A 60,948-nucleotide genomic window follows, 5' to 3' on the forward strand; every position below is an offset into this window, starting at 1 on the left:
ACAGGACCTGCCCTTCCTAAACCCGTGCTGGCTGGGTCTGATCCCTTGCCCATCCTGCAGGTGCTGTGTGATAGCCTGACCTCAGTGCCTGGCAGGGTTATGGAACAGATCATCCTCAGTGCAGACGGGCCTGTAGTTTCCTGGGTCCTCTTCCCAGCCCTTTATGTGGACTGGATGATCACCAATGCTCTTTAATGCACCTTTCTTGTCCAGACTGGAGTTAAAATTAATCTGAGAAAGAAATATCAGCTGTTAATTGTTTTTTGGAAGCAACCCATCCGACTCATTTTCTAGGACTGGCCTTGCTGAGCTGACTTGAAATAAATAAATGATAAAATGGAGAGGGTACAATCAATGGAGCAGGCCTGGAGGCAAAAGTAAAGATTTGAAACTTTCCTCCCCACAGAAGATATGCAGAGCAGAATCAGAAACTGCATATTTCTTCTGTGACTGCAAGGGATGTAAAAAAGCTTTAAAAAAAAGGGTGTAAATAATCTGCCCCCAGATTGTCTCTGGGGTCACTGTTTCCTTGAGAGTTGTCTCTCAACTCCTACTGCACAGGGGTCAATTAATCAGCAAATGGAAAGAACTCTCAGATATCTTGCCTGTAATTTTTTTTTTTACTTCATGTTAAATTCCCTGACTCAGTTTTGAAGAACAGGGAGATGGTGGAGTAGAAGGAAAGTGTCCTGGAATATGAACTATGTCTCTTCCACTCTTTAGTAAAGGAGCTTTCCTGCAAGCATGGAAGCAAAAAAATCCCTTTAACATCAAAGCCACTCTCATAAAGGTGCTTGGCCAAATCTTGAGTGCATGAAAGAACTAAGGGGTTTATTGACTTTTTTTTTTTTTTCTTTCATGAGATGGGGCATGGTGAGGGTGCCTCACTTTGAACTGGAAGATAAAAGGTATCAAAGGTCAAGAAAAAACAAGGAAAAAGTTAAAATATTATTAAGCACGACAGTAGATTACTTAAAAGCTGTCCCTAGAGATTTTATCCTCATGAAAAAAAAGTGTTAGACTCCGAAAGAATCCCCCAAAATCACAAATGTCATCTGCTATGGAGATTTCAGTGCCAGGACCCTTGATCAGTTTAAAGAATATTTGGTTATTATTATGTTTAGACAGTCAAATCTCTTTTAGAGAGAAGAAAATCTTTACTGCAAAGGGACGTAGCGGGAGGAGCCCTTCTTGCTCCTAGGGCTGATCCTGAGGCCTCAGGGTTTAGCCCATTCCTGGACAATGTCCTAGGGCTGTTCCTGGGGCTCCGGGATCTGCCCCTTCTTGCCTGCTCCTGGGGCTCCTCGAGCTGTGGGCTTCTCCATCCTCACTGAAGAGTGAGAGCTCTCTCTGTGGGTGTCAGCTGCTCTCTTATTGGCCCCCTGCTCCTGCACATGCCCAGGAGGGAGGCCAGACACAGGTGAACCCACACCCACTCATCAATAACTCAGGGCACCTGGTCCTGTCTCACTACATTTCCCCCCCCCCCTTTTTTTTTTTTTACACAGACATTTACATATTTACATCTTTTTACATATACATCTTTAAGGGGAATTAAACACCACACAATTTACATATATTTTTAGGGAGAATTCTCAACCCTTACACATATTTTGGGGAGAATTCTCAACCTTCTTTCTTTCAACCTTCTTTCTTTAAGGGGAATTAAGCATACCCATATATTCACTCAATGTCAGCCCCTTTCTGGCAAAGTCTCTGCAAGTTGTCTGAGCACTCTTCACAAAGTCTCTGCAAATTGTCCCAGGCACTTGCCCTCTGTTCAGGGGTTTCTTTCCTCATGGGCCTCGGGATTTAACCCTTCCTCATGGGATTTCCCTCTGCTCAAGGGCTTAGCCTAGGCATACTTCACAAAGTCTCTGCAAGTTGCACCAGGCACTTTTCACAGAGTCTCTGCAAGTTGTTCTTCTAGTTATTATTCTCCCTCCTGTATCTGCTCTTCTGGCTTGGTTTCCCTCTGTTCCGGGGTTTCTTTCCTCATGGGCCTCAGGATTTAACCCTTCCTCATGGGATTTTCCCCTCTGCTCTGGGGTTTCCTGTCCAGAGAGCTTGTTGATTATACTTTACAGGGAGAATGTTCTTGCAGTTTCTGTGCCAGCTAGGTTTTCTGCAGGCTGCCCGCATTCTCCACCAGATGTAGCGGGAGGAGCCCTTCTTGCTCCTAGGGCTGATCCTGAGGCCTCAGGGTTTAGCCCATTCCTGGACAATGTCCTAGGGCTGTTCCTGGGGCTCCGGGATCTACCCCTTCTTGCCTGCTCCTGGGGCTCCTCGAGCTGTGGGCTTCTCCATCCTCACTGAAGAGTGAGAGCCCTCTCCGTGGGTGTCAGCTGCTCTCTTATTGGCCCCCTGCTCCTGCACATGCTCAGGAGGGAGGCCAGACACAGGTGAACCCACACCCACTCATCAATAACTCAGGGCACCTGGTCCTGTCTCACTACATTTCCCCCCCCCCTTTTTTTTTTTTTTTTACACAGACATTTACATATTTACATCTTTTTACATATACATCTTGAAGGGGAATTAAACACCACACAATTTACATATATTTTTAGGGAGAATTCTCAACCCTTACACATATTTTGGGGAGAATTCTCAACCTTCTTTCTTTCAACCTTCTTTCTTTAAGGGGAATTAAGCATACCCAGCCCCTTTCTGGCAAAGTCTCTGCAAGTTGTCTGAGCACTCTTCACAAAGTCTCTGCAAATTGTCCCAGGCACTTGCCCTCTGTTCCGGGGTTTCTTTCCTCATGGGCCTCAGGATTTAACCCTTCCTCATGGGATTTCCCTCTGCTCAAGGGCTTAGCCTAGGCATATTTCACAAAGTCTCTGCAAGTTGCACCAGGCACTTTTCACAGAGTCTCTGCAAGTTGTTCTTCTAGTTATTATTCTCCCTCCTGTATCTGCTCCTCTGGCTTGGTTTCCCTCTGTTCCGGGGTTTCTTTCCTCATGGGCCTCGGGATTTAACCCTTCCTCATGGGATTTTCCCCTCTGCTCTGGGGTTTCCTGTCCAGAGAGCTTGTTGATCATACCTTACAGGGAGAACGTTCTTGCAGTTTCTGTGCCAGCTAGGTTTTCTGCAGGCTGCCCACATTCTCCACCAGATGTAGCGGGAGGAGCCCTTCTTGCTCCTAGGGCTGCTCCTGAGGCCTCGGGGTTTAGCCCATTCCTGGACAATGTCCTAGGGCTGTTCCTGGGGCTCCGGGATCTACCCCTCCTTGCCTGCTCCTGGGGCTCCTCGAGCTGTGGGCTTCTCCATCCTCACTGAAGAGTGAGAGCTCTCTCCGTGGGTGTCAGCTGCTTTCTTATTGGCCCCCTGCTCCTGCACATGCTCAGGAGGGAGGCCAGACACAGGTGAACCCACACCCACTCATCAATAACTCAGGGCACCTGGTCCTGTCTCACTACAAAGGGAGAAGGAAAAGATTGGTTTGGCTAAGAGGTTGCTGTAAAGCCTTTTTTTTTTTTAACCTTATATTCAGTTTGTTCCATTTCAGAACACTTGTTCTCTTTTCTCTTGAATTTAAGAAAACCATGAGGACATTTTTCCTCTGGGACATCATTCTTCTGACCTAGCTCCTCAAAGGAGCAATTTTCCCTTCTGCCTTCCACATCTTGTGACTGAGGTCATCTTCAGCACCAAAAAAAAGATGATAATGAATCAATGCTGATTTTGGGTTTACTGTTATGGGGTTTTTTTATTTTATACAGGACAGTCAAACCATGATGCCCCTCTCCCATCATGCTAAGAAATGTAATTATTCCTTTTGACCTCATCCTGCTTGACATAAACACAAGGAAGTTTTGTCCAACAGGCTCTCTGTCCACTTGAATCACCTGGGTTTTGATAAAAAACAACAATGGGGAAGAATTTTAAACCTCAGAGGAAGATCTAGAAGCAGCTGTGCTTATCCTGTTGTTTAGGGGACTGCTGGAAAATTCTCAGTCTCTGCTCAGAGTTCTGACAAATGGTGGGGAAAATGGTATTTTAGGACTATGTCAGCTCTCAGCAAGTGTTGGTGTATTTGGATGATGGGGAGAAATAGACTGGGTGACCTCTGAGGTCCCTTTTAGACCTCTTCTTCCAGCCCTTGCTGTGTGAACAGATCACAGAATCACAGAATCCTCAGGGCTGGGAAGGATTTTCAAGACCATTAAATCCAACTCTCAGTTCTACATCACCTTCACCACTAAATCACCTCCTGAACCACCACATCCACCCAGTTTTTAAATACCTCCAGGGATGGAGACTCCACCACCTCCTGAGCAACCTGTTCTAATGCTTCCCCACTCTTTCAATGAAGAATTTTTTCCTAATATCCAATCTGAACCTCCCCAGGTGCAACTTGAATGCATCACCTCTTGCCCTATCACTAATCACAGATGATGTATCCAACCCTGGAAGTGTCCACTGGGAATTCTACTGGATGTGTATGGTCAGGACCAACCATGAGCAAAGCTTGTTCAACTTTCTTTCTTTACAGAGACTTTGAATTCAATTTTTACATTTTTCCAATTTGGCTGAACAAAATCATAGAATCATAGAATCATAGAATTGGCTGGGTTGGAAGGGACCTCAGAGATCATCAAGTCCAACCCATGAACCACCGTTGAGGTTCATAGACCATGGCACTGAGTGCCACATCCAGTCTCTTTTGAAATATCTCCAGACACGGAGAATCCACTACTTCCCTGGGCAGCCCATTCCAATGCCTGATCACCCTCTCCAGAAAGAAATTCTTTCTAATCTCCAACCTAAACCTCCCCTGGCACAACTCGAGACCCTGCCCTCTTGTCTTGCTGAGAGTTGCCTGGGAAAAGAGCCCAACCCCCCCTGGCTCCAACCTCCTTTCAGGGAGTTGGAGAGAGCGATGAGGTCTCCCCTGAGCCTCCTCTTCTCCAGCCTCAACACCCCCAGCTCCCTCAGCCCTTCCTCACAGGAATTCTGCTGGATCCCTTCACAGCCTCCTTGCTCTTCTCTGGACCTGCTCCAGCACCTCAATCTCCTTCCTGAGCTGAGGGGCCCAGAACTGGACACAGGACTCAAGCTGTGGGCCTCCCCAGAGCTGAGCACAGGGGCAGAATCCCTTCCCTGGACCTGCTGGCCACGCTGTTCCTGAGCCAGCCCAGGATGCCATTGGCCTTCTTGGCCACCTGGGCACACTGCTGGCTCCTGTTCAGCTTCCTGGCAATCCAGACTCCCAGGTCCCTTTCTGCCACTCTGTGCCCAGCCTGGAGCTCCCCATGGGGTTGTTGTGGCCAAAGTGCAGGACCCGGCACTTGGGATGTTGAACCTCATCCCATTGGAATCAGCCCAAAGTTCTGTGCCTGACTCAGATTCCATGAAAGTCAGGGGAAAATTCCATGAAAGTCAGGGGGAAATTTTCCTCTCGATTTCAGTGAGCTTCCAAAAGGCCTTTTTGTGTTTTCTTGTGATAAATACACCAACAGCATTGCAATTTTGCTATGCTCCAGTCCCTTGGTGGAGAAACTACAAATGTTTCCTCTGTAATTATAGAGCAGAATCAGCTTTGCTCTCATTGCAGTGCTAATGATCTGTGTGTGGCTGTCACCTCTCTGTTCTGTTTTCTTGCCTCCAGAATTCACTTAGCAAGGTTTTCATCATTCTGAATGGAGATTTAACCTAACCACCTCCCGGCCATAAAAAGAAACAAATCATCCAAACGTTTGGTGTGAGCATAACAGGAAGCCAGCTCTGAAATTTTCTGCCTTTTCCAAATGCCATGCCTGAGAGATGATGGTTTAAAGCAGGTACATCTCTGCTGACAACAAGAACAGCAAAAAAAAAAAAAAATGCTGATAGGATTCAGAGCCAAGCCATCAATTCCAAACCTCCTGGTACATCAGAGGGGGGGTTTGTTCAGAAGGAAAAATGCAAAAAAATGATGGAAATAGAGGAGAGGCAATTTTTGAGTACCAGACTGAGGTTTCAAGTCAGCTGCAAACCCAGGTCTGGTTCTATTTCCCAGTTAAGGTAACACTGATGGGAATGAGTCAACACCAGCACCAGCCCCAGCCTTCTGCCCTTCCTCTGATTCACTCCCCCGGAGGAGAATTTCTATCGTTATATAAAAGGGGTTGGAACTGGATGATTTTTAAGGTCCTTTCCAACCTTTCTTTAATTCTATAGAAGTATGCTCATAGGAAATGAGGCTGCAACCTGATTTTGCCTTTGCTGTTTCAGCTTTCTGTTCCATCTGAGATGAGGTGCTCAGCCATGCTGTCCTGGTTTGGGCCAGGATAAAGGGGATTTTCTGTCTGGTACTTTTGCTTTCATCTCAGTCTCTTGTAAGGAGCTGCATTTGCTGAAATGAACAGCAAGGTTCTCAGTCAGTGGCTGCTCTGGGACTGATCACACTCCAGGGTTAGAGTTCCAGCCAGAGCCTGGTGTGCAGAACCAGGGACACTGCTCAGCTCTGAGGAACATTTTACCCTCCAGAAGGAATAAAGAGGTCCCACCTGCAGCCTCCTTTAGGGAGGAACAGACAAGATAGATGCCAGAATTGACCAGAGTATTCCATCCCATCCACCTCATACTCAGGATAAATTTGAGGGATCCCCAGGCTCAAACCCCTTCCTGCTTCCCCTTCTTCCCCTGTCCCTGTTTGCTTCAGCATCCTGGGAGGATTCCATCCCTTCCTCTGCCTGTGCTCCTGATCCATCCCAGCCTGAATCTGTGTGTTCCTGCCTCCAGCTCCCACCTGCTGCTGACCCCAGGATTCCAGCCTGGACTTTCCCAGGGCTGCCCTGCAGCCTCGGGGGTGACGTGAGAGTTATTGGGGGAAAGGGGGGAGGAACCTGGGATCAATTTTCCTGTATATGTGTACAGATTTAGTAATATTTCCTATTTCTCATTCCTGTTTCATTAAAGCTGTGTAGTTTAGTTTCCAACCCCTCAGTCTCTCTCCCTTATTCTCTCTCCTTTCTTTATCAGGGAGGAAAGAGAGATCAACAGAGAGAATCTGTTATTGGGTTTAATTGCCAGGCCAGTGTTAAACCCTGACACATGCTTTGTTTAAGAACCATAAAACCAGCTTTACTCTCTTTTGGAGTGGGATACTTGTTGCAGGAGTCCATGAACAAGTGATCCAGTCAGTTGTTTGGTTTTCCAGGCCCACCACATGGAGCTGGAAACTGCCAGTTGCCCAAACAAGAGGAGGATAAACTTTTTTACCTCTTCTCACTTCTGGAGATAGATAAATCCTCAGCTGGTGCCAAGCATCGCAGCTTCCTGAATTGTAATGAAAGAAGATGTAAAGCTCTTGCCATCACTTTTGCCTCCTGAGAATCAGCCTTTTGGAGGGATATTTGCTTTGAAAGGAAGACTGTAAAGCTGTTTGCTCTGGCTTTTAGTAGACCAGAAGCAGAGTAACAATATCTATGTGTTCTCTTTAAGGGAGTTATCCCCACCACTCCATGGCACTGGAGGAAATCCTTGTCCAGGATAAAAATAAAAAAGCAAAAAGCTCTCCAAGGGCATCTTGGAGTCCCTCTGATGGTCATCCTGCTTCACCTTGCTCTGTGGCACTCATGCATAAAAGAGTTTTAATGTTTTAAGCAGTAACACTGAAAGGGATTAGAAATCTTAGTCTGCTGCAATGATTTCTTCTTTTTTTTTTTTAATATGAAATATTCTGTAAGGCATGCAGTTAACTGGCCATTAAGAGAATTTAGAAAAACAGATCAATCATACAGAAAAAGCCAAAACAACCCCAAAATAGAAACAGTCCCATTTCCCCTCTCAAATCTTGGCAGTCTTCAAATCTGCAGCAGGGTTCTGAACTCTTGCAAATAACAGAGAGATTGGGGGAACTCAAAATAACTAAAATGAATCTTGATTTAATAAACCCTATAGCACATAAATTTATTTAAAAATAAAGTGATGAATTCATGCCTAATTTGTGGAAAGAAAGTGGAGCTCCAGAAGACGAGGAGGGTCAAGCATTTTTAAAATTCTTATCCTTATTTTTTTTTTCAGCCAGGAAAGCAACAGTATTCTTCATCTTAGCACGATGTTCTCCTACTCTTTCAAAACCAGCCCATCAGCAAATTCTTCTTTCCTTGCATCATTTTGAGTTAGGGAGAACCAGTCCTAGCAAGTGACTCCATCCATCTATCCACGTTGCATCCCTGGGATGGAATTACTGGCTGAGACACAATCCCTGGAGCTGAGACAATTCTTATCCCACTGTAGCTCATCTTGATAGCCACGAGTTCTCAGAGAAACTCTGAAATAAGAAAGAAATCATCGAATAGCTTGGCCTGGAAGGGATATTTAAAGGTCATCCAGTCCAACCCCCCTGCACTGAGCAGGAATATCTTCAACTGGACCAGGTTACTCAGAGCCCCATCATGCCTGACTTGGGATGTTCCCAGGGATGAGGCATCTGCCACCTCCCTAAGGAACCTGCACCAGTCTTGCACCACTCTCACTGTAAAAAAACAAAACCAAAAACCAAAAAAACAAAACAAAAAAACCCACCCCACCTCTGGTTGTTTTTTTATAGATGTATAATTAATTTGTGCATCAGAATATCTTCAGAACTGGAAGAGGGAAGATTTAGTTTGGACATTAGGATATAATTCACTCCTGTGAGGGTGGTGAGACTCTGGAACAGGTTTCCCATGGAATCTATGGCTATCCCATCCCTGGCAGTGTCCAAGATCAGGTTGGATGGGGCTTGGAGCACCCTGGGTTGGGGGAGAGGTCCCTGACCATGCAGGGGGTTGGAACTGGGTGAGCTTTAAGGTCCCTTCCAACCCAAACCATTCTATGATTCTATGAAGAGATTTAATAACATCTGAATTACCCTAGAGATCCCTCCTGATCATTGGGGTTTTGCCCAATTGGGTTTTGCCCTCTGATGTTCAGGTAACTTATATAAAAGAGGGTTGGAACTAGATGATTTTTAAGGTCCTAAATTTTTTAAGACTTTTAAATCTTAAAAAAATCTTAATTTTTAAGATTTTTAAGCCACCCATCTGTGGCTAGAGGTAAATGCAGCTCTCCTCAGAGGTTAATGCTGCTTGTGATCACCTTGCCATGCCAAAGTTCCACCTGATCTCCTCCCTGGATAACCTGGTCCTGTCAAACCTGAGCAATTTTCTATTGCTGACTTCCAGACACAAAAAGCTGCTCCTGCATCACCTTCCTGTGCTTTGGATTTACAAACTTTATTCATTTTTCCACCTTTTTTTTTTTTTTTTTTTTTTTTCTTTTCATGATTCATTGCACAAACTGCAATGCAGATGTACTCATTTCCCTTTGAGCTGCCCACCCTGGGTAGCTTTTGCCTCTTCCAGACACAAAAAGCTGCTCCTGCATCACCTTCCTTTGCTTTAGTTTTATAAACTTTATTCATTTTTCTATCTCCTCTGTTTTTTTATTACAATTCATTGCACAAACTACAATGCAGATGTACTCATTTCCCTTTGAGTTGCCCATCCTGAGTAGCTCTTGCTTTTTATTATTATTATTATTATTTAATTGCTTTTTAAAATTAACCCACTTTGCTTCAGAGCTGAAAGGCAATGGAAATCCAAGAGGCAGAATGCAAGGGGATGTGATGAGGTTATGAGACTCATTTGGAGCATCTCGTGTGCTCTGCATGAACTGAAATGTCTCCAATGAATTAAAAGAAATCAAGGCTGACCCTGGAAGTGACATCTCAGCAATCTGCATGGCATTTTGCTGTAGAGAAACAAGATAAACCAGGTGCCTCGAGTTGCCAAAGAGTGGGTGTGAGTCCACCTGTGCCTGGTTAGGGCAGGCCCCCTATTATCAGGGGGCCAATAAAGGTGGGACACACACCCACAGAGAGAGCTCACTCTTGTGCAAGGCAATGGAGAGGCCAGCAGCTCGTCGAGCCTCAGGAGCAAGAAAGGCTCCTCCTGCTACATTTGGTGGAGAATGCAGGCAACATACAGACATCTAAAGAAGCAGCAGTGTGAGAAGCTGGCAAGAGGAACATTCTCCCTGGTTTGAAAAAGTGCCTGGGCTAACACTCTCCCTGAAAGGTATGACCAGCAAGCTCTTTGGATTGGAAACCCCTGAGCAGAGGGAAGCCAAGATAAGGATTCTCTCTTTGGAAACCCCTGAGCAGAGGGAAGCCAGGAGGATGGAGTCCCATGAGGAAGGGTTAAAACCCCTGTATGGAATCCCATAAGGAAGGGTTAAATCCCATAATCTCATGAGGAACCAGAAACCCATGAGGAACCAGCAAGCTCTTTGGAAACCCCTGAGCAGAGGGAAGCCAAGATAAGGATTCTCTCTTTGGAAACCCCTGAGCAGAGGGAAGCCAAGAGAAGAGCAGATACAGGAGGGAGAAGAACTCAAGTTGGAAAGGCAGAGACTTTGTGAAAAGTGCCTGGGCTGAGATTGAATGGTTTGCCTAGGCTGTAGCAGTGTATGTTTGTGTCAGTCGAAGCTAGGGTTAAATCCCGTAAGCTGTAAGTGTTTGTTTGTGTCAGTCGAAAAAGTGTTGTAAAAATCCTGTAGTGTTTGTGTTAAAATGTTTGTAAGCTAGGGGCAAACTGGGAAAGCTTTGCTGTTTAAAAAAAAAAAAAAGGGGGGGGGGGAAATGTAGAGAAACAAGATAAACCAGGTGCCTCGAGTTGCCAGTGAGTGGGTGTGAGTCCACCTGTGCCTGGTTAGGACAGGCCCCCTATTACCAGGGGGACAATAAAGGTGGGACACACACCAACAGAGAGAGCTCACTCTGGTGTGAGGCAATGGAGAGGCCAGCAGCTCATTGAGCCTCAGGAGCAAGAAAGGCTCTTCCCACTACATTTTGCATATTAAACTCTAATCCTGATTTGATTTGCATGGCTGAAGCTGACACTGACCATGATGCTGCCTGGGTGATGGAGTAGGTTTTCTGGTGGACATTCAGCCCAAAATGATCTTCAACCATGCCTGGGTTTTGCTTTGGACAACTGGTAGGCTCCAAATCTCTAAAAATACTCCCAAATCTATGAAAAATATCCCCATCAACCTTTGCTTGAGCTACAAATACCTTTTAATTTCTCTCTCAGCTCTTGCTATTTGTAACAGAAGATCCCAAGGGAAGGTCAAAGAGTCCCTTTGATCAGGACATTTTCTCTCCTGTTAGATCAGTAGAGGGTTTGGCAAAGCTCTGATTTGAAGATAAGGATTTGAAGATAATCCACACTGGGAAGTGTTTTCACCTGGTGGCTGTTGAAGAGGAGAGTCCCTGCTCTTCACCCTGTGGTTTGGTCTGACCTCCATGTGTCTGGGTTTTCCCAGGGTCTTGGAGATGAAACTGAGTGCATTGAAAAAGTTCTTTTCTTTTAGATAGTTCATATTTAACAAAAAGAAATATTTCATATCTAACAAAAACAGCCATTTCATCACCTGTTAGGTATTTCATTACAACACAGTTCCTTAGGCCCCAAGTGGAAAAAGAACTGAAACAGTTCTGTGGAAAAAATTCCTTCTCCTAATAATGGCAGCTGGAGGAGGAATAGGAAGCATTAAATAGGAAGATGTGAACATCAGAGAATAAGACCCAAATTATTTGGTCTGTCATCTTTTGGCTGGCAGAGAAACAGCTCTGTTATTGCTGCTGCCCTGGAGAGAGCAGAAGGAGGAAGCTGATGCAGCCATTTGGGTACCACTCTTCTTGAACCTTTGTCCTTTCCTGGGTGGAGAGAAGGAAAACCAAAACTTCCAGAAGCATTCACAGGTTCGGACCCAAGTGATTTGGTCTGTCATGCTTTGCCTGGCAGAGAAGCAGCAATTTTATTGCTGATGCCCTGGAGACAGGAAAAGTAGAACTCTTGGTGAGGAGAACAAAGTTTGTTTCCCCAGTTCCTGTCGTGGTTACACTCAGCCAAGCTAAAAACCTCTAAAAACCTCTTCCCTCTCCTAAAGGGAAATGCATGGGGAAAGAGTGGAAGAACTATGGAATGTAGGAAATGATTCTATGTCTGGAATAACCTCCCACCATTTGACTCTCTTCAGCTCAGAAGGTTCCTCAGCTGGAAGTTCATCCCAGACTCCTGAATATAATAATCTCATGAGATGGATCTTCCATGGTTTTGTCTTTATTTTATGACCTTATCTATATATTTGGACTCCACAACTTCCTGTGACAATCAGCTCCAGGACATGAACTTGGCAGGAAAAGGTTTTCTCTCATTTAGTTTTGAAGTGCTCTGCTCCACAAATGTACTGAGTGCTCTGTTTAATGTTTGGGTTCATTTACTCTCATCTCATCACTCCCCATGCATTTCCCTATTTAACAAGCTGAAGAGCAGGGAGCATCTCTTCTGATATGGCCATGGGAATATGGCAGGGTTTAACACTGGCCTGGCAATTAAACTGAGTAACAGATGCTCTCTATTAATCTCTCTCTCCTCCTTGATAAAGAAAGAAGAGAGAATAAGGGAGAGAGACTGAGGGGTTGGAAACTAAACTACACAGCTTTAATGAAACAGGAATGATAAATAGGAAAAATTACTAAATCTATACAAATATACAGGAAAATGGAAACTACATTCATCCCTCTTTTTCCCCCAATAACTCTCATGTCACCCCCGAGGCTGCAGGGCAGCCCTGGGAAAGTCCAGGCTGGAATCCTGGGGTCAGCAGCAGTTGGGAGCTGGAGGCAGGAACACACAGATTCAGGCTGGGATGGATCAGGAGCACAGGCAGAGGAAGGGATGGAATCCTCCCAGGATGCTGGGTGAAGGAAGGGAAGCAGGAAAGGCAGGAAGGGCAGGAAGCCAGAAGCTGGAAGCATGGCTTGGCCCTCGTAATGCCTCCAATTTATCCTGATGATGAGGTGTATGGGATGGAATCCTCTGTTTGGTCAATTCTGGCATCTATCTTGTCTGTTCCTCCCCAAAGGAGGCTGCAGGTGGGACCTCTTTATTCCTCCTGGAGGGTAAAATGTTCCTCAGAGCTGAGCAGTGTCCTTGGCTCTGCACACCAGGCTCTAGCAGTAACTATAAACATCAAGTGTTATCAGTCCTAGAAACAGCGTCTGAGAATCTTGCTATGAATTTCAGCAAGTGCAACTACCTACAAGAGACTGAGCTGAAAGCAAAAGTCCAAGACAGAAAATCACCTTTATCCTGGCCCAAACCAGGACAGAATGTCACTCTTCTTTGCACCTTTCCTGGTGGAGAGGAGGAGAACCAAAGAAGCATTCAAGATGTGGGTGCACTATTTATTTATGTGATGTTTATGTCTACTAACACACTTATTTCTGTTATCTTCTCTTTGGCTCCATCTTTTTTCTTATAGTCATTGCTAATATTTATGATCTCCTTGAGCAGTGAGCTGATTAACAGAGAACCCAACACAAACTCTAAGATCACTTAACCTCTGTGCCAGTCTATTTAAAAATAAAGGAAAAAAAAAAAGTAGATTAAGAAGATTCCACTGCAGTGCAAATTGTTCTGAGTTAATAAGAGAAAAAAAACAACCCCTCAAGAGCAATTTGACCCAACTAAGTGGTATTACAGACACCATAATTCAGCTCAAAATCTTGTATTACCAGTGCTGTCAGAGTTCATAACTCCAAAAAAATGTAATAATTCAGAAAAAGAGTTATTAAGCAAGTAAAGTGGCTTCCTACTACGTTACTCTGAAGCTGCTGGGGTGTAAGTGGCCATGGGGTCAGCTGGCATGAAAGCAAAAGCATTAAAGACTAGAGAATTTGTTAATTAAAATGCACTACATGAATAAAGCTGAGGTCTGGAGGCATTGATGATGTAGACAGGGTTGCAAGCCTGAACAAAAAGATGCCTGTAACAGCTTTCCAGTTCAACTGTGGCTCTGAAAAGACACTCAAAGCCCAAGAGAGATTCTGCCATCATCTTTTCTTCCTTGGAAGTCACCTGGAAAGGTTGTTCCTACCCTGGAAGTGTTGAAGATGAGGCTGGATGCAGCCTTGTGGAACCTGGTTTAGTGGGAGGAGTCCTTGTCCAGGTGGAAGGTTGGATCTCAGTGATCTTTAAGGTCCATCCCAAATTATTCTGTGATTCTATGAAGTCTCCATGTCTTGGGAACATGAATACTCCTTAGTATGTAACTTCATGAAGTACCTTAATCATACTTTTAATTCCTTTTAAATCCAGTCAGCAGGTCCAGGGAAGGGATTCTGCCCCTGTGCTCAGCTCTGGTGAGGCCACAGCTTGAGTCCTGTGTCCAGTTCTGGGCCCCTCAGGAAGGAGATTGAGGTGCTGGAGCAGGTCCAGAGAAGAGCAAGGAGGCTGTGAAGGGATCCAGCAGAATTGCTGTGAGGAAGGGCTGAAGGAGCTGGGGGTGTTGAGGCTGGAGAAGAGGAGGCTCAGGGGAGACCTCATCACTCTCTCCAACTCCCTGAAAGGAGGTTGGAGCCAGGGGGGGGTTGGGCTCTTTTCCCAGGCAACTCTCAGCAAGACAAGAGGGCAGGGTCTCAAGTTGTGCCAGGGGAGGTTTAGGTTGGAGATGAGAAAGAATTTCTTTCTGGAGAGGGTGATCAGCCATTGGAATGGGCTGCCCAGGGAAGTAGTGGATTCTCCGTGTCTGGAGATATTTCAAAAGAGACTGGATGTGGCACTCAGTGCCATGAGCTGGGAACTGCAGCAGTAGTGGATCAAGGGTTGGACTTGATGATCTCTGAGGTCCCTTCCAACCCAGCCCATTCTATGATTCTATGATCACAGAGAGAGAGAAACCTCAGATGCCTTTTGATGGCTTCAGTGCAGCAATACACCTCTGGTTTTGGGTTCCTTTTGTACTCTGTAGAAAGGACCAGAGCCTTTTAGGGAGCAATTTAGCCTATTGACTACCTTAGAATGAGAGGAGCAGTGTCTGAGGAGCATTTACTTCTCCTAGCAAGCTATAAAAGGATCCTTCCCCAGCTGTAGACATGGAGAGCTCAGCTGCCTGCACTTTATCATGGAATTCCTGTTCTTCTGTCTCAATTTCCTCAGCATCAGGAATCCAGAGACCTTCAAAGATACTGGAGACTCAGCCAGTGGTTTTCTTTCTCTCTCAAAACTGAATTTATTACAAGAGACAGCTTCACCCAGAGCAAAGCATTTGTAGTGCTGGTACTCCTGGTGTAAAGAGGTAACTAAGCAGGGTAAGAGTAGCACCAGGACAAGAGTCTCATGCTGACTGATTTGTTGGAAATCCTGGGATACTTCCCTGTAGAGAGACATTGTCAACCAGGTGCCTCGAATTGCCAGTGAGTGGGTGTGAGTCCACCTGTGCCTGATTAAGACAGGCTCCTATTGGGCATGAGCAAGGCCAAGGGGCCAATAAAGGTGGGACACACACCCACAGAGGAAGGCTCAGCTCACTCTGGTGTGAGGCATGGAGAGGCCAGCAGCTCGTCGAGCCTCTGGAGCAAGAAAGGCTCTTCCTGCTACACTTCTACCCTGGAAGCGCTGTGTGGTGGCTGGAGTCCTGGAAGAGACCAGCAGCTCGTCGAGCTTCAGGAGCAAGAATGGCTCCTCCTGCTACACTTCCCCATTGGTTTGAATAGTCTCATCCTTACCAACAAATTTTCCAAGATGTCGATCACATTGATTTAAATCCAGTAAGATTATTTAAAAAATAAAAAAGTTAAAATTCTCCTTTTAATGCATGATTCACTTCTGACAGAGGCCTTACCTCATGCTCTACAGAATGCTTTTCTCCTTATCTAGTTCAAATATTTACTGACCCATTTGCTTCTCTCTTGCTCCCACCCTGTTATCAAGTTGTCATCTTGTTCCATTAGTGAAATTAATTTTTACCCATACCAGTGCAGTTCCTTCATTGTACTGGATGGGCAGCCCAGCCCTCAAACCTTTCTTTCCATCAAATATTTACTGACTCACATCCAAGACTATTGCAGGGAGCCAATTCTTGTAGGAGAGAGTTCCCTCAACAGAGATTTTATTTGCCTTGGTGAGTGTTAAAAAGAATAAGAAAATGTCTTATGGGTTGGAAACTAAAACATTTTTAATGAAACAATAATGATGAAAAAGAAGAGATGAAATAAGTACAAATATATAGAATTATCTGCAAAACCCACCAGTAATATGTCACCATCAAGGCTTTAGGGCAGGCCCTGGGAATGTCTTGGACTGGATTCCTGGAGTTAGATGCATATGGGAGCTGGATACAGGACTGCATGGATGTGGGAACACACAGAATGGGATTAAAGGCAGAAAAATGGATGGAGTCCTCCCAGGACACCAGCCATGGATGAAGAGCTTGACCCTTGTGATCCCTCAGATTTATCCCAAGTATGGCAAGTCCAGGATGGAATATTAAGTTTGGTCAATTTGAGTTTTCTGTCAGGCCCTCTCCATAGGAGGTCACAGTTGTGACCCCTTTTCCTCCCTTTTTTTTTTTTGGGGGGGGGACCATAAATTCAGTAGAACCAAGAAGTGACCTTGGTTCTACATCCCATTATCCAGCAGTGACTAAAAACTTCATCACTCTCAGTCCTACAAGCAAACACTAATTGAAAACCATGTTGTTCCTCTCAGCAATGCATTTACTTAGAAGAGATTTAACTGAAAAATAAAGCTACTAAAAAGAAAATTGGTTCTGTTCTGGCTCAGACCAGAGCTTGTAAGTGCTCATCCTTGCACCCACTGGATATAATGATGACCTTCTCAGTCTGACAGAAGAGTATAATTGCTTCCCAATCTGCCTGGGCCAAAAAAAGCCCCAAATTTGCAGTCATTCAAACCATACCTGTGTGCTTTTGGGTCACTCAGAAGTTTCCTTTTGCTCTAGATAATCCCCAGACTCACAGGGACTCTGGAATCAGCCAGAGGTGCAATGTGTAAGAGGGGTAGGAAGGCTCTGAAAAAAAACCTGGTTAAGCTGGATCAGGGGGCCAAAGCCAATAATTTGAGGTTTAACAGGGCCAAGTGTCAGGTCCTGCCCTTTGCTCCCATGCAATGTTTGGGGTGGAATTGCTGGAAGGCTCCCAGGAAGAAAAGGACCTGGGGAAGTAGTTGGTACCCAGCTGAGTATGAGCCAGCAGTGTGCCCAGGTGGGCAAGAAGGTGTCAGGGTTTAACACTGGCCCAGCAATTAAATCAAATAAAAGATTGTCTCTATTAATTCCCCTCCCTGATAAAAAAAAAAAAAGGAGAGAGAATAAGGAAGAGAGACTGATGGGTTGGAAACTAAACTACACAGCTTTAATGAAACAGGAATGATAAATAGGAAAAATTACTAAATCTATATAAATATACAGGAAAATGGATCCCAGGTTCCTCCTCTCTTTCCTCCAATAACTCTCATGTCACCCCCGAGGCTGCAGGGCAGCCCTGGGAAAGTCCAGGCTAGAATCCTGTACAAAACAGAAAATCCTCTTTATCCTGGCCCAAACCAGGACAAGAAGGCCACCAGCATCCTGGCTTGGATCAGGAATGGTGTGGCCAGCAGGAGAAGGGCAGGGATGGTGCCCCTGGGCTGTGTTCAGTTCTGGGCCCCTCACTCCAAGAAGGACATTGAGGGGCTGGAGGGAGTTCAGAGAAGGGCAAGCAAGTGGGGAAGGATCTGGAGAACAAATCTGAGGGGCTTGGGAATGTTGAGTTTGGAGAAGAGGAGGCTGAGAGGAGACCTTCTTGCTGTCTGCAGCTCCCTGAGAGGAGGTTGTAGGGAGGTGGGTGCTGGGCTCTTCTCCCCAGGGAACAATGAGAGGAGCCCAGGGAATGGGCTGAAGTTGCACCAGGGGAGGTTTAGACCAAATCTGAGGAAGGATTTCTTTCCTGAGAGAGCAGTCAGGGATTGGAATGGGCTGCCCAGGGAGGTGCTGGAGTCCCCATCCCTGGAGGTGTTTAAAACCCATGGAGATGAGGAACTTCAGGAGATGCTCTGGTGGGCACAGTGATACAGATTTTGAAATATAATTTTATTTATTTTATTTGGGGACATAGGGGGAATGCTGACAGCTGGATGCAGTGATCTGAGCAATCTTTTCTAACTGTGACAATTCTGTGATTTTGTGAAGGTGTCTTCCAGCTGTGTCGATGCTTTATACCAGGGTGGGAGGGGAGCTGCCACCCTGTCCATCCTGAAGCGTTCAGATATAAACTCATTCTGCCCAAATGGTCAGTCTAACAAGTAAAGAACTCAGACAAGTCTTTAGAACTCTAAGCAGCTTGAAAAAGTATTTCTTTTCACTGTCTTCTCTACTACAAGAAGTAAGGAAAGAAAGCCCATAGGAATCAGTTTTGAAATGAAAACAAGACAGCAGTTCTTGAGATAATGAGTAGTAAACCTGTGTAATAACTTTCTACCCAAGGCTGTTGTGGATGTGGAAAGCTCACAGGAGTGCCAGGCAAGACTGAGGGGAAAAAAAACCCCAAAAACCAATGATAAAGGATTCATTCAAATATCTGAAAACAGTGGGACATGAAGGAGGTGTTGCATAGATGAGATCTACTCTTGTTCTTCTCTTGAACAGGCAAAGATGGAAATTTTCCATCTTCCTGTTCAATCCCTACATACTTTTCCACATTTATGATCTTACTTGGCTGTTCTGCATGTAAGACTGAATTAGCTTCATTTTTTTTTGGGTTGCTGGGAAGGTGACTTGGACAGGGACTCGCTCATGGATGCTCAGAAAAAGGTTTCCAGTTCTTGGAGCAGTGATGGTGTCTTTGTGCTGGTGAGTAGGGTCACAAAACCCATTAGATAACACACCCTTCAGTACTTTAGAACCCAGAAACTCTATACCCAGAATCAGAAATAATCTTGGAAATATTTGTTAGGTGCTTCAGGATGGGCAGTGGTGAGAACAAGAATCATCCCCAAGGACTCTTTTCCTTTCACTTCCCTTGGAACATTTGACAGGTTCTGGGGTGGTCAAGGCAGACCCAAAGGTACCTTAAGACACAGTTGCTCTTTCCTGGTCTTCTCTCATCTCTTCTACTTATCCTTTTTTTCCCCTACATCTGAGAAACCTCTGTATGCCTCCCCAGACAAAAGGTGTCACGTGGCTTTTACAAAATACATCTGAAAAAGGAAAAAAACCCTAAAAACAATGTCAACAACCAAACCCCCTTCACCTGTGTAAATTCAGGAGCTTCAGAAGAGTGAAAAGCAGACAGGGGAGGCAGAGACATCCCTTGCAGATGCTCTGGAATTGGTAGCAGCTTTAAATCACTTTGGTGTCAATCTCCACTTGAGGGTGAACTCTAACAAGTGCCAACGTATTTCATTATTTGTATTTTGTCAGTATTTTCTCCTCAAGTCAGACAGCTTCTCAGAGCAGGCACTCAAAGGGGATCTTCTAAGGTTTCCTGACTCAGTTGGCAACTTTCTTTAGTGCTGCTTTGACAACCAATGCCTCCCTCAAAAGTGCTAGGAGAATTATTCTGTTCCTATTCAACTCTGTTGAAGTATTGCTGCTTTACATTTGCTTTTCAATTTCAAGGTTAAGCCAAAAACTTCTCTTTCTTTCTGACTTTACTGTGCAACAGACTTCAGAATATCTGTTTCCAAGATAATGAATTTAGTGTCTGACATTCACAGTGTCTCTGCTGTTTGTAAAGCATTTCTCATCGTGTTGTGTGTGGGTCTAATATCAATAATTAATTTGAAAGAGCAGAAGTCTGACAGCAATAAGATAAAACCTTCTACATATATTAAAAGAATGAGAACCACTAAATCATGCTGGGCCTATAAATACTGGATCTGGTTTCTCCTTTAGAAGGGCTCCAGTGCTTTCATGTGTCATATCTACACTTGTAAAACCAAAAGAAATTTGGAGAGTAAGCCAAGAGAGATTTCCATGCTCTCCATTCACATTCTTTGGTATGAGCCTGGCTCTGGATATAGATTTATATAAATAAAATGGGTCAGGGTCTTTCTGGTGGTCCTGAGGCTGTTTGGCACAAAGCTCAACCCTGCAGCTGAATTCCTCAGCTCCTATTTTTAGGTTGTGACAATCTGGAACAGGATATCTTCACACACTGCATTGTAGGAACAAACCTTGGCCTGTGTAAAACTCAAAACTGGCTCAGGGATTAGCTGGAAGGATGCTAAATGGCATTGGCCAGGGCCAAAAAACCCCTCATAGAATCATAGAATGCTTTGGGTTGGAAGGGACCTTCAAGATCATCTTGTCCCAAACCCTCTGAATGGGCAGGGAAAACCTCCCACCAGCCCAGGTTGCTCCAGACCCTTGAATGCTTCCAGGGAGGGGAATCCACAACTTCTTTGGGTAACCTGGGGCCAGTGTCTCCCCATCTTCATGGAGAAGATTTTCTTCCTAATATCTCATCTCAATCTCACCTCTTTCAGTTTGAAAACCGTCCCCCTCATGCCCTGGTAAAAAGTCCCTCTCCAACTTTCCTGAACCCCTTCAGGTGTTCTAGAAGTTGATCAAAAGTCTCCAGGGAGCCCTTGTCTTCTCTTCTCTTCTCTTCTCTTCTCTTCTCTTCTCTTCTCTTCTCTTTCTCTTCTCTTCTTCTCTTCTTTCTCTTCTCTTCTCTTCTCTTCTCTTCTCTTCTCTTCTCTTCTCTTCTTCTCTTCTCTTCTCTTCTCTTCTTTCTTCTCTTCTCTTCTCTTCTCTTCTCTTCTCTTCTTCTCTTCTCTTCTCTTCTCTCTCTTCTCTTTCTCTTCCTTCTCTTCTCTTCTCTTCTCTCTTCTCTTCTCTTCTCTTCTCTTCTTCTTTCTCTCTTCTCTCTCTTCTCTTCTCTCCCTCTCTCCTCTCCTTCCTCTCCTCTCCTCTCCTCTCCTCTCCTCTCCTCTCCTCTCCTCTCCTCTCCTCTCTCTCCTCTCCTCTCCTCTCCTCCCTCTCCTCTCTCCTCTCCTCTCCTCTCTCCTCTCCTCTCCTCTCCTCTCCTCTCTTCTCTTCACTTCACTTCACTTCACTTCACTTCACTTCACTTCACTTCACTTCACTTCTCTTCTTTTTCTCCTAGCTAAATTAACTATATAGATGACAGAGTTCATGTAATGAGGGAATTTCCTTAATAATCTTTCGTTTACAACTATAGACATAATCAAAACCTTGTTATTAACAGTCTGGAAGGAGGCAGAAACTCTTGGTTTGTTCTTTTAGAAGTTCCAAGTGTTTCTGCACAGTAAGAGTGATTTTCTTGGCCAGATGATTGGGTTTATTTTTCTTACTTAACAAAGTATGACACTCAAAACAAATACAGCTCCGCAGGACTCTACAGGAACAACTCCTGGAGCTCAGTTGCTGCCAATCCAACCGTGTCAAGATCTTGCTTCAAAGCATCTTATGTCCTCAGATATTCTTCACTTCAAGGATGCTCGAGCAGTGCCCATAGTTGAAGGGGCAGAGGGATGAGACAGCTGGGATAGGTGAAGGATCAGCATGGAGAGATCAGTGATTCTGAAGAAGGGTGTTCTGGGAGGTTTCAAAGGATGGATTTTCATCCTTCAGTATCCCTAGGGGACATTGTGGAAAAGCTGGACCAGGAGGGAGGGTTCTGACCTTTGTCAGGGGGAGCCCAAAATAAAGATGTTAAAAAAAAAAGTGGATGTGCAGGAGATATTTGCCTAAGTGCATTTACACTGAGGTTTTGGAAGATACCTCTTGGTTATAGGCCAGGTTGGTGGGGTGTTGAATTCTGATTTTTTTATTTTTTTATTTTTTTTTTTTAGCTATTTGATCCTTTAGGAAGTACTCAAATTTTGAATGGACAGATCACCTGCATGAAGAAGGTGTTTTTCTTCTCCAAGTCCAAGTCTTCTTCAAGTCAACTTTGAAACCATATTTTTTTTTTTTCATTTTCTTTTGATTTGAAGAACAAATAGAGTCAGAAACTGTGAAAGCAGAGAGGAAAAAAAAGGGCATCCTCAAACATATATTCTTAAAATGATGCAAGTCTCATGACTCTTAGTTTGAAATGAACTGGAGATCTGGTACATCAGAGCCACCACCTTCCCACATTTATCTACATCCTTGTCATAGCCCCATATTTGAATCTGCTGCACCTCAACCATTCATGATTTGCATCTTGAACCTGTTCTTAAAATCTTAAAATGATGTTCTAGGACTTCATTACTCTCCTCAGTTGGAGTCTCTTCTACTGCCTGCCTTAAATCCCTGTTTTTATAATTGTTCCTTTTCATTTCTTCTGCTCACAGTGGAGCATGAAAATAAAATCTCTCTCAGCAATCTCTGAGGTTTTTGCAGGCTATTTCCAGGCTTTTCCTTGGCATTCTCTGCAGTAAAACTTTCTTTCATTTTTCTTTGCTTTTTTTTTTTTTTTGCTTCTCTGGTGATTCTCCTCCTCTCTTTCTGGACCATTTTGACCTTCCCATTGATCCCAGATGGGGTGTAGGATATTAAAACCTTCTCAGATATTCCCAGTATTTTTTTGCTGTGTTTCAGCATTCATTAAAACCTTGCCCATCATATTCCATCTTTCCCACTCCTTTATAGAAAAGCAATTGCATTCAGCCACTCCTTTCATATACAGAAATGTGTGAAAATTGAAACAGTGCTTGGAAAAATGTGTTTACTTTGAACCTAAGGAAAAGAACCAAATAAAATAGAAGTTCAGTTTTCTCCAACATCTTCTTTAGCCATTAGCTTCCTGCCCCACTCAAAGTCTTCTCTGAAAGGCCTTAGACTGAACTGTTGCTCAGTAAGTAGAATAAAATGGACTCTTCTTTCTGTTTATCTCTTTCCAGTACATAACAGGGTAAAATATTCAGTTTGGGGAATTTGTCTGAAAAGGTTTGGCAGCCTTCTGAGATTTTTTTTGGCCAGTGGGACAATCTGATTCGACGAAGTAGCCAAGAAGTTGTTGAAAGAATTAATCTGTGTTATTGGATCAATGTGATCTGGCTTGTTTGCCAGAACTCTGTTTTGGAGGTCTCATTGCCACTGCTTCAAATTCAAATGATACAGACCAGGTGGTTTTATTACCCATGTGAGGACCCAAAGGTCCTCAGGTTCCTCACACAATGCACACCTCACTCTGAAACCACAGCAGAATCATTTTCATACATTTTTTTTTTTCCCCTTGAGAACTTCCCATTCATTGTCTAAGCCATGAGATAACAAAGTTATTAAGCCAAAAATCCTCCTGTAAATTTACCATTTATTTTATGGGCAAAAGCCCAGCAAACAGCAGGGCAGTGCTTACAGAAGTTCCATGTCTTTTATTCTTGCCAGTTCTTGAACTCAGCTGAGTTTTTCAAGTCAGCAGAGGAGAATAATTGTTGTCTGCAAGGCTCACATCAGTTACTTTGATTTACCTCCTTCCTCTGCACAGGAAACTGCTTCCTCATGGTTTTTCCATGAGGAATGTGCCCTCCAAACCACTTTCAGGCTTGCAAAAAAGAATAAAGACAAAAAAATTGTCTTTGGTGAATACAAGAGTTCTCCTGCATCAGCTCAAATGTTCAGGTCAGTTGTCACACACATCATTGCTCTTCTTTTAAGTTGTCTCAACCTCTCAAGGAGAGAAAGGGCATTGCTTTATTCCAACATGGTTCCACCAGGATCAACCTTGGCTTTTATTCAAAGCTAATGCTTCATTTTTAATTAACATCGAGGTTCCATGTGGGCCAGGATGATGTCAGAACATATATCCATGGAAAAACTGGTATTATTATCTACCTCCTTGTGGGTCTTTTTAATCTGTACTTTTTGGTTTTGGTTTGCTAGGCAGTTTAACACAATTAACCTGAAAATGTAGACAAAACCCACTTGGGATTGGTGGGTATTAACTCAGATGTGCCACCAGTCTGAAGTCTTCCAGTAACTACTCCCCTGGTTGTGATTTCTGCCCAGTTTACCTTTAGCTTTGAATTATAAAGCCCATATTTAGGTTCCTTGGAAACAGATTATTATAACCTGCCCTCCTATTTCATATCTCTAGAAATAACAGGAGTGAAAGGGATGTTAGGAAAAAGTTCTTTCCCATGAGGATGGTGGAAAAATGGAAGAGGTTGCCCAGGGAGGGGGTTGAGGCCTCATCCCTGGAGATGTTCAAGGTGAGGCTTGAGGAGGCTCTGAGCACCCTAAGCTGGGTGAGGGTGTCCCTGATACTGCAGGGCTTGGACTGGAGGGCCTTGGGAGGTCCCTTCCAACCCAAATCATTCTATAATTCTATGATTGATTCCATGATTCTGTAATTCTATGAGATGTGGTCCTCCTTCTGCATCATTCTTATGATCTCCCAGATGTTAGGTGTAAAACTAACCTTAGAAATCCAAAGTTTTTGCAACACCAGGGTGGGGGAGGACCTGGTTCATCTCAGTGGCATGGTAGATATCTCAGCAGAGCAGTTTATTCAGGCTTTGCTGTCTCCACCATCTCTTGCACATCAAAGGAAGACGAGTTCAAGCAGTTTTTTAATATTTTTCCCCTCTCTAACAAACCTAAAAATGCCCTGAAAGTGCAAAACATCTCCAGAAATCCCTTAGATGGGGAAATTTTCTAATATCCAAAGCTGGTACATGACAATTCTGTGGCAGTCAAAGAAATGAATGAGACATTATTTCCAAGAACTGAAGGACATGAAGTCTCCTAATAGGTTTCTTTCCAACCAGGCACAGACAAATCATTCCATTGAAATAGCTTCAGATTTGCTCTCAAAAAACCCAAAATATATTTCTGTTGAGGAGATTTATTTTTTTTTTCCCTGACTGTGTAGTAAAACACCAGGATGGATATTTAAAATTCAAATTAATCCTCTTTTTTATCCCAATCTGATTTCATGACACTGTGACACAGTTGCTTATCTCAGGTCTGACCTGTGAGAATCATCTGAACATCAGAAATCATCCTTTGTGTTGGTCTCACAGGGGCTGGGACACAGAGCAGCTCTCAGAATCACAACTGAGTGAAAATTAATTAAAAAATTAATTAAGCCCAGGTATTTCTCTGAAAGAAAGATTAGGGGGAGAAGAAATCAGGGCAGATTTTGTAGCATGGATTTATCTCTGATAGGTGATGGAGAACCTGAACAAACCTCAGGCAGGGCTGATGTTTCATTGCTCTGGGGGATTTGCAAAGCACTGCCCAAAAGGGGAAAAACTGTCCCAGATTACCAGAAAACAAGAGTCCTAATCAACCAATAAAAGAAAAGACAACCCCACGTCTTGCATCTTGCTGGGACTGTTACCATTACCACTGGGCCGATTCCAATGGAATGAGGTTCAACAAGGCCAAGTGCCGGGTCCTGCACTTTGGCCACAACAACCCCATGGGGAGCTCCAGGCTGGGCACAGAGTGGCTGGAGAGCAGCCAGGCAGAAAGGGACCTGGGAGTCTGGATTGCCAGGAAGCTGAACAGGAGCCAGCAGTGTGCCCAGGTGGCCAAGAAGGCCAATGGCATCCTGGCCTGTATCAAAAACAGCGTCACCAGCAGGTCCAGGGAGGTGATTCTGCCCCTGTGCTCAGCGCTGGTGAGGCCACACCTCGAGTACTGTGTCCAGTTCTGGGCCCCTCAGTTTAAGAAGGATGTACAGGTCCTGGAACAGGTCCAAAGGAGGGCAACCAGGATGGTGAAGGGACTCGAGCACAGGCCCTATGAGGAGAGGCTGAGGGAGCTGGGGCTGTTCAGCCTGAAGAAGAGGAGGCTCAGGGGAGACCTCATTGCTGTCTACAACTACCTGAAAGGAGGCTGTAGCGAGGTGGGAACTGGACTCTTTTCACAGACGACCTTCAACAAGACAAGAGGACACAGTCTTAAGTTGTGCCAGGGGAGGTTTAGGTTAGATATTAGAAAGAATTTCTTCACGGAGAGCGTGATTAGGCTATGGAATGGACTGCCCGGTGAGGTGGTAGATTCTCCGTCCCTGGAGACATTTAAAAAAAGACTGGATGTGGCACTCAGTGCCATGGTCTAGCAACTGCTCCGGTGGGTCAAGGGTTGGACTAGATGATCTCTGAGGTCCCTTCCAACCTGGCTAATTCTATGATTCTATGATTCATTTGCTGCCTTTCTAGCAGCAACTCAACAAGAGTCTGAGATGGGCCAAACGTTGTTCTACCACCACCTAAGCTCTTTTTTTTTTTTTTCATTTATTTTTTGTTTAGCTGAGTCTCTAGCAAGCTTTTAGCCCAGGTTAACTAATATTTTCCAAAATAATTCCTGGGTATCATTCAGGCATTATCACAAGCCAGGAACTCTTCCAACTGAGCAGTTTGGATGCCACCAGACTCCATCAGATTTCAGCTCTGTGGATGCACTCCCTGGTGAGACTGAGGATTTTTGGGCCAGGGGAAGTCCCTGGAGGGACTGACAATTTTTGGGCCAAAGGATGGGTGCTGGATCCCTTTTTTTTTACCAGCATAGGTGCATCTTTTGATTGCAACAAGAATGGGATTTCTGGCCAGAGCTGACAAGGGTCAATCCTTAATTTCACTGCATTTTGTTGTGTTTTGGCCAAAACAGTTGAGCTGGGAGAGTCAAGCTGTTGGATGTGGACATTCATGCTTCAACTATTATCATATATCTGGGGCTTTTAGATGTATATATATATATATATTCATTTTTTTTTCCTGGAAATTTTCTCTGCCCATGTGCCATAATGGTTTTTATCTCCTTCTTTGGATCAGTTGACTTCTTTGCCCTTTCCCAGATGTCTGGCCTGGTGCACACTGTTGCTTTTTGAAGACAAAGTTGCAGCTCTGCCCTTTCCAGCTCTGAATTTTGAGGATTTTTCCATATTTCTCTCCAGCTCTCTAAGAGGTTCTGTTCACCCTGTTCCGACACAACTTTCTCCACTTTGGTGGAGACCAAAGCGGAAAACTCTGGTGTCTTTTCTCTACACATAGAATCATAGAATCATAGAATTGGCTGGGTTGGAAGGGACCTCAGAGATCATCAAGTCCAACCCTTGATCCACTCCCCCCGTGGTTCCCAGCCCATGGCACTGAGTGCCACATCCAGGCTCTTTGGAAATAGCTCCAGACACGGAGAATCCACTACTTCCCTGGGCAGCCCATTCCAATGCCTGATCACCCTCTCCAGAAAGAAATTCTTTCTCATCTCCAACCTAAACCTCCCCTGGCACAACTTGAGACCCTGCCCTCTTGTCTTGCTGAGAGTTGCCTGGGAAAAGAGCCCAACCCCCCCCTGGCTCCAACCTCCTTTCAGGGAGTTGGAGAGAGTGATGAGGTCTCCCCTGATTCGCCTCTTCTTTAGGCTGAACACCCCCATCTCCCTCAGCCCTTCCTCATAGGATCTGTGCTCAAGTCCCTTCACCAGCCTGGTTGCCCTCCTCTGGACCTGCTCCAGGACCTCAATCTCCTTCCTGAGCTGAGGGGCCCAGAACTGGACACAGGACTCAAGCTGTGGCCTCACCAGGGCTGAGCACAGGGGCAGAATCCCTTCCCTGGACCTGCTGGCCACGCTGTTCCTGAGCCAGGCCAGGATGCTAATGGCCTTCTTGGCCACCTGGGCACATCTCAGAAAAGAGCCAGTTTGCATCCCAAGGAATACTCTCAGCTTGGTGGATACTCTCAACTGTGCCAATTTTTGGGCTGCTCACTCCAAGGACATTGAGAGATTGGAGCAAATCCAAGGAAAAATAACAAAGTTCATGGAATATCTGAGACACAAACCTAACCAGGAGCAGCTGCTGGATCTGGAGGTTCTCAGCCTGGCAGAAGAAGCTGAGGGGTGGGAATGACCCCAAGTTGTGCCAAGGGAGGTTGAGGTTGGACCTTGAGAACAATTCCTTCATGGAAAGGGTTGTCAGCCCCAAGCTTCCCATGGCAGGGGTGGAGTCCCCATCCCTGGAGGGATTTCAAAGCCTGACATTCTGTGTTTCCCAGGAGGGAAATTCCCCAGGAGAGAGGTTTCCAAATAGCATTGCTAGGGACAGCATCTCCCTGGCATCTCTCCTCCTCAGCCACCCACCAGCACCCAGTGGGGCAGCTCAGCCCAGTTTTCCACCTCTCTGACTACCAGAAAAAGAATGAAAGGGGGACATCTGTGTTCATCCCTCTCATTAATAACCAGAAACACACAACACAAATCAACCTCAGTGTCCCCCTCCCCACTAATGCATCTGCTGTCCCCAGGAGCCTGTCCCTGACTGCCACATTCCAGTCCCAGGATGGGACTCCTGCCTTACACAGAGGTTCTGTCCCTCTCCCAGCTCAATGACTGATCAGACAGAAAGCCACAGAAATTAAACATTTAGGCTTTATTTCTCTACACATGGGGCATTGATCCCTGTGTCTGTTTTATGAGCTGGGGAGGAGGGAACTGGGATGGGGTCAGGGTGGAGGAGAACGTGAATGCGTTTCATTTATAAAGCCAAGCCCTGTTCTAGAGAAAATTGAGGTTCCTGTTTCTTTCCCTCTGTATCAGACTCCCTGTCCTCTCACAGGAACTCTTAATAAAGTCTCCTGGGATGTTTAAAAATGAATTCTACAAAATCATAATCCCCAGATGGAAGCACTGGCATCAGTAAGGCACACCACTGTGTGATAACACGGAGCCAGGGAATATTTGAAGGCCTATAAAATAAACTCATTAAATTGGGATTTCTGAATTCATTGCCTCTGGAAAAAAGTCCCCCCCATAGGCTACTTTCTAGTTCCTGAGCAAAGAAAAAAGATGCAACTGAGTTTTGGAGCTGAGCAGTTTTGAGTCTGTGATGGAGGAAGATGATGGAGGAGGGACAGACAGCAAGGGACAAACCCTTTGGGCAAAGAAGAGCAAATTTTAAGCTTTTGGGAGTTTGGTTTCAAAGCCATCCCTCCTCATAGCAAAAAATAAAGAGTTCAGAGCTCATCTGATCAGCCACAGACAGATTTTTTCATGTGCAAAGGGTGGCAAAAGGGTGATGAATGCTAGAAATAGGATCAAGTAGAGACCACTAAAATGCTTTGAGGGACAGCAAGGCAGGACCAACCACCCAAATGTTTGGAAGTGGTGACCCCAGGGGGCTGCAGACCCCAGACAGCAAGCACAACATGCTCTAGAGGATCATAAGAATAGGCTGCCCAAAAGACCCCTAGAAAATTCAATAATCCTCCAGCATCAGCCAAAGGCCCCTTCAGCCCAGATCCTGGTCCTGGATAGAAGCACAAAAATGCTCAGGAAAGTCAGAAAACAAAGTTTAAGTGTGAAAGAGAAGATGTTCTGCTCCACTTTTCCAGCCTCCAGGTAAAAGGAAACTTCCCCAGAATCATAAATTCAAGGAAAGGGAAATTATAAAATCCTTTCTGTCCTGTTCTCCTTCTTCCCTTCAGTCTCCTCAAAGCCAAAGGATTTCCCCCAGTGCACTGCACCAACTCTTCAGTTTCCCAACAGCAGATTTGGAAAGTGAACATGCTTCTCTACTGTGCCTCAACAAGGAGGATGCCTATTGGCTCCTCTGACCTCCCTGCAAAAAACTTGGGTTTGACAGAATCTTAGAATCATAGAATCATAGAATCATAGAATCATAGAATCATAGAGTTGCCTGGGTTGGAAGGGACCTCAGAGATCATCAAGTCCAACCCTTGATCCACTCCCCCCGTGGTTCCCAGCCCATGGCACTCAGTGCCACATCCAGGCTCTTTGGAAAGATCTCCAGACACGGAGAATCCACTACTTCCCTGGGCAGCCCATTCCAATGCCTGATCACCCTCTCCAGAAAGAAATTCTTTCTAATCTCCAACCTAAACCTCCCCTGGCACAACTTGAGACCCTGCCCTCTTGTCTTGCTGAGAGTTGCCTGGGAAAAGAGCCCAACCCCCCCCGGCTCCAACCTCCTTTCAGGGAGTTGTAGAGAGTGATGAGGTCTCCCCTGAGCCTCCTCTTCTCCAGCCTCAACACCCCCAGCTCCCTCAGCCCTTCCTCACAGGAATTCTGCTGGATCCCTTCACAGCCTCCTTGCTCTTCTCTGGACCTGCTCCAGCACCTCAATCTCCTTCCTGAGGGGCTGAGGGGCCCAGAATTGGACACAGGACTCAAGCTGTGGCCTCACCAGAGCTGAGCACAGGGGCAGAATCCCTTCCCTGGACCTGCTGGCCACGCTGTTCCTGAGCCAGCCCAGGATGCCATTGGCCTTCTTGGCCACCTGGGCACACTGCTGGCTCCTGTTCAGCTTCCTGGCAATCCAGACTCCCAGGTCCCTTTCTGCCACTCTGTGCCCAGCCTGGAGCTCCCCATGGGGTTGTTGTGGCCAAAGTGCAGGACCCGGCACTGGCCGTGTTGAACCTCATCCCATTGGAATCAGCCCAAAGTTCTGTGCCTGACTCAGATTCCATGACAGTCAGGGGAAAATTCCATGAAAGTCAGGGGGAAATTTTCCTCTCGATTTCAGTGAGCTTCCAAAAGGCCTTTTTGTGTTTTCTTGTGATAAATACACCAACAGCATTGCAATTTTGCTATGCTCCAGTCCCTTGGTGGAGAAACCACAAATGTTTCCTCTGTAATTATAGAGCAGAATCAGCTTTGCTCTCATTGCAGTGCTAATGATCTGTGTGTGGCTGTCACCTCTCTGTTCTGTTTTCTTGCCTCCAGAATTCACTTAGCAAGGGACCTCAGAGATCATCAAGTCCAACCCTTGAGCCACTACTGCTGCAGTTCCCAGCCCATGGCACTCAGTGCCACATCCAGTCTCTTTTGAAATATCTCCAGACACAGAGAATCCACTACTGCCCTGGGCAGCCCATTCCAATGCCTGATCACCCTCTCCAGAAAGAAATTCTTTCTCATCTCCAACCTAAACCTCCCCTGGCACAACTTGAGACCCTGCCCTCTTGTCTTGCTGAGAGTTGCCTGGGAAAAGAGCCCAACCCCCCCCTGGCTCTAACCTCCTTTCAGGGAGTTGGAGAGAGTGATGAGGTCTCCCCTGAGCCTCCTCTTCTCCAGCCTCAACACCCCCAGCTCCCTCAGCCTCTCCTCATAGGGTCTGTGCTTAAGTCCCTTCACCAGCCTGGTTGCCCTCCTTTGGACCTCCTCCAGGACCTCGATATCCTTCCTGAACTGAGGGGCCCAGAACTGGACACAGGACTCAAGGTGTGGCCACAGGCAGTTTTATGGGAAGAGAAGACAGCAAAGTTCAGGGAGGGATTGCCACTATTATTTGGGATCAAATCCCTGGAGCATCTTTAGGAAATGTGCACAAAGCCCTTGTTCCCAGGATCGGTGCTCAGGTCCCATCTGTTGTCCCCTCTTTTTCTTCTGACAGGGAGCAGATTCCCTGCTCTGTCCTAGTCACCCTGCAGGAGACTTCCCAGGCTGCAGGAGACCAAACTCAGGAGCTGAGCAGAGAAAGAAATTGCATTTTGTTAAGAAAAAAAAAAAAAAAAAAAAAAAAAAAAATCAGCCCATAAAAGTGGTTTGGGTCTTTGGTTGGAAATGAGGAGAGTGGCAGAGGAATGAAACCAGGAGCAGCAGGGAGGCAGAGGAAGAGGAAGAAGAAGGAAAAGGAAAAGGAAAAGGAAAAGGAAAAGGAAAAAGAAAAAGAAAAAAAAAACAAAAAGGAAAAAGAAAACAAAAAGGAGAAAGAAAACAAAAAGAAAAGGAAAAGGAAAAAGAAAAAAGGAAAAAGGAAAAAGGAAAAGGAAAAGAAAAAAGGAAAAAAAAGAAAAGGAAAAGGAAAAAGAAAATGGAAAAGGAAAAAAGAAAAAGGAAAAGGTAAAGGAAAAGGAAAAAAGGAAAAAGGAAAATAAAAAGGAAAAAGAAAAAGGAAAAAGAAAAGGAAAAGATAAGAAGAAAAAGGAAAAGGAAAAGGAAAAAGGAAAAGAAGAAAGAAAAAGGAAAAGAAGAAAGAAAAAGGAAAAGAAAAAGGAAAAGAAAAAGCTCCATTTCTACTCCTGAAAATATTTGGGGTTTAATCTTTTTTTCTTTTCTTTTTGGCCACTGGAATAAAAAAAAATCAACCCCAAACAGTTATGGTTTTAAGAGCTCTGTGTCAGGTCTGGGACACCCCGTGTCACCTGCTGGAAGGGGAAAACTCCCAATCCCAGTGGAGTTTGTTCTCCATGTCTCAAACCATGGGATGGGGATGGCACAAGTGATGCTGATTTATTCCTTGCTGCATCTCAAAAGGGAGCTGGACATGGAAATTTTCCTTTCAGAGGCAGATCCAAGAGACTTCTAATATTTAAATCTGTATTATTATATCAGTAAGAAGCAGCAATTCTTGGTTAGAGTCCCACTGGGGAAGGAAACACACAGAGGAAAATAAAAGGACCACATTTTCCTTTGAGAGCCTCTGGAGCAGCTTTAATTAGTCCTGGGGATTTCATCCTGTAAAGAAAGCTGCAATTTAATGGTGAGAAAGTATCCTGACATTTCCTAGCAATAGATGGACCTTGTGCAGCATCTCCTGGCAGATCAGCACTTTCCCTGCTTTGTATCAATACTAAATAATAGTAAATAAATTAAATAATTAATGCTAAAAGCAAGGAGGAAAAGGGAGAGGGAGGCAAATAATAAGGGAAGCTTTTCCATGGGTTTCTTTCCCAAATAATCTAAGAATGAAACTTAAAAAGCCTTCAGCTTCCTAACTCCTCCTACTGACCTGCTCATCCTCACCCTAACCCCTTGGGGACACTTAGCAAAGCTGACTTAGGTTTTATCTACCCAAGCCAGTGATTATTTTCTTGCTTTTTGTTTCATCAGTGATGTTCTTGGGTTATTAAGATACTGCCAGCTGAACTATTAACTAGTGGAAAAACAATACTGGGGTAAGATTGATAAAGTTAGATAAAGCTGCTCAGGTAGATAAAACAATGCCATGAGAGGCTTTTTTAGGTCCAAGAATTGTTACTAAAACCAGGTTTGATTTAACACCATGAGTTAAATACACCCAGCACTGTCTACTATTAAAATTATCTCCAGATATAACAGAAAAAGAACAAGGTCCCCTCTACTGGAAAGCTATGGAATATCATAGAATCATAGAATTGGCTGGGTTGGAAGGGACCTCAGAGATCATCAAGTCCAGCCCTTGATCCACTCCCCCTGTGGTTCCCAGCCCATGGCACTCAGTGCCACATCCAGGCTCTTCGGAAAGATCTCCAGACACGGAGAATCCACTACTTCCCTGGGCAGCCCATTCCAATGCCTGATCACCCTCTCTGGAAAGAAATTCTTTCTAATCTCCAACCTAAACCTCCCCTGGCACAACTTGAGACCCTGCCCTCTTGTCTTGCTGAGAGTTGCCTGAGAAAAGAGCCCAACCCCCCCCTGGCTCCAACCTCCTTTCAGGGAGTTGGAGAGAGTGATGAGGTCTCCCCTGAGCCTCCTCTTCTCCAGCCTCAACACCCCCAGCTCCCTCAGCCCTTCCTCACAGGAATTCTGCTGGATCCCTTCACAGCCTCCTTGCTCTTCTCTGGACCTGCTCCAGCACCTCAATCTCCTTCCTGAGCTGAGGGGCCCAGAACTGGACACAGGACTCAAGCTGTGGCCTCACCAGCACAAGCCCCTGTGCTCAGAGCCCTGGAGATGTGGGGATGAGGAACATGGGGCAGTGGTTGCCTTTGGACTTGATGATCTCAAAAGTCTTCTTCAACTGAAATGATTCTAGGGTTCTAGGATTTCTGTGGTTGTGTGCATCTTTCTCATCCTTGCTCTTCAAATCTTACATCACACCTTCAGCAGCTTTTTGGGTCTTTTCTGAGCTGATTTCCCTCATTACCACTGCAGAACTTCACTTGGATGGGTTCCTTTTCCACCAGGTTGGGCTGTGTAGGAGAGAGGGGAAAGGAAGAAGGGATGAACATGAAATGACTTTGCATGGATATGTGATCTCTCTGTTCCTCTTGAAACCACAGAGTGAAGAAGAAAGCAGTTGGATTACTAGAAACCTAACTCATGAATAAAGTACTGGATAAATAACTCCCTCCTTGCCCCACGGAGGGGCCAAAGCCATGCAGGGGATGTACAGAGATGATGGATCCCATAGAGACAAGAGACAGAGCTTTACCCTTCAAAATCTTGCAAATGATCCCTCCTGAGCTGTTCAGCTAAATACTCCATGGCTTTTGATTTTCATGCTTTGGATAAAACAACTCATCAAAAAAATTTCCCAAGAGGTGAAGGACCCACAGAAAAGTGCAGCAAAATCCCTGGTATTCAGAACAGCTCAGGGAGAGAGAGGAAAGCCATGGAGACATCCAGCCCTGCTCTCCTGAGAGCCTGAGGTTCTGTGGCATCATGTTGAGCATCTTCACATCACTTCCATCCCAGTGGGCTCTTGGCATCTTCTGTCTTTCCTGAAAAGTTGATGAACTGGGGACAGATACTGCCAGGAGCAGCACAAGTGCAGTCTGCTTTTCTTTTTTCTTTTTTTTTTTTTTTTTTTCCTAAATTCTGTGCCTCCTCCTACAGCTTGATGTATATATCTTTCATTAGAAAAGAGAAGAAGGTGGATAAATCTGCTGGAAGATATGCAGCTATTTGTATTTCCAATCCAGAGAATAAGACCTCTGAGACAGAAGGAAAGCTTCTTCTCCCAGGTGTCCAAGCCACCTCTCAGAAATCCCATGAGCTGTGATTTAGGCAGCTCCACTTTTGGGGTTTTAGCATCCAGAATGTCTTTAATCCCTAAAATAACCCACATCTGAATCTTATCTAGGAGGAGCTGAGTGCAAATAAGTATTTCTCAAATTCCTTAAGGTCTTCAAGAACAACAAAGCTGAAATGAATCAGGTCCTCCCAGTAGTTTAGGTCTTCTCTTTCCATTTCCAAGTTTCTGCAAAATCCTCGTTCTCACTCCAGGCTCCACTTTGCTTCCAGTTCTTGTTCTCATGGAGCTTTGAAGGGTGCATTTTATTTACAAGATACTCCCCAGCCAAATGGCCAAGTTTTCCTTGGCTGGATGAAAAACCAAGTGTCTTGGTCTTCAAAAAACAATAAAACCATCCAAGCAGTGGCACTCAACAGCCTGAGACTATGGAGACAGCGTGGACCATCCCCTCCCAGGACAGCAAGGTGACAGTGTCCTCCCCAAAGGACTGCCACCAAGATCACTTCTTCTTTGCTTTAGCATTCCCACCAGCCTTGCCATTATTTTTGGTGCTTTCTCCTGATTTTGCTGCTTCGTTTTCTTTGTCACCTTTCTTTCCACCACCTTTTTTCTTCTCAGCAGCATCCTTTTCTCCCTTTTCCCCTTTTTCTCCCTTTTCCCCCTTTTCTCCTTCTTTCTTTTTGGTTCCATCCTTCCCTTCTTTCTTGGATTCTGATTTCTGGTCCTTTTCACCATCCTTCTTCTTGGGGTCTTTGGATCCATCTTTTTTACCCTGCTCCTTGTCAACTTTGCCAGATACAGTGGGAACTTCTTCTTTTTTTTCTTCTGTTGGCTGAGCTGTATGCAAGGATGAAAAAAAGAAAAGAATAATTAAGAAAAACCCAATAAATATTGGATTGACAGTTGCCAGGAAGAGGGCAAAATTCCTGCTCCCTTCTGGCAAGTCTTGGACAAAAGGAAAAATACTTCTACTGGGACTTTATCCATACAGATGTTTCCCTCTCTCATTTGGGGGTTTTGAAAAGCCAGACAAATGGGATAAAGCAGAACTGAGAATTTCAGAGATAATTTCAGAGCTGAGATGTGGCTCTCTTGGTAGGAACTGAACCCTGACCATTACAAGTGGAATCCATAAGGAATTCCCCATAATGATATTGAGTGTGGAGTTGTTTCTTTCCACAAAAAGGAACAGAAACATCTCTCATGCGTTTCAGTACAGACCTGGCTTGGGTTTCTTTCTCCTTTTTTTTTTTTTTTTTTTTTTTTGGGTTTGTTGACATTTTAATTCTTTCTTTTCCTGTATGGGGTCTGCCTTCTGCAGCTGAGAGCAGGCAGCAGGGATTCTCCTGAGCATCTTTGCTCTCAAGCAGACAAGCAGAGGATGATTTTCCCCATTTAGACTACAAAATAAGCTTAGTTTATGTCCTTACCTTGGGACTGAGTTCCTACTTGTACCACTGTAATCAATGGGAGCAACACACCATGGGCCTACAGCAATTAACCCTAGCTCATAATCTGATATATGTTAACACACAAGCCTTATTAGTTATAGGAAGCTTGTAATAGCTTGTGAAACATTTTATTTAGCAATATCTTGGATTCAGTGCCCACATTTCAGGTGAGAAGGCTCCCAACTACCACACTGCAGCCTTGAATTATTCTGACAAAGGATTCAGTAGCAGTGAAGTTCTCAGCTTTCTCATTTTTCTCCCAGGAGAAGTGGTTTATTTCCCCTGGAAGTATTTCTGGCCTCAGAGTTTGATGCACTGAACTTTAATCTCAAGCTGCAACTTGATTCCTAACCACATATTTCATATATTTCTTATGGGAGTTTTTTTTTTTTCCTCCAGACCAGCAGAATATCAAGTTTTGCACAAAGAAGTGAAAAGGTGCTAAGTTTCACACAAGCCTCTTCTCTGAAAATCCCCAGGGCATACAGAAATTAACCCTAGCTCTGATATATAATCAGAGATAATCTGATCAGATATAATCTGATATATTTTAACACACAAACCTTATTAGGTATAGGAAGCTCATAATAGCTTGTGAAGCATTTTATTTAGTAATATCTTGGATTCAATGCCCACATTTCAGGTGAGGAGGCTCCCAACGACCACACTGCAGCCTTGAATTATTCTGACAAAGGATTCAGTAGCAGTGAAGTTCTCAGCTTTCTCATTTTTCTCCCAGGAGAAGTGGTTTATTTCCCCTGGAAGTATTTCTGGCCTCAGAGTTTGATGCACTGAACTCTAATCTCAAGCTGCAACTTGAATCTTAACCACATATTTCATATATTTCTTATGGGAGGTTTTTTTTTTTTTTCCTCCAGACCAGCAGAATATCAAGTTTTGCACAAAGAAGTGAAAAGGTGCTAAGTTTCACACAAGCCTCTTCTCTGAAAATCCCCAGGGCATACAGCAATTAACCCTAGCTCATAATCTGATATATTTTAACACACAAACCTTATTAGTTATAGGAAGCTTTTAATAACTTGTGAAACATTTTATTTAGTAATATCTAATATCTTGGATTCAGTGCCCACATTTCAGGTGAGAAGGCTCCCAACAACCACACTGCAGCCTTGAATTATTCTGACAAAGGATTCAGTAGCAGTGAAGTTCTCAGCTTTCTCATTTTTCTCCCAGGAGAAGTGGTTTATTTCCCCTGGAAGTATTTCTGGCCTCAGAGTTTGATGCACTAAACTCTAATCTCAAGCTGCAACTTGATTCCTAACCCCATATTTCATATATTTCTTATGGGAGGTTTTTTTTTTTTCCTCCAGACCAGCAGAATATCAAGTTTTGCACAAAGAAGTGAAAAGGTGCTAAGTTTCCCACAAGCCCCTTCTCTGAAAATCCCCAGTGAAGGTCCCAGAAAGGTGAAGAGATAACCAAGTTAACACAATATAATAATACTGAAAGTTGCCCAAAATGCAGCAATGCCCTGGAGGTGACCTCAGAAAAAGCAAAGGATGGTTTTCAGTTTCAACTTCCTTCAGCTGGCACCAAAAAATCAAGTTATTTCACATTTTTCAGTGGATAAGGAAAGATGAAAGTCAACTGGCTTAGGAAGTAATTTGGTGTGGATCTGTGGTGGGATCTCCCAACCCTTACCTGGAGCCATTGGACTCCAATTTGTTTAAATAACCCCAAATTTCCCATTGCTATGGATGTCTGTAGCAACACTTGCAAATTGCAGCAGTGTTTTGCAGTTACAAAACAAGCCTGAGTTTATTACTTTTAACTAAAATACTGCTTTGGTGGACAAATTAAAATAAAATATCCTTTTGTCTTGGGAGCTTTCAATGAATTGTGTACATACAAATGGGAGTAGAACAATGCAGACTCTTTTTTACAAGCAGAGGGGAAGTCTTGACATCTCACACTAAAAAAAAATATGAAAAATTAAAAAAAAACTCAAACAAACAAACAAAAAACCACATTGGCTGCTTCTTTAACAAATATAGTAGGAACTGTCAGCTGGGGCAGCCTCAGACCAGAACATTTTGAGATCTCCCATGGACTCAGCACATCTCCAGCCAGAGCAAAAGCCAAGTCCTGCTTCTAGCCCAGCAGAAGTGAATCCATTTATATAGAACATTTTACACACTGAACCCTAAGGTTCATTTTATTTATGTCCAGCAAAAGGGTTTGCCATAAAAGAGACTCAAAAAAGTGCCTAGAGAACCACTTGGCACTTAAAATATTCCATGATAGTCAATGTGAAGTAGGGTAATATAATTCCAAAAGTGAAATTATTTAAGCACTTTAATATATATATTCATGATTAATAGCTTTTGACACTTAGAGTAACCTTTAAAGCACTTAATGGCCAATCATTAATTAAAACCACTGAAGTCAGCTGTCTGGCCTTGACTGAGTCGACCAGGGCTTGTCACAATAAGGGGAATAAGTACCTGGCACCTAAAAAAATTCCATTTTGTGCCTGGATAATTCAAGGTGGGTTGCTAAATGGCAGGGGGGTGACAAAGCAGAGTGTCACACCCTGGCCAGAGGAAAAGCACAGAGATGAATCCCAAAAGGTCACAGAATTTCCATGGTCATTCCCAAATCGTGTAGGGAAAACCTTTGGGAGGAGAAAAGGTGCAGATTAACCTCAACCTGGACTCATACAGGAGTTTTTAAGGCAGAATTTCTGTCTTCTACTTTAGCACCTCCCCAGCTATGAAAGGGACCAAAGTGCTTTTATTTTTCATCATGGGTAATGGGATAAAAGCAGGACAAGCAGTGCTGCTGCAGACTTCTCTATGGATGGGGATAACGTACTTGTGGATAGATTGCTCCTTCAAGACAACTTGGGAAGATGCTTATTTGCCCCCAGAGGAGTAGAAACTTCAGGGAATATGTGTTCATCACCACACATCACCAAGGAGTCATCAGTGAGTTATCCAAATCCTGTTCTGCACCATTCCAGGACCAGAATTCTGGGATTCACAAGGTCAAAGTGTGGTCAGCTGCTCAACTTGTACATTCAAAGGAGAAAAGATTTAGGTTGTCCTTATGGTGCATTGACTTCCTATAAATTGCTTTTTTGTAGTCATTTATTCATGATAAATAATAATTTAATTAAATAATAATTTAATTAAATCTACACCCAAACCTCAAGCCTTGGGGTCCTATTGTAGGATGTGAGGGCTGCTTACACGAGATCAAAATGTATCAGTATTCTGGTGTGAAATGAGCATTCTGCTGCCCAAACACCCTTCCTGTCTGGATGTTCTCATCCTGATTTATTTCCCAGAAGTACCAGTTAGACAGGAAGAGGATGGAGCAGCAAATGAGGGAATTTGGCTTTCTGCCAGGCATGATCTTTCCCACCCTCTGGGCTTTCAGGATTAAAGATGCTCTTGTTCATTGGAGGCAGGTTGGGCTTGATGACCTTTAAAGGTCCCACCCAACCCATTGGGTTCTGTGATCTACTGCTGGTTCTGACAGTCAGAATTTGGCCTTTTGGGCAGGAGATTGAAGGGTACAATATTAAACACTTCCATGTCAGAGGAATTAACAATACCTTTGGAAGAAATTTAAAGTTAAGAGAATTTAACTGTATGAACAAGGGCTTATTAATGCTTAGCTCTTAGAGAGTGGTCTGGCCATCCTCAGTTTATAGTGTAGGCATTGACAGATGTCTGAACACCTCTGAAATGCAGGAATATGTGCAAGTTCTGTGTTAAATCCTTAGTTCTGTATTCTGCTGGTGTAGGACAATATTTCTACAATGCCCTTTGCTGTTTTCAGAAGGTTTCATGGACTGAAGCATCATGTTTTGAGCCCAAGAAACTCTCAGTTTCCATGAAGTCACAGGGCTTACAGAGAGACACAGGAAGGAGGGAAAAAAAAATCATAAAAAAGGTATTGAGAAAACAAGGGGGAAATGCAGAAAGGGAACTGAGAAGCAGGGAGTCCAAGGTGTGAAGCATCTCATCAGAAAAGAGAAACCATAGACAGACAGGAAAGCAGTCCCCTAATTTCCTTGCAGGGCCATTTCATCTTCTTCTTTCACCACAGGCAGGGAGTTGAGAGGTCTGGACTGGACATGACCAGAGAGAGTTAGGAGAGTTTCAGTAGAGCCTAGGGTACAGAATCAGGAAAGATGAGTGAGAGGAGCAGAGATCAGGGACAGAAATACTCTTGGCCATCCAAATAGGGCAAACAATTTATGAGGAATGTGAAACAACTGTTTTTCTTCCTACTGCCCCTCCACCCCCCACTCCCTCCCTCAGCCCAGGAGTTTGTTCTAAAAATGAATCAGAGTCCCTGGAAATTAGAGACATGGTTTAGTGGTGGACTTGGCACTGCTGGGTTAACAGTTTGACTCCCTAGTCTGAAAGGTTTTTTCCAACCCAAACGATTAATTCTATGAAATTTGAAGCATGAACTTCAGAGGAATGATCCTGACTTGAACCAATGGATAAAAAATTGTTTCTTTCACCTAAACGACCATTCCTGCTTCCACAAATGCTGCAGGTGAGTGGGAAGTTTTTACCAGAATATTACCATAATCATAGAATCTTTCAGGTTGGAAAAGACCCTTGGGATCACCAAGTCCAACCATCATCCCTATTCTACAAAGTTCTCCCCTAAACCATCTCCCTCAACACCCCATCTAATGGGCTGTGCCCAAGGTGCCCCATTGACCAGCATTAAAGGATGCTTTAACCCTTTCCATTCACACATCCAGAAATCAACCCCAAAAGAAGAGATGGGTCTCACAGGTATCTGTGGGCATGGGAAGTACCTCCAGGGATCTCTGTCAGCTCGTTGAGGGGTGGCACAGTCTCCAGTTTGTCAGCATATGTCTTGGCTGCTTGTCTCTGGGCATACCGGGCTTCGATCTCTTTCCTTGTCCGGGGAATCCGGCACTTGAAGATACAGCAGAGTGTGATAACTGGGAAAGAAGAGAAACAAGGTCATCCAGTTTGGTCAGCAGGCCTCCTTCTAGTCCAGGCCAGCCCATTTACAGTGAAGAGACAGCAAGAAGACAAAAGAATTCAGCAGTTTTTTCCAATAGGAACCTGTAGCTATTTACGTCGATGGATGCAGCATCCCAAGTGTGAGGTTCCAATCAGTGCCTCAAAAGACAACTGGAAGCATTAAGCCCCCAACGAATGGCCCCAGGGGAGATGGGGAAAAGGGGAAAAAATGTTGCCTGCAGCTCTGATAGTGTTGGCTTTCCACCCCATGCTGTAGAATCCTGCAGCTGGTGATGCTCTTATGCTTCACTCCGTAACAAGTGGGATGAATGGTGTGTCCTTGAGAAGTGAGGTGAGAGGAACCTTGGGAAGGGACAGATTGAGAAGAGGGAAGAGGGAAGTAGTGAAGTTTGAGAAAAAAAAGCTCCTTGACAGGGCAAGGTTGGATACTGTTAATTAGGACAGACAATTAGGGGGAAACCCCCAGGCCAAAGCTGTTGATTGTACTGACACAACAGGTGGTAAACTACAAAGGACCATTGATGGAACTCTTCAGGCCAAGTCAGGATGAGCAAGGATTGGCTAGCAGCTCTGGCACAGTAAGAAATGGATAGCATAAAAGGAAGAGAGATCCTAACCTCTCTCCTAGGATGGGATCATCACCTCCCTTTCTTCTCAATTATGAGACCCATGGGAGTCTGCTGGACCCTCGGGTGGTGACTTTCTCTTTCTTACTGTTTCCCTCTACCTTTGGGTGGTGCTTTATTCCCTCTTCTTCTCTATCCTCTCTCCTCTCTCCTCTCTCTGCTCTCCTCTCTGCTCTCCTCTCTTCTCTCCTCTCTCTTCTTCTCTTCTCTTCTCTTCTCTTCTCTTCTCTTCTCTTCTCTTCTCTTCTCTTCTCTTCTCTTCTCTTCTCTTCTCTTCTCTTCTCTTCTCTTCTCTTCTCTTCTCTTCTCTTCTCTTCTCTTCTCTTCTCTTCTCTTCTCTTCTCTCCTCTCCTCTCCTCTCCTCTCCTCTCCTCTCCTCTCCTCTCCTCTCCTCTCCTCTCCTCTCCTCTCCTCTCCTCTCCTCTCTCCTCTCCTCTCTCTTCTCTCCTCTCTCCTCTCTCTTCTCTCCTCTCTTTTCCCTTCCCCCTCTCCTGTACCTTCCCAGTCTCTCCTAAGTAAGGAATGTCAGGTAGGGATAGGACATAGGGAAATGGATTCAAACCAGAGGAGGGGAGATTTAGATTGGATGTTAGGAAAAAGTTCTTCCCCATGAGGGTGGTGAGACCCTGGCACAGGTTGTCCAGAGAGGTGGTGGAGGCCACATCCATCCCTGGAAGTTTTTAAGGTCAGGATGGAGAGGGATCTGAGCTGGTGGGAGATGTCCCTGCCCATGGCAGGGGCTTGGAACTTGGATGAACTTTAAGGGTTGAACTTTAAGGGTTGGACTCGATGATCTCTGAGGTCCCTTCCAACCCAGCCAATTCTATGATGATCTTAAAGGTCCCTTCCAACCCTGAAAATTCACTCATTCTATGATTGTAATTACAACATTAAGCAAAACCCAACATTGAAAATCTCCATGAGGTTCATGTGAAAAATGGAAGTAGCTTCAACTTGAAGTTGTTTGGGATACAAAAACGTGCAGGAATATTAATTGTGACTCAGTTGAATAGTGATCAGTTTTTATGCTGTGTCCACAGGGTTAAGTATTTTTGGGGGGACCAGTTAGCTGGGTTTAACTTGAGAAGCAGTTACTGTGGTTTTCTTCTTGGAAACAGGTTGACTTCAAGCCTGGAATGGCTGCTTTGTACTAAACATTCACCAATTCTCTTCCTTCCTTCCTTCCTTCCTTCCTTCCTTCCTTCCTTCCTTCCTTCCTTCCTTCCTTCCTTCCTTCCTTCCTTCCTTCCTTCCTTCCTTCCTTCCTTCCTTCCTTCCTTCCTTCCTTCCTTCCTTCCTTCCTTCCTTCCTTCCTTCCTTCCTTCCTTCCTTCCTTCCTTCCTTCCTTCCTTCCTTCCTTCCTTCCTTCCTTCCTTCCTTCCTTCCTTCCTTCCTTCCTTCCTTCCTTCCTTCCTTCCTTCCTTCCTTCCTTCCTTCCTTCCTTCCTTCCTTCCTTCCTTCCTTCCTTCCTTCCTTCCTTCCTTCCTTCCTTCCTTCCTTCCTTCCTTCCTTCCTTCCTTCCTTCCTTCCTTCCTTCCTTCCTTCCTTCCTTCCCTCCCTCCTTCCTTCCCTCCTTCCCTCCTTCCTTCCCTCCTTCCTTCCCTCCTTCCCTCCTTCCTCCCCCCAGCTGAATGCTTTAATGAAACTGCTATCAAAAAACATTCAGTTTCATTCTTTCCATGATTTCAACTTCCATTTTAATTGTTGAGAAGGCTTCAAACTAAGGTGATAACAAACTTTGACCTTACTGCCTCTCCGATGCCACAGTGAGCTCGAAGCAAACTTTGTAAGGTGCCCACAGAAGGTCCATGAAATCATGGAGGTCTTGAATTTATGACATTATTCACAGATTCTTTATTGTCAAACCACATAAAGCAGAGGAAGAAACATCTTGTGTGACAATGTAATGGAGTTGGTTTTGATTCTCTCCATTTTTCTCTGCTTTTTTGCATTAGGGATTTGTGGCCATGTGGTACTATGAGCACAAGCATCACCTGAACTGCACAATTAAAATTCAGGTAGGTGAATTCTTTTTTCTTTTTCAATCACATCCTGTGGATTGCTTTGCTGTTTGGCTTCTAAAAATCATTTTCTCAACTCTTTTTTATTCCCTTTTTCAGTTACTTGACACACAGGTGAATCCAGAGATCTATTCTGAAGGGATATCTCTATTTTAAATTAAAAAGTCAGGTCTGATCTTGCACATGGTGTTCTCTTTCCATGCTGAAGATTCAAGCTGACAATGTGCTAAATCATTTCTCATTTTTCCACCAGGCTGATCGTGTGAAATGTAATTTTTCAAGAAGGGGAAAAATGCTTGGTAGCCCTTTATGAAATGGGTATTTTAAAGGAGTCCACGTTTTGCTATCTCTGATGACAGAAGAGGTATTTTAAGTGGCATATTTTCACTCTTCAGCATAGACTAAAAACCCTTGATATGGGAAATAATAAAGAGCTTTGAGCCTTTGCCATTTTCTGGAGTTTTTTGCATGTTTCCCTTATTTTTAGGGGAGCAAATATTTTCCTAGTGTTGACATCTAAGGCTCTTCAGCTTGAAGGAACAGAGAAATAGCCCCCAAAGCTTCTCATCTGAAGTACAACAGCAGAGCAAATGTTAAGCACATAATTTCCACCATAAATAATATGTTTGTGACTAAATGAGGGCTGTGTGTTTAACTGGCTTAAACCAAAATATATTTTATTGTGTAATAGAAACAAGCTTAGAGCAAAAGAAATTAAAGCTCTATTGGCTTAAACCAAATATCCATCACGTTGCCCACTTTGGTCTCTTTTTAATTTTCTCTTTAGTGACTTTACCTCTTCAACAGCAACGTAGATTTTAATCTGGGCAGTTAATTAAAAATACTAATATTATTAAAAAGAAATAACTTGTCTCTTCTAGGAGCTGAGGAAGATGGAAATATCTTCTGCAGAGACTGCTTGGTGCAATATTTGAGCAGAGCTACGACTGAGGAGTGCACAGGTTTACAAATGGAATGGAAATTGGCTGCAATATACAGGTTTGTTCCCTTTGAAGCTGAATTAAAAGAAAAAAAAAACCCACCAGCTTGCCAATGAACTCTTTAATTAACATTTAGCCCTGTGCTGCTCTGAGTTAATTAGGCAGCCCTTCCATTGTTAATAATGCAAGCAATTAATGCAGATGTATCCAGTAGCAAGTTAACTGGTGTTTAAATTCCCTTTGAGAAGCCTGGGGAGCTGCTCATGAGATGATTACCATGAAGCTTTAAGGAAAGAGCTCCCATATTTTAGCTCTTCAAGCTTCTCACAGCCGTTGTAGCAACTCCTTAATAGTGATCCTGGAATGATCAGGGAGCTCTACTAAATTCTTCAGAAAATCAGTGACTGGGTGGCTGCTTGCAGGACTGGTCCATCCTGAGTGCCCAGATGTTGCTGGTGACTGAACCACTTCTTTTAAAGATGCTGCTGGTGCTACCAGATCTATTACTCCACTTTTGTGCTTCAGAAGAGGTCCCTGAGCTGAACTCCAGAAGAATCCCAGGATGTGAGGTGGGAAGGGACCTCAAGGCCCATCTGCTCCAACCCTTCTCATATTCTTGTTGATCTGAGATGTCTCAGCACCCATGGAGCTGAGACTTCCAACTTTCCCAAGTGGGGGAATCCACCCCTTCCCCTGGGAGACCATTCCAAGGTCTGACTGTCCTCAGGGGGACAAATTTTCCTCTGGTGTCCACTGGGAATCTCCCCAGGAGCACCTTGTGCCCATTGCCCCTTGTCCTGTCCATGGGACTCCTTGTACCCAGGGAGTCTCCAGCTGCTTTGGAGCCCCCTCTAAGGACTGAACGTGGTCAGAAGGTCTCCCCTGAGCCTTCTTTTCTCAGGCCTGAACAAAACTCAGTTTTCTCAGGTGCTCCAGTCCTCTGCTCATCCTCATAGCTCTTCTCTGGACCCTCTACAGCCTGCCCACATCCTTTTTTTCCAGTGGGACCAAACCTGAACACAATATCCCAGGTGTGGTCTCAACCATCTCCAGGGCACCCATCAGCATTCTGGCTCTGGCTTGGGGTCAAGTTGCAGCAGTGGGGACTTGGGTTTTGCTTTCTTCTGGAAAATAGGGATGTGGATAGTAAAAAAATATCAGATTTAAAGCTTCAGTTGGAGATGGATTAGGTGCCCACACAAAATCCTACTCAGCTCTCCACTTCATCCCATTCTAGGGTTGTTCTCTCAAAAAAGATTTAGTATTTGGATTGATCCATTGATTTCCTAGCAAGCAAAAATAGAAGCCAAACAGTGAAGACTTCTAGGTTGTAGTCCCAGGAGCTGTGTCAATAAGGCTTGAATTAAAACATGTCTTTTAAGTTCATTCACCCTTGTAAAATGTTTTGAGGCCACGTGGACAGAACTGCTGCAAGAGGTCAGAACAGCTCCAATATTTGCTCAGCCCTCAAGCTTTCATAGAATCATAGAATTAGCCGGGTTGGAAGGGACCTCAGAGATCATCTAGTCCAACCCTTGACCCACCGGAGCAGTTGCTAGACCATGGCACTGAGTGCCACATCCAGTCTTTTTTTAAATGTCTCCAGGGACGGAGAATCTACCACCTCACCGGGCAGTCCATTCCATAGCCTGATCACCCTCTCCGTGAAGAAATTCTTTCTAACATCTAACCTAAACCTCCCCTGGCACAACTTAAGACTGTGTCCTCTTGTCTTGTTGAAGGTCGTCTGTGAAAAGAGTCCAGTTCCCACCTCGCTACAGCCTCCTTTCAGGTAGTTGTAGACAGCAATGAGGTCTCCCCTGAGCCTCCTCTTCTTCAGGCTGAACAGCCCCAGCTCTCTCAGCCTCTCCTCATAGGGTCTGTGCTTGAGTCCCTTCACCAGCCTGGTTGCCCTCCTTTGGACCTGTTCCAGGACCTCTACATCCTTCTTAAACTGAGGGGCCCAGAACTGAACACAGTACTCGAGGTGTGGCCTAACCAGCGCTGAGTACAGGGGAAGAATCACCTCCCTGGACCTGCTGGTGACGCTGTTTCTGATCCAGGCCAGGATGCCATTGGCCTTCTTGGCCACCTGGGCACACTGCTGGCTCCTGTTCAGTTTCTTGTCGATGCAGACTCCCAGGTCCCTTTCTGCCACTCTGTCCCCAGCCTGGAGCTCCCCATGGGGTTGTTGTGGCCAAAGTGCAGGACCCGGCACTTGGCCTTGTTGAACCTCATCCCGTTGGAATCGGCCCAGCTCTCCAGTCTGTCCAGGTCCCTCTGCAGAGCCCTCCTGCCTTCCAGCTGATCCACACTTCCTCCCAGCTTGGTGTCATCTGCAAATTTGCTGATGATGGACTCAATCCCCTCATCTAAATCATCAATGAAGATATTGAACAGAACTGGGCCCAACACTGATCCCTGGGGGACACCACTAGTGACCGGCCGCCATTTTGATGCAGCCCCGTTCAGCACCACTCTCTGGGCCCGGCCCTCCAGCCAGTTCCTAACCCAGCACAGGGTGCTCCTGTCCAAGCTGTGGGCTGACAGCTTTTTCAGGAGAATGCTATGGGGGACGGTGTCAAAGGCTTTGCTGAAATCCAGGTAGACCACATCCACAGCCTTCCCCTCATCCACCAGACGGGTCACCTGATCATAAAAGGAGATCAGGTTGGTCAGGCAGGACCTGCCCTTCCTAAACCCGTGCTGGCTGGGTCTGATCCCTTGCCCATCCTGCAGGTGCTGTGTGATTGCACTGAGGATGATCTGTTCCATGACCCTGCCAGGCACTGAGGTCAGGCTAACGGGCCTGGAGTTTCCCGGGTCCTCCTTCCGGCTTTGTTGTGCCTCTCCATGTGATGTTTTCCTGGTGTCTGGAAATGAGGGTCTGTTCACACCAGGAGATCCCACCACCTGACCTCTCTGCACATCACAGGTTATCACATTTAATTACTCCCTGACTGAAATAACTTGGGTTGGATTGGATCCCACCTGACCTTGGGGAGAGCTTTTAAGGGGTGGAGAGTGTGGGGATATTTAATCACCCTCCCTGCTATATTTATTTCCCAAATTCTCATTTGAATTGATATGGCTTTAATTTCCAGCCTCTATCCTTTAGACTAAAGAGATTTTTAATTTTTTTTTTCTTTCAATGCTGCAATCAAGAGGCCTTGTGATCTTCTCTCCAAGAAGTTAAGGTGAATTCAGTGAGATTTTGTTTGAAGAGCATCCTCCAGGCACTGAGCAGAGGTAAGGATTGTTGTTGTTTGGTTGGTTTTCTTTTTTTATTCCTACAGGTCGTGTTTTTTCTCAGCACTTGATTTCATACATAGGCACAAGAATCTCACCAGAACACTAGAAATAGCTCAACAACCCTTTCTGTCTCACTAATCCCAACTAAAGGGGCTACAGGAAAGCTGGGAGAGGGCTTTGGACACAGGGGGTAGGGAGGGGACAAGGGAAATGGGTTAAACTTGGAGAGGGGAGATTGAGGTTGGAGAGGGGGAAGGAATTCTTGAATTTGAGGGTAGTGAGACCCTGGAACAGGTTGCCCAAGGAAGCTGTGGCTGCCCCATCCCTGGAATTGTTGAAGGTTGGATGGGGCTTGGAGCTGGAAGGTGTCCCTGCCCATGCAGGGGGTTTGGAGATGGATGAGCTTTAAGTTCCCTTCCAATCCAAACCATTTTATGATTCTAATATATTCAGATAACTCAGCAGTACCCTGAGCTGCATTGTTGAACAAATTGCTTTGCTCTGTAGTTAGTAAATTTTGCTAATTATTTAATCACTGGATTTCTGTTTATTCTGTAGATGAGGTTTTTGTTCCTTTCTCCCAACCACAGATCCTTGCTTTCACCTGCCTTCACTTTATTTGGTTTGACTGGATTCAGCCAATTCCTTGCATTGCTCCTTCCACTTCTTTCTTTTTATTTCTTCTCCTGCCTCCTGGCAAAGAGCAGAGCTTTGCTTTGACAGCTGCCACTTTGTTTTATTCTGAGCTCATGAGTGAATAATTTGGGTTTGGACTGGACATCTTAGAAGGACAAGTGTTTCCTTAGGAGATTTTGAAGTGAGAAAAGTTAGATTTCTGAGCTACCTTCTGTTGTGGGTGACATAAAGAAGCAAATACCCTCTGGAAGCTCCCTGGAGCATCCCTGGGGATCCAGAGAGGATGAGCAGGGCACTGGAGGACACAGCTCAGCTCCTCCTTAAGTTGACATCTAAAGCAAACAGATTCATTATTCCTCTTTGTTATCTGCTCACTGATAACAAAATCAATTGAAAAAAAAAATCTAGATTTTTTTCTGAAGTATCTCTAGGTAAGTGAGATGGATTATGGTGACAAAGTCCAGATTGGTTGGTTTGGCTGGAAGTCTGAGCTGTTAATGAGCACAAACCCTAATTAAAAAAGATCCTCCTGATTTCTTATGCTTTCTGTCTCTTTCTTGATGTCTTTTAAGCCTGGTGCAATAGCTGCTGAGGTCAAGGGGGACCTCTCCAACCTTCTTTCCCCACTATCCTACCTTAGCAGCTGGGAGCAGGGATGGGTTTCACCCCCTCAAGGGGGGAGAGGTGTGGGATTGAACTTTTTTCATTGCCTCCATGCAAGGAGAAAAGCTGTCACAAGGAGAAAGCAACTCTGCAATTGTCTGAGGCAAGATTTAAGGGTGGATCTTTCCATCTAAAAAGGAGAAATACTTCTGGTCAGGCAGTTCTTCAAAACATGGTCCATCAGGTGGACTTGGCTTTTCTGTTCAGCCCGAGCTAGGAACCAAACCCAGGATCTCAACACTGACTTGAGAAGATGAAAACCAGGTTTGGATCTTGTATGTGCAGCTCTGACCTCTCTAGTCTCAAATCTCATGTTTCTCAGATTTCAAATCATAATTAATTGCAAACATTATCTGAGTATTATCTGTATTCATTTACTGACAGTGTCCAGAGAGGGATAATGGAGCTGGGGAGAGGTCTGGAGCACAAACCCTGTGAGGGCCAGCTGAATGATTTGGGGTTATTCAGCCTGGAGCAAAGGATGCTGAGGAGAAACCTTCTCACATTCTGCACCACCCTGGGAGGAGGTTGGGATGAGGAGGGATTGTGATAGACCAATGGAAATGGAAGTTGCACCAGGAGGGGTTTAGATTGGAAATTAGGAACAATTTCTCCCTGGAAAGGGTTGTCAGGGCCTGGCTCAGGTTGCTAAGGGCAGGGGTGGAGTCCCCATCATCTCTGGAGGGATTTCAGAGCCCTGGAGATGTTGTTTAGCAGTGGCCTTGGCAGTTTTGGGTTTATTTGTGGACGCCCTGACCTTAAAGGTCTTTTCCAAAATGATTCTCTATGGGCTGTTATTTACCCTGTCCTGGGAATCTGCAAAATCCCTCTTGGATATTGGCTTGGTTTTTGCAAGATGGGGATTGGGGCCTCTTCTTCATACTGGGGAGGGGGGTGTCAGACACCAAATTGCACATGAAGGGCAAATGGGAACTAAAATTCTGAGGGTCCATTGCAACAAAAACAGTCATTATCAAGCAGAATATGAGAAATTAACCAATGGTCAACCCAGGAAGGCTGCAAACCTGACTTCCCTTTCAGATCCATAAAGCCCCAAGTGATGCTCACACCAAGGCAGCCTCACTGTCCCCATCCCTTGTCACCACCTGGGCACAAATCTGGGCTCCAGCACCATGAATGGTCCCTGATGGGTGCCATGGGGAGATGGAAGCTGAAGAAGCAAGTGAGGCTTCCAGCTGGTGGGACATCCAGTAGAAAAGGGGTTTTGGATCCCCACCATCATCCATCACCTCAGTTCTTCCCCATGCAGACTCCAGGCACAGTCACTCTGTGTCACCTGAGAGCTGTCCCATCTGGGAGAACCTGGCCTCAGGCATCTCCAATGCTTTTGAGCTGATAGGGATCACAGTAAATAAATTTTTAGTAGCCTTGGGGGGTGTGAACATGCACAATGATGGAAGTTTAATACAGTACAAAACAAGAAGAGCGTTGCTTATTGGTCATCAAAATAACCAAGAGGAAATTATATTTGCTTGTTATTAATTTAAGTAGTTAAAAAAATGGTCAGAAAAAAGACAGATTTCTCTTAAGGACTCTGGATTTGGCTCAGCTTGAGCTTAAATACATTGGTGCCTAAAACTTCAGGGTCTTCAGCTATATTTTTTTATGTCCAGCAGCTCTAAAACAGATAAGAATGGCTCAAGTGTGAGAAGGGATTTATGTGTGAGAATTTGAGCTGAGGGCAAAAGAGGGGCTCAGGTTATTGTCCCCATGGAAGAGCAATCCCTTGTCCCAAGTGATGCTCCCTGGGACAGAGGAGAGCACAACCTCCCCCTCCCATCCCTGATCCTGTGCATCCTGAGGAGGGTTTCTCATCTGCTGGGGATGCAGGAACTGAAGAGAAATTCTCAAGACTCCTCCAGAAAGCCCCATGAGAAGCAGCCTGAATGATCTGTGCCTCACTGGGGATTCTGCACATTTAATGGAAACATCTGGGCAGTTCTGCCATCCAAAAAGTAATGGGTATTTAAAGAGTGTAAATCTCTCGCCTGGCATTTATATTTCAACACCCTCAGCAAGTTGGTAAATAAACCCTCTGAGTCCTCAAATTAAACTGTGCTGAGTTAATTGCTTTCAAGATGTTTGACAGCTTCATTGGTGCTCATTAAATTCCACTTGGTTCCTGGGAATACTTGTGTTCAGTGTGGGTCTCCCTTGGACTCCCACACTGTTTTATCTTCCTCTTGAGCATTTGGCAGGTTCAAGGGAAAGAGGCTCAGCTAAAAAACTTGTGTGGATGATTCCCAAGCATCCTTCCTGCTGACAGAGCTGCTTCTCCAAGCTTTCCATGGCTCTGTGTCAGGAGTTCCTGATGCTCATTGGGGCTACGTGTGAATATTTGAATGGAAAAATGGGGAAGCATCTCTGGAACGTCTTACAGAAGGACCCAAAGATGAAGGAAAGAGGTCAGAACTTTCTACTTTGGCTCTCAGCTGCTTCTTTAACCCATTACTTTGTCACTCCTCATCCAAATAAACCCCTCTTCCTGCTAGTAGTAAACCCGGTGTGGAGATGATGTAAGGATGTGCAGTGGGTAAAGCTGTTTTCATGGCCTAAGAGCTGCTCTGAGACCACTAAAACACCAGCACTGAGTGATATCAAGGAATTAAAGGTGGACACAAGGTGGTCTGAAATCCACCACCAGCTTAAAAAGCTCAGCAGTTCTCTGGGGTGATAACTGGATGCCCAAAGCATCCAGCTGCATGCAGCTTGGGTTGAGTGCAAGGCATCTGCTGCTGCCTGGGACCAGTGGATGCAGCAAGAGCTCTGGGAATCTCCTGCTGGGATTCCATCTTACCTTCTGCCTCACTTTCTCCATGCCACAGGGAAGATTCAAAACAGGATGGTAAGGAAGGGGACCTCTCCCTGCCTGTGGCACCTGTTAAATATCTGGTTTATACTCTACATTGAACTGGCATGGGACAGGAGGACTCTGAGAAGGAGCTGAGGATCTTTTTTTTTTTTTTTTGGGGGGGGGGGGGGCAGGGGGCAGGGAGGAAGTGTGGATCAGCTGGAAGGCAAGAGGGCTCTGTAGAGGGACCTGGACAGACTGGAGAGTTGGGATGATCCCAACGGGATGAGGTTCAACATTCCAAGTGCCGGGTCCTGCACTTTGGCCACAACAACCCCATGGGGAGCTCCAGGCTGGGCACAGAGTGGCAGAAAGGGACCTGGGAGTCTGGATTGCCAGGAAGCTGAAGAGGAGCCAGCAGTGTGCCCAGGTGGCCAAGAAGGCCAATGGCATCCTGGGCTGGCTCAGGAACAGCGTGGCCAGCAGGTCCAGGGAAGGGATTCTGCCCCTGTGCTCAGCTCTGGTGAGGCCACAGCTTGAGTCCTGTGTCCAGTTCTGGGCCCCTCAGCTCAGGAAGGAGATTGAGGTGCTGGAGCAGGTCCAAAGGAGAGCAAGGAGGTTGGTGAAGGGACTCGAGCACAGATCCTATGAGGAGAGGCTGAGGGAGCTGGGGGTGTTCAGTCTGGAGAAGAGGAGGCTCAGGGGAGACTTCATCACTCTCTCCAACTCCCTGAAAGGAGGTTGGAGCCCAGGAGGGTTGGGCTCTATCAGTCAGACAAGAGGCCATGGGCTTCAGCTCTGCCAGGGGAGGGTGAGGTTGGAGATTGGGAAGAAATTCTTTCCAGAGAGGATGATCAGCCATTGGAATGGGCTGCCCAGGGAAGTAGTGGATTCTCCGTGTCTGGAGATCTTTCCAAAGAGCCTGGATGTGGCACTGAGTGCCATGGGCTGGGAACCACGGGGGGAGTGGATCAAGGCTTGGACTTGATGATCTCTGAGGTCCCTTCCAACCCAGCCAATTCTATGATTCTAGGATTGCTTTCTTTTCACAGTGCTGTCCCTGCTCCTATAATTTTCCTCATCCCCTCTTATCACTCCAGACAGACAATCCAGCAGGACTGTTGTGACATTTTGCCCTACATCCATTGCATTGTCTGCTGGGTTGCAGAAATCGGTAAGGAATTAATCCCAGGGGTGCTGGCTGTGCCCTCCTTGGTGAGTGCTGTCGGGGGGGGGTATGGAAACAAGGGAACCAGCAGACCTTGAAACCAAAAAAAACAACCAGAGAGGAATAGAAGCAACTCACAGGGCTGCTTAAAAATGTTGATGGTGGTTGTGATGCCAAAGGAAAATGTGAATGCATGAAAAGCACCCTGGGCAAACCTTGAGTCAGCTGCTGGTTCCCCCAGGAATGGATCAGAACCACCTCCTCCATCACAGCACTGCAGTTGGCAAAGGATACAACGTTTTTGGCTAACAAGAGCTTTATGAAGTTCAGTGGAGAGAAGTGTGAGGTCTTGCACCTGGGAACACATAACCCAGGAGTGCAGTTCAGCCTGGGATCCATCTGGTAGAGAGCAGCCCTGGGAAAAGGGACCTGGGGGTCTTGGTGGACAAGAGGCTCAAGATGAGCCAAGAGGATGCTGGGCTGCATCCCCAAGGGCATCACCTGCAGAGACAAAGAAGTCCTCATCCCACTCTGCTCACTGCTTGTCAGACCACACCTGGGATATTGTGTTCAGGTTTGGGCCCTGCTGTACAAAAAGGATGTGTGCAGGCTGGAGAGGGTCCAGAGAAGAGCCATGAGGATGAGCAGAGGACTGGAGCACCTGAGAAAACTGAGGTTTGTTCAGGCCTGAGAAGAGAAGGCTCAGGGGAGACTTTCTGACCATGTTCAGGACTTAGAGGGGGCTCCAAAGCAGCTGGAGACTCCCTGGGTACAAGGAGTCCCATGGACAGGACAAGGGGCAATGGGCACAAGGTGCTCCTGGGGAGATTCCCAGTGGACACCAGAGGAAAATTTGTCCCCCTGAGGACAGTCAGACCTTGGAATGGTCTCCCAGGGGAAGGGGTGGATTCCCCCTCTTGGGAAAGTTGGAAGTCTCAGCTCCATGGGTGCTGAGACATCTCAGATCAACAAGAATATGAGAAGGGTTGGAGCAGATGGGCCTGGAGGTCCCTTCCCACCTCACATCCTGGGATTCTGGGATTCTCAAAGCCCTCAGGCTTTGTGGATGAAACAGGCTTTGCAAGATTCCAAGGGGATGACTCAGTCTCATCCTACCAGGGAGGTTGTTTTGGGCCTAAATTCCCATTTTACAGCTTTCACGGGACAAAGAAAAAGCAAAAGGCAGAGCAAGGAACTGGATAGAAGAGCTCCTCAGAGAATCATATCTTCCTGATATAGCCAATCTCCTATCACTTATTTGTTGTTATCTCATCAAAGTCTCCAGAAGAGAGAGACAGATGCAGCTGTTGTTGTCTCTTGGGCCTTCAAGGAGTCTCTTATCAACTTTCTTTTCTGGGAAGAAACCTCAGAGAAGCTGAATTCTGCTGGGAGGCAGCCCTGATAAAGATGTCAAAGTGCAGTCCCAGAACACTTGTCAGTCTGATTGCCTCTACCTGTATCAGGTATCCCTTCAAAAAAAGGAAATTTTTCCTTTAACCCAGGACAAAATGTCTGAGCTAAAAGCTTGGGGGTAGTGGAGCAACCATGAGCTGACCTGGTCTTGGTGTTCCCTGAGAAATTTTCTTTTTCCTCCCATTCTTTCCAGATTTTCCTCTGCAGAGAGTTCTCATTTGCTTCCTCCCCTTGTAGCAAAAAGAAGTGGAATTCCTGATATTTTAGTTGGTAAGAGCTGGTTGAACACATCCCTGAGTTATACCTCCAGCATCACCTGGATGATGCTCTGCTAGAAAATTATAATTTCTACTGTGGGCTCCTTTACTCCCAAGGTTTTTTTTTCCCCTTAGTGGTGGATCTGAGCACAGAAACAAAGGAAAATGATGGAGATGGATGGACAGAGAGATCTTTCAAGTGGCATCTGAGAAAGTTACTATTAATTGCTTCAAGAGAGACAGAAAAACCTTCTCCTAAAAGGTGTGCAAACATTTCATCCCTTCTGCTCTCTTCCAGACAGAGCTCAGAACCATCCATTTGGTTGGTAACCTGCCCAGAAAGCTTTTTATGTATTAGAAGACCTCCCCAGAGAGTTTTTATCCACTTCAGTGGATGCATTAACACACAAGATGCTTTTATCTAAGATTTTTTTTTTAATTTATCCTTTTCCACTCGATGAGGAAACGCGAGGTTTGGATGGGGCTGCTTTTCCTGCCTTTTATTATGTGATGATGCCATCTTGTGGAAGTTGCTAAGAAGATGAGTTGGGAACCACACCTGAGGTCACATCTGTATTTTTTACACTTTGTCACTCAGCAGGGACAGCTCTGGGAGGTGGCAGTAGGGGTAGGAGCTGCCATTCCCATTTGGTGCTTTTCAGGGGGGTTACTCTGGCCCAGCTCCAGTTTGATCCTTGGCAATTATCACTCATGGCTAGGACCAGATTTTTTTTTTTTTTGGAGCAACTATCTACCTTTTCCATTTCAATAGAAAAAAAAAAACCAAACCAAAAAACCCAAAACCAATTCAGGTGCTCCACAATCCCCAAGGTGAGGTCCCTGGGGGCACTGATTTGAGAAGCATCTCAATCACTCTCCTCATCTTCACTTAATCTTCATTTAATCCACATGACAAAGCAGGCACACCCTTGCTAACAAGGTGAGAGGATGGCAAACCAATGGGATCTTCTGGAGGCCCTGGGAAGGATGTTCTTCTGTCTCCTAATTCAGAGGGTTGGGGATGTTTGGGGCTTGTCCTTCCCTCCTGCTCTGCTGAGCTTGGTCCTCCTGGCACCAGGAAAAAGCAGTCTCACTAAAGCTTGGTTCCAGCTCTTGTCCCAGTATAAAAGTAAGAAAGTTGGGTTTTTCCTGGACTGCTACCAAGGCAACCTCCAAGAACTCATTCCCAGAAAACCTGTGTCTGCTCCTGAGAGTGGGAACTGGGCTGGAAAAGCTGGGGAACCACCAGTGCTTTGGGGATGGCAGAGCAAAGGAGGAAGAAGATGTGGCTGGAGGAAGAGCTGAGAAACTGGTGAGAACTGACTGCATGATTGAGTTATTCTGATGCCATTAAGTCTGAATTTATCTTGGTTTAATTTTTTTTCTTGGTTAATAGCTTCTGTTTTCACCAAATAGGTGAAAACCCTTACTGAGCTGGTACAGCTGCTTTCACCTCCCTTCTGCTTACCCAAAGCCTTCAAATAAAAGGGACTAAGGGACTTAGTTTTGGGTTTTTTGGTTTTTTTTGCTTTATCAGCAGAGCCCTAAATTAACTCCATTCCATGCTGCCATGCACTGAATTTATTTAGCACTTGGAGACTCAGCAAGCCAAACCCTTGGGATCTCCTAGCAAATACTTTTTAACTCCTCCAACCAGGAGCAAACCCTGAGCTGAGAGTTTTCTGGTTTTGTTGAACTCCCTGTGTGAGTGTTAGGGGCAAATTGAACCTCCAAGCAAAAGTTACTCCACTGATTTATAGACAATTTATTTCTTTTCTTGTCTAAGCACAGATGCTTAGAATTATTTTGTCATCACTCACTACTCTCAGCACTCTCTATACCAAGGCAATAACTTTCTTTTTGTGTTGGTTTTTTTTTTTCTTAAATACATTTTATTTCTGGGCTGTCAGTAGATGAGTAAACTTTGGGTGTTTGCATCTTACTCTTGATATTTTTAAGTGACCAAAAAACCCCTTTAATTTCTTTTTTTGCAAGCACTGCACCATCTGATTTACCAGCATGGAAGACTTTCCATCTTTCTAACCCTAAATAACCTCTTATGGCCAGAACCAATTTTTAACAGAACAATCAAAACCCATTGCTTGAAAATTTTATGTCCCCAAACCAAGTAAAAATAAAAAAAAACCTAAATAAACAACTTCACCAGCCCACTTGCTTTCTAAAGCTCCTGCTGGTCATTTTGATGCCTGTTTCCCCAGGGTGCATGGGGTCACTGGGGTTAAATTTTTGGCTGTAGAGTTCCTTGGGAGTGTTTGCAAAAGGAGTTGTGGCATGTGAGGAATTAGGAGAAGTTTCCTTGATTGAGCTCAAGCAAGTTGTAAGAGTACTTATCCTACAGATTTTGGGTGGAGGGTGTGGTGTTTGCCCTGAATTGAGGGGGGGGGGAAAAAAGAAAGCAGCAGAAAATCCTTGTGTTTGCTTTGAAAATGTAAATTTCTGATTTAAACAGAGCATAAGGCAATAAAAAGTATTCTGACTGGTCCAATAAAAGCTGAGAAAACAGCACACAGACAGCTGTGGGCTTTGCTGAAATGAGGGCTACACCTGGGTGTGGGTTGAGCATCCAACTAAAAAGTCCCTTGGAGCACCAGAATTTGGGTGTCTGTAATATTGTGGGTTTAGAGCTGACCCAACAGTGTTCTCCTAAGCTGAGGTATATTCTGTGTACCTATAGAATCTATATGTTCAGGGTTGGCAGCACTTGTGGTTGATCCTCACCAGGAGATTCCATGGGGTCATCCTGGGTCAGGGGGTGCCCATTGCTTGTGGGAAATAAGAGCAGAAATGATGCAGGAACTCAAAGCCTTCCTCTAATCACTTTAAAATGCTTCATTGCTCCACTTATGAAATTAATTTTAAGGAGCAATTAGGGCCACAAACCAGGTTGCCAAGAAGGCAAAGAGCAGCCTAGCCTGGATCAGGAAGAGTATGGCTGGCAGGACCAGGAAGGGGATTTTACCCTTGGTGCAGCACCTTGAATGTTTTGTGTGCTTTGAGGAATCACAGTATGGGAAGGACCTGGAGGTGCTGGGCATGGAGAGAAGGGCAACTGGGCTGATTTAGGGGTCTGGAGAACAGGGATGAAGAGGAGAGGCTGAAGGAGCTGGGGGTGTTCAGCCTGGAGAAGAAGAGGTTGAAGGGAGACCTTGTTGTCCCCTACAACTCCCTGAAAGGAGGATGGAGTGATGCTGGGGTTGGCCTCTTCTCCCCAGGGACTGTGATAGGACAAGAGGAAATGGGTTCAAGTTGCACCATGGAAAATTCAGGTTGGATATTAGGAAAGATTTCTTCACTGAAAGATTGGTACAACACTGAAACAAGTGGCTCAGGGAGGTGGTGGAGTCTCCATCCTTGAAGGTATTAGAAAAAAAAAATGGGTAGATGTGGCACTGTGGGAGGTGATTTAGTGGCTAAGGTGGTGTAGGACTGATGGTTGGATTTGATAATCATGAAAGTCCTTTCCAAGACTGAGGATTCTATGAATGAGAATGGTAAAAGAATGCCTGGAGAATTGAGAAGTGTCTAAGTCCACGTGGCTTGAAAATATCCTTCCTAGAGTTGTTAAAGATTTGCTGTGATCTCTGAGTTGATGTGATTTGCCTTCAGGGACAGGTTCTGTCCCTCTGCCTGTTTGTCCTTAAGAGGAAAAAGAGGAGGTTGAAGAGAAATAGAGGTGAATCAGTGTAATTTTGTTTGCTGGAAGACTTAGTTCCACACTTTGCACAAGCTTCAAGAGTAACAAGAAATGGAAAAGAAATGGATTTATCCTATTTGACTCGGATTAAACTTGTATGAAGCTGCAGCTGGCTAAAGCAAAAAGAAGTAGGTCCTGCCTTTGAATTCTGGTGGGGTTTTGAAAGTGTCCTAAGTCTTTCAGGAGCCTGGAACATTCAGTGACTCTGGTTTATGTTCTACCCAGAGACTGTGAGCTGTGAGGAGATGAAACAGGATGAGACACTCAGGTGGGGAACTGGCCATGCCCAGACACATCCTCAAAGTGTGCTGGGAGAGTCTGACCCTGGCCCACTGGAGTCACCAGGTTTGAACTTCATGGTGCCTGGGTCCAAAAAAAAAAATTTTTTTAAAACCTGAAAACCTTGCTAAAATGAAGTGGGAGTCTTGGCACCTTGAATAGGAGCTAAGGACCTTATCACCAGGTCTGGCTTTGACTCCAGACCTCTTGAACCTCCTTATCTCAACACGTGGGAGAGAACCCCAAGAGCTCACATGGTTTATGTGTGATGGGGCAGGTCCAGGGATTTAACACAAATTTGGGTCTGCAGCTGGGAACAGCCCTGTAGTGACATTCTCTGGCTTGTCATCATCTCTAGGACTGTTATCAGTATGTTACAAGCCGGGGGTGTTGAGGCTGGAGAAGAGGAGGCTCAGGGGAGACCTCATCACTCTCTATAACTCCCTGAAAGGAGGTTGGAGCCGGGGGGGGTCGGGCTCTATCAGTCAGACAAGAGGCCATGGGCTTCAACTCTGCCAGGGGAGGTTTAGGTTGGACATTAGGAAGCATTTCTTTATGGAGAGGGTGCTCAGACATTGGAATGGGCTGCCCAGGGAGGGGGTGGATTCTCCATCCCTGGAGGTTTTTAAGAAGAGCCTGGATGTGGCACTGAGTGCCATGGGCTGGGAACCACGGGGGGAGTGGATCAAGGGTTGGATTTGGTGATCCCAGAGTTCCTTTCCAACCCAAATGATTCTGGGATTCTGTGAAGATAAAGTCATAGTAACCCATGTGTGGTTCCATTAAGGCCACCCCTGCCTCTGAACCCAAAGAGTTGTGACCTCCATGGCTGCTGGTCTGGAGTCCTCTTGGACACAGGTTCTATTTGAAGGGGGTGGGGTTGTTTTTGGGGTTTTTTTTAGGGGGTGAAGCAGAGAATTGTGACTTACTGACTGAGAGGACAAAGATGGCAAAGATACCAACCACCTGCCAGAGGCGCAGCCCCCAGATCACCACCGTCTCCGAAGTAACAGGGTCCGGTTTCTTTTTTGGGGGTGCTGTGGTGGCCTGGGAAAAAGGGAGAAAAAAAAAAAAAGAAAAAAAAAAAGTGGTTTAAGGTTTATAAGGGTCCCTAAAGCAGCCAGATGGATGCCAGCTGCACAGGGGAGGGTGGACCTGGGTTTACTGCCCCCCTCCCACCCCTCCTCCAGCTGTGTGGAAATGATTTGGGTAGAGAAATGCCCAAAGAGGTCATGTCTAAAGATTTTGTCTTTTTTGGAATGTAGCTGAGGGATTTATCAGAGAAGGGCAAGCAAGTGGGGAAGGGTCTGGAGAACAAATCTGAGGGGCTAGGGAATGTTCAGGTTGGAGAAGAGGAGGCTGAGAGGAGACCTTCTTGCTGTCTGCAGCTCCCTGAGAGGAGGTTGCAGGGAGGTGGGTGCTGGGCTCTTCTCCCCAGAGAACAATGAGAGGAGCCCAGGGAATGGGCTGAAGTTGCACCAGGGGAGGTTTAGACCAAATCTGAGGAAGGATTTTGTTACTTAGAGAGGTATCAGGCACTGGAATGGACTGCCCAGGGAAGTGCTGGAGTCCCCATCCCTGGAGGGATTTAAAACCCATGGAGATGAGGAACTTCAAGACATGCTCTGGTGGGCACAGTGATACAGATTTTGGAATATATTTTATTTATTTTATTTGGGGATATGCTGACAGTTGGACACAGTGATCTTAGAGATCTTTTATAACTGTGACAATTCTGTGATTTTGTGAAGGTGTCTTCCAGCTGTGTCGATGCTTTATACCAGAGTGGGAGGGGAGCTGCCATCCTGTCCATCCTGAAGCGTTCAGATATAAACTAATTCTGCCCAAATGGTCAGTCTAACAAAAAAAGAACTTCAGGAGATGCTCTGGTGGGTGATACAAATCCTAATCCATGTTTTATTCAGGGGGGATGTTGACAGCTGATGATCTTACAGGTCTTTTCCAACTCTGAGCATTCTGTGATTCTGTATCTTGTCTCTTCTGGGGTTCTGTGCTCCATTACCCACCCAGCAAGGCACAGGGCTTGGGTCTTGTGCTGTGTCACCCATGCCAGCTCCCATACTCATTTCTGATGCTGTAGGACATCTCAAGTGGTGCTGGATTTCCTAGCAATGTGTTTTTTTCACATGTAAAAGACATCTCTGGAGTGACTGGTTATCTGGAAACAGGACAAGGACCTGATGACCTCCATAGCAGCCAAAAATTGGCCAAATGAGGACCAGAAGTCTCAGTGAAGTCTTAGTCCTCTACATCCTTCAGTTCTCCAT

The 60,948-nt window shown here is 45.1% G+C and overlaps 1 protein-coding gene across 1 annotated transcript; it reads right to left on the reverse strand.

Annotated features, from left to right (window-relative positions):
• Positions 1-39,907: 39,907 nt before the first annotated feature.
• On the reverse strand, positions 39,908-60,729 carry TMIE (transmembrane inner ear). The gene is made up of 4 exons (XM_030446490.1): positions 60,688-60,729; positions 59,590-59,707; positions 40,682-40,831; positions 39,908-40,014 (listed from the first exon to the last, which is right to left on the reverse strand). The coding sequence occupies exons 1-4, from the start codon at positions 60,727-60,729 to the stop codon at positions 39,908-39,910; spliced, it is 417 nt and encodes a 138-aa protein (XP_030302350.1).
• Between the last annotated feature and the right edge of the window lie 219 nt (positions 60,730-60,948).

This window comes from Calypte anna, chromosome 2 (assembly GCF_003957555.1).
Source record: "Calypte anna isolate BGI_N300 chromosome 2, bCalAnn1_v1.p, whole genome shotgun sequence".
In the NCBI taxonomy this organism is placed as follows: Eukaryota; Metazoa; Chordata; class Aves; order Apodiformes; family Trochilidae; genus Calypte; species Calypte anna.

What these genes read in the sequence shown, in the direction of transcription:
- TMIE (XM_030446490.1), bottom strand. Translation starts at nt 60,729, where the DNA reads ATGGGTGACACAGCACAAGACCCAAGCCCTGTGCCTTGCTGG. An exon ending in CAAGCCCTGTGCCTTGCTGG is followed by an intron (nt 59,708 to 60,687) that starts GTGGGTAATGGA and finishes CCTTTTTCCCAG; the next exon opens with GCCACCACAGCACCCCCAAA. An exon ending in CATCTTTGTCCTCTCAGTCA is followed by an intron (nt 40,832 to 59,589) that starts GTAAGTCACAAT and finishes CTTCTTTCCCAG; the next exon opens with TTATCACACTCTGCTGTATC.